The 71,167-nt window shown below is 41.1% G+C and overlaps 6 protein-coding genes across 12 annotated transcripts in view; 4 read left to right on the top strand and 2 right to left on the bottom strand.

Annotated features, from left to right (window-relative positions):
• Nucleotides 1–6,457: 6,457 nt before the first annotated feature.
• Nucleotides 6,458–17,407, top strand: LOC105009267 (interferon-induced GTP-binding protein Mx2-like). Its single transcript, XM_029124810.2, has 13 exons — nt 6,458–6,496; nt 7,924–8,112; nt 9,239–9,373; nt 9,678–9,832; nt 10,403–10,541; nt 10,664–10,862; nt 11,249–11,321; nt 11,420–11,542; nt 12,787–12,919; nt 13,137–13,295; nt 13,745–13,821; nt 14,975–15,172; nt 15,687–17,407. The coding sequence occupies exons 2-13, from the start codon at nt 7,932–7,934 to the stop codon at nt 15,906–15,908; spliced, it is 1,794 nt and encodes a 597-aa protein (XP_028980643.1). The 5' UTR covers nt 6,458–6,496; nt 7,924–7,931; the 3' UTR covers nt 15,909–17,407.
• Nucleotides 17,408–21,993: 4,586 nt separating this feature from the next.
• Nucleotides 21,994–23,749, top strand: LOC105008252 (granzyme A). Its single transcript, XM_010867520.3, has 5 exons — nt 21,994–22,079; nt 22,167–22,314; nt 22,612–22,750; nt 22,868–23,143; nt 23,287–23,749. The coding sequence occupies exons 1-5, from the start codon at nt 22,016–22,018 to the stop codon at nt 23,431–23,433; spliced, it is 774 nt and encodes a 257-aa protein (XP_010865822.2). The 5' UTR covers nt 21,994–22,015; the 3' UTR covers nt 23,434–23,749.
• Nucleotides 23,750–31,130: 7,381 nt separating this feature from the next.
• LOC105008253 (granzyme A-like) lies at nt 31,131–33,548 on the top strand. The gene is given in 5 exon segments (NM_001303938.1): nt 31,131–31,247; nt 31,351–31,504; nt 31,728–31,866; nt 31,984–32,259; nt 33,270–33,548. Coding segments are annotated over 5 exon segments (792 nt in total). The 5' UTR covers nt 31,131–31,177; the 3' UTR covers nt 33,423–33,548.
• A 9,506-nt stretch (nt 33,549–43,054) lies between these two features.
• Nucleotides 43,055–49,387, top strand: LOC105008251 (granzyme K). Of its 5 annotated transcripts, none has more exons than XM_020052437.2 (6): nt 43,055–43,249; nt 43,469–43,651; nt 47,937–48,084; nt 48,272–48,407; nt 48,518–48,793; nt 49,159–49,387. In XM_020052437.2, exons 2-6 carry the CDS (start codon nt 43,564–43,566, stop codon nt 49,318–49,320), a joined length of 810 nt encoding a protein of 269 aa, XP_019907996.2. In that variant the 5' UTR covers nt 43,055–43,249; nt 43,469–43,563; the 3' UTR covers nt 49,321–49,387. The 5 variants fall into 5 exon arrangements, with proteins under 5 accessions (XP_019907996.2, XP_019907995.2, XP_019907997.2 ...); XM_020052436.2 differs by having other exon boundaries at nt 43,396–43,651; XM_020052438.2 differs by lacking the exon at nt 43,055–43,249 and adding an exon at nt 47,806–47,846 and having other exon boundaries at nt 43,588–43,651.
• A 4,226-nt stretch (nt 49,388–53,613) lies between these two features.
• areg (amphiregulin) lies at nt 53,614–59,450 on the bottom strand. The gene is made up of 8 exons (XM_010867518.3): nt 59,326–59,450; nt 59,134–59,252; nt 57,913–58,038; nt 56,904–57,083; nt 56,070–56,352; nt 55,652–55,819; nt 54,759–54,865; nt 53,614–54,006 (listed from the first exon to the last, which is right to left on the bottom strand). Exons 3-7 carry the CDS (start codon nt 57,947–57,949, stop codon nt 54,769–54,771), a joined length of 765 nt encoding a protein of 254 aa, XP_010865820.1. The 5' UTR covers nt 57,950–58,038; nt 59,134–59,252; nt 59,326–59,450; the 3' UTR covers nt 53,614–54,006; nt 54,759–54,768.
• Nucleotides 59,451–69,264: 9,814 nt separating this feature from the next.
• The window catches only part of LOC105008249 (proepiregulin), a 13,298-nt gene continuing 11,395 nt past the window's right edge, over nt 69,265–71,167 (bottom strand). For all 3 annotated transcript variants that reach the window (XM_010867515.5, XM_010867514.3, XM_020052449.3), the window contains 3 exons: nt 71,145–71,167; nt 70,600–70,746; nt 69,265–70,393 (listed from right to left, as the gene is read on the bottom strand). The exon at nt 71,145–71,167 is cut by the window's right edge and continues 107 nt beyond it. In XM_010867515.5, coding sequence (XP_010865817.1) covers nt 70,330–70,393; nt 70,600–70,746; nt 71,145–71,167 — 234 coding nt within the window. In that variant the 3' untranslated portion in view covers nt 69,265–70,329. The remainder of the gene's footprint in view (nt 70,394–70,599; nt 70,747–71,144) is intronic.

Genomic DNA, 71,167 nt, shown 5'->3' with positions numbered 1-71,167 from the left:
ACCTAGTGCTTGACTACACCCACACAGGTACACCATTGTAAACATACCTCACATAGAGTCATGTCCAGAGAGCAAATATAATGAATCGGTTACAAGTTGCTTATCAATGCCTGTGGTTTCTGTCTGAGGTTTGCTTTGATAAGAAAATGCTGTCGTACACTGGGGCTTATCAATTTGGGAGCGAAAAATATGAGATATATGTACTCACTAATGTGAGTCCTTCTTTATAAGATTGTCTGCTAAATTACTTAAATGTAAATGCTAAATGTAAAATGCATGGCGTTAACTAACATTGTTGCCTGCCTATGGTCATGAGCTTTGGGTCATGACCGAAAGGACAAGATCCCGGATACAGGCGGCCGAAATGAGCTTTCTCCGCAGGGTGGCTGGGCGATCCCTTAGAGATAGGGTGAGAAGCTCGGTCACCCGGGAGGAGCTCGGAATAGATCTGCTGCTCCTCCACATCGAGAGGGGTCAGCTGAGGTGGCTTGGGCATCTGTTTCGGATGCCTCCGGAACGCCTTCCTGGGAAGGTGTTCCGGTCCCGTCCCACTGGGAGGAGACCCCGGGGAAGACCTAGGACACGCTGGAGGGACTATGTCTCCTGGCTGGCCTGGGAACGCCTCGGTGTCCCTCCAGAAGAGCTGGAGGAAGTGTCTGGGGAGAGGGAAGTCTGGGCATCTCTGCTTAGACTGCTGCCCCCGCGACCCGGCCCCGGATAAGCGGAAGAAGATGAATGAATGATGAATGAATGAATGCACATTTTATGTTCTTAACCTCACAAGATGAATCTTCAACCTGCATGGGAAAACCATATTGCAAAGCTTCACTGTATCCGAAGTTCTTTATGTTGCCATGACACATTCCTCTCTGTTTGACCTCTTAGAGAAACAGTGGTTGTAGATGGGGGGTAGGGTGGGTGCAGGGGTACAGATGGGGGTAGGGTGGGGGCAGGGGTGTAGATGTGGGTAGGGTGGGTGCAGGGGTACAGATGGGGGTAGGGTGGGGGCAGTGGTGTAGATGTGGGTAGGGTGGGTGCAGGGGTACAGATGGGGGTAGGGTGGGGGCAGTGGTGTAGATGTGGGTAGGGTGGGGGCAGTGTTGTAGATGTGGGCAGGGTGGGTGCAGGGGTACAGATGGGGGTAGGGTGGGGGCAGGGGTGTAGATGTGGGTAGGGTGGGTGCAGGGGTACAGATGGGGGTAGGGTGGGGGCAGTGGTGTAGATGTGGGTAGGGTGGGTGCAGGGGTACAGATGGGGGTAGGGTGTGGGCAGGTGTGTAAATGTGGTTTGGGTGGGGAAGGGTTTCATGTCCCTGAGTTCCCAGTGAGTTTATGTCATAGAGTGAATGATCATGTGACGGTATATACAGCAGAGATGGTGGGAGATGTTGGGAGATGTTGGCTGTAATACTTGGACAGAGGTGGGTAGAGGATGTGAAACCAGGCCGGGTGGTAATTTGTTCTGACTCAGCGGTGGTGTGTGAAACATGATGGGTCAGACAGGGAGGATTTGTTAGGTGAGATGATGGGGATATTGCTGGGATTGTAGAGAATGGGGGGTGGTAGTGAGGTTTGGTTGGGTTCCATCATGTTGAATTGGAGGGAAATTAAGAGGCTGATTTGGTGATGAGAAGTGCTGTGTGGAGGAAGGAGGTAGTTTTCCAGATCCCGTTTGGTCACAGGGAGGTCAAGTCCTTGATGCAGGCAGCAGGAGTTGAGTTAGTAGAGACAGTAGGGTGAAGGTTGTAAAACATTTGTATAGGATACATAGGTCTGTGAGGGCAGAGATGGGAATAGTGGGATGTAGGAGAGAGGAAGTGGTTTGGAGCAGGTTCCGGTATGGGCACACAGGTTTCAATGCCACATTGGGAGTAGTGGCAAAACAAGATACGGGATTGTGTGACGAGTGTTTGGTGTTGGATACGGTGGAGCTTGTATTGTTTTTCTGTGAAAGGTATGATGTATATAGTGAGAGATTGTATGACAAGGTTATGGAGGGGTGGTAGGACCTGGGCGGTGTTCTCAGGGGTGGGAAAGGGAGGGAGGTAGTTATAAAGGAGCTGTTTTATTTTTTAGGAATACAGGCCTTATTATGAGGTAAAAAAATAGGGAGGACATACCCGGCCTCACACTACAGTGCTGTAGGTAGCGGCATAAGCACCTTCAGTTGAATGAGATCTACCCACCAAAACCGAAATAAGTTACCTTTGCTGAGCCTTGGTTGTGATGTAGCACTGTTCATGTTGCCCTGTCTCATCATTTCAACACCTCATCCATTTTCCCAGATCGTGGTGCAGAGAATGGGGGACCATGTGCCAATGTTGATCTATTATTTCATCCTGAAGGAGGGAGCCAAGCAACTGTGCAGCGAGATGCTGTCTCTGCTCTACGAAGATGACATTGATAAAATCCTACAGGAGGACTCATACATTGAAATGAATCGTGCAAAGTTGAAGGCCCAACTCGAATGCCTCTTACATGCCAATGAAAAGCTCAACAACCTTAGAAAGGTACTCCACATTGCCATCTACAGGACAGGCTGTTTTACTACATCTGCAATGTCACGGGGAAACAGAAATCAACAAAGGGGAGTTGATTTAAAAATATTAGAGCCTGCATTTCACTTATTCTTAATAATAAGCATGTCTTGGAATCTTCTCAATACTCCTCACATTCCTACAGTCTGCAGTATACACTGTCATGGGGAAGCAGAAATCACTGCAGGCTCTAAAAATAGTACTGAAGAATAATTGCACACGTCACAAATTGTCAAACCTTTGCAAAAATAACAGAAAGTCATCATCATGGCGTTTGCATCACTAACTAGCGTATCAATAGCCCGCGCTAGTTGACAAATAACAATGGGAGTGCAATTTGGGTAAACATTTCACTCTATTCCATCTCGAATACCGACAAGTTGTCTCCCATAAATTGTATTGTTTACTCCATTAACATAGCATGCCATGCTCACGGCTAACATGCGAGCATATGATTTGAAGTAAACTGTTTGTTTTAGCGACAAGGACTTTAATACTGTGTTTCATTTAGCTAACCACAATTAATTATTTTCCTTCCCTCCAACTCTGCTTTTGTTCTGTTAACATAATCAGGTGAACCTCAGAGCAGTAGAGCATTTATGTTTAACTACATGAACTCAATTGTGTAATTTCTCTGGTATAATATCAAAGTTCAAAATTCTGGTTTGGTGACATCCCAAATTCCTAATGTATATGGCTGCTTGTTTAACAGCCAATAGTTTTTTTATGTGAAATATTTTAACTATTTAATTGAATGTACCTTTCTAGTTTGTCGTGACCTCTCTTAAATCCACCGTTCCAGTGGTGTCTAGATTATCCAGATTTTGGGATCAAAAGGATCTTATTCAACATGTTTGTTTTCGAAGCATGTAAAATGACCTAGGATTCTGATTAAAGGATCAGAAAGGATTACAAATCAGAATCAGGGTTGGACAATGGACCTTTTCCCCCAGGATAGAAATACAGCTGAGCAAGTCCATACCCCTTTCTGGAGGATCAGAATAACATTCTTCAACTAGTAAAATGACCCATTGGTGTGTTTATGCAGGTCAGTGCTGCAACCAAACCCATGCTGTAACTGAAGTAGGCCTTTTGCAAAAATAACTACTAATTAGATGTGTACTTAAACAGTGGTCAAGACAAAATAATAAGCATATAGGAACCAGAAAGGCTATGTTAAATTGATGGGATGGACAGTCTTTCTCCCTCCATCATAGGGTGTTATCAGTATGTAACATGTACAGTATGTCAAGTGTTGTGTACTGAAAGACAGACACATTGAACAGAATGTTGTGCTTGCTGTGATAAAGTGGAAGTTTACTCAGGGGATCAAGACCAAGTGTCTCAATTCCTGGCTGTCCCAAAAAAGAGTGCATGTGACACAAAGTTTAAATGTTAGAATGTGAATTGCTGCAGAACCAAGTACTACAATAATTACATCGATACAGTAATAACATTGTTGTGTAAAATTATTTATTCAATTGTGAAATATCATTGATTAGTTTAATCACTTGGTACCTGTATCTGTCAATAAACATCTTACCCTGAAAATGAAGGCTGTGTGAATATACACTCACCTAAAGGCTTATTAGGAACACCTGTTCATTTTCTCATTAATGCAATTATCTAATCAACCAATCACATGGCAGTTGCTTCAATGCATTTAGGGGTGTGGTCCTGGTCAAGACAATCTCCTGAACTCCAAACTGAATGTCAGAATGGGAAAGAAAGGTGATTTAAGCAATTTTAAGCGTGGCACGGTTGTTGGTGCCAGACGGGCCGGTCTGAGTATTTCATAATCTGCTCAGTTACTGGGATTTTCACACACAACCATTTCTAGGGTTTATGTGGAGTGTGAAAAGGGAAAAACATCCAGAATGCGGCAGTTCTGTGGGTGAAAATGCCTTGTTGATGCTAGAAGTCAGAGGAGAATGGGCTGACTGATTCAAGCTGATAGAAGAGCAACTTTGACTGAAATAACCACTCGTTACAACCGAGGTATGCAGCAAAGCATTTGTGAAGCCACAACACGCACAACCTTGAGGCGGATGGGCTACAACAGCAGAAGACCCCACCGGGTACCACTCATCTCCACTACAAATATGAAAAAGAGGCTACAATTTGCACAAGCTCACCAAAATTGGACAGTTAAAGACTGGAAGAATGTTGCCTGGTCTGATGAGTCTCGATTTCTGTTGAGACATTCAGATGGTAGAGTCAGAATTTGGCGTAAACAGAATGAGAACATGGATCCTGTCACGTCCTGGCTATGCCCCTAGCCATCTCTGTGATGGGCTCGGGGCATAGCCAGGACAGGACTGGAGGTGGCTCATCTAGCCACCTCCAATCCTTTTGGTCTCCCCAATTGGAGGCAGGTATTGGTCATTGCCTCCAATTGGGGACCCTATTTAAGTCCTTTGATTTTGCCATGCTGGCATGGTTCATTTTGGTTTTCCTGTGTATCAGTTAGCCCACGTCACTGGTTGCTGCTTCTTTTGTTTTGTTTCAGTCTTTCTTTTATTAAACATGGATTACCCCTGTTATTTCGACTCTGCTCCTGTGTCCTTCCACACTCCAGCACGTGACAGATCCATCATGCCTTGTTACCACTGTGCAGGCTGGTGGTGGTGGTGTAATGGTGTGGGGGATGTTTTCTTGGCACACTTTAGGCCCCTTAGTGCCAATTGGGCATCGTTTAAATGCCATGGCCTACCTGAGCATTGTTTCTGACCACAACACGCACAACCTTGAGGCGGATGGGCTACAACAGCAGAGGACCCTGCTGTTACAAATAGGAAAAAAGAGGCTACAATTTGCACAAGCTCACCAAAATTGGACAGTTGAAGACTGGAAGAATGTTGCCTGGTCTGATGAGTCTTGATTTCTGTTGAGACATTCAGATGGTAGAGTCAGAATTTGGCATAAACAGAATGAGAACATGGATCCATCATGCCTTGTTACCACTGTGCAGGCACCACCATGGTGGTGGTGGTGTAATGGTGTGGGGGATGTTTTCTTGGCACACTTTAGGCCCCTTAGTGCCAATTGGGCATCGTTTAAATGCCACAGCCTACCTGAGCATTGTTTTTGACCATGTCCATCCCTTTATGGCCACCATGTACCCATCCTCTGATGGCTACTTCCACCAGGATAATGCACCATGTCACAAAGCTCGAATCATTTCAAATTGGTTTCTTGAACATGACAATGAGTTCACTGTACTGAAATGCCCCCCACAGTCACCAGATCTCAACCCAATAGAGCATCTTTGGGATGTGGTGGAACGGGAGTTTCATGCCCTGGATGTGCATTCCACAAATCTCCATCAACTGCAAGATTCTATCCTATCAATATGGGCCAATATTTCTAAAGAATGGTTTCAGCACCTTGTTGAATCAATGCCACGTAGAATTAAGGCAGTTCTGAAGGCGAAAGGAGGTCAAACACAGTATTAGTATGGTTTTCCTAACAATCCTTTAGGTAAGTGTATATTGCGTATTGTAATGGGGGAGACACAAGAACAGACACCCGACAGGTGTTTAGGGCCCTCCATTTTATTAAAGAAATGAGAGGTGGAGGAGAATAATCAACACCAAACCCACCTCTGTGGGCTATTGGTGGATTCCCACTGGCCGTTTGGGAGGAATGGCCATTAGACATGGCCAAAGACATTAGTCTTGCTAAGGCCCATTTCTATGAAATGCATTTCTGGGAAAACGAAACTCGGCCCTATACTTACAAGGTTCTAAGATCCGTCCATTCTGCTGATCTTTATCTTTTATACTAATGGCATCTTATTAAAATTAATGCACAAGTAAGTAAATAAGTAGGGCTTCAGTTGCCATGATACAGTTTCACTTTCACCGGCTATAAATGCAAGCATCTTCAAGAGAAACTTGGAGCTCCATCTTGACTGTGAAAAGGACCGGTTCTGTTTTTGGGCAAAGAAATCCAAACAAGGTATGTTTTTTTATTGCATTTTTTTATCAACTCAGATTTATGCAATTCTTGTTTATTTTGCATTCAATTTTACAATGAAATTGGCAAACTGTAAGAACTATGCACATGCCACTGTCTTCTCTTGAAGCACATTTGCTATCTTGACATTTGTGCTTGTTATTGAAAGTGAATCATGCTGTAGTATGGTAGGCTGGTAGCTACCTAACTAGCTCCATCTGAGTGGAATACAAGTTTGAATTGCCAATCAGTTGCAGAGATGAAAAAGAATTATGTCTTGAAGACTAATCCATTGGATTCTACAAATGCCATCCCACTTTCTTTCAATGCTTAGCCCATGTTCCACAATATCACAGTGAGTGCACGCTAGCTAGACCTGTGTAGTGGTTTTTAAACTGTGTGACTTCGAAACAATGGTGTGCCTTGGGAGCTGGCCAGTGCCTTTGAAATAGTTTTATTTATGATTTACATAGCTATAATCATATGTAAAGGGGTGCCTTGCAAATATTTCATTTCAGAAATGGTGTGCCTTGTGACAAAACCGTTTCAGAACCACTGAGCTAGACTAGCTAGTTGTAAAAAGCCCTCTTCACCAATCAGAGCTTGTAACTTAGATGAGGCAGTGGCACTCTCATGCCCTGACTCATTTGCTACATCTATGGGTGAACTCGTCCTCCATCTCCTCTAGCCTCGCCTGCTCCTTGCCCTCATGATCCCTTTTCTTTTTGAAAGCCACCCTTCAATTAAAGTCTTGCCTCAGTGAATTTGCTACTACCAAATGCCAACATTGACTCCCTGTAACCGGTGCGCTCTCTCTAGCCCCTCACACAAAATTTGGCACTATTTAATAGTGTGAAGTAGATCCGCGGCTTGAATGACACAGAGGATCCAAAAGATACTTGCGTTTTTGATAAGCGATATCATATTATTTTCGAGGACTTTAATGCACGACCGTAATGACGTGATGTGTAGCTTACAACCACGTATTTATGGAATAGTCAAACAAGCACACTTTGACAGCCCAATACATTTAATCGAAAAGTACAGCGTAATTATCCCCAAGAAACCACAAGGTAATATTTAGATATATATATATTTTTTTTTACCATTAATCAAATTCCATAATCTAGCTAACTGTAACCTTTAGAAGAACTAGTGCTGCTGGACGGTATGCAATAATATATATATATATATATATATATATATATATAATCCATTCAATAGCATGTGATATCTCCATTAACAGTGATAACTTGGAGTAAACGTCTCCTATAGCCATAAATCAGCCTTTGGCATATTTTTTGAGGATGTTTTGCCCACTCCACCAAACAGAACTCTGCCATTTGGGTGAGGTGTGAGGGGTGTCTGGCATGTCGTGCCACAGCAGCAGTCTGTCAACAAACTAACAATTTATTTTGTACATCTGACAGCCACCAGGATGTTCCAAGACCAACTCAAGGAGAAGGTCCGTCCCTTAATTGACTTAATAGATGAAATGAGATACCTTGGGATAGAGAAGCAGCTGAACCTGCCAGCCATTGTAGTGGTGGGAGACCAGAGTTCAGGGAAGAGCTCTGTGCTTGAGGCACTTTCAGGAGTGGCACTGCCCAGAGGAACTGGTGAGATTTTGAATTCATCCTTACAAATAAACTACTGAAGTCAATATTAGAGTTTTACAGACACCCACCAAATCCGTCCATTTTGAGATAATTCCTTTAATAAACAGATTCCACCTTCAGTTACTTAAATTTATGAATTTGGGGGTGGGGGGAACTGAAATACACTGACTGACCAATTTCAGTAAAGACAATTCTACTTTACTGATTCACCCCATTTCTGTTATGTCAACAACCTAGCTGGCTATTAATGGATAATCATGATTCTGTCATATAATCCTTCCCTTTTCTACATCCTCCCCATTTACAATTGTGCTATGTCCCTAGCAGAGTTGTCATATCACACAAAATCTGAATATTTTTTTTGTATGGAGACTAGTTAAAAAAGTTCAATTTGACAAATGATCCAGTGTTTATGACAATTTACTGTTAAAAACGGGAGTTGCAAAAAATGTGTGCACTTCAATTCTGTACAGTTTTGAAAATGTGTGCACATGGACAGAAAATAATTACCATCAGATAAGCAGAACACAACCAGCATCAACCTGCAGCTAGTTTCAGATACAATTTTATTCTGCTGATGGAAATGTTTTATAATGCTACTGTAGACAGCGACCTTGTTAAAATAAATAGGTCCTTTGTGTTCAATATTGAGCTTTGACTTTCACTACCCAACAGAGGGAACTTATAGAAAATGCAGAATCCATCCTGAAATCATGTAAATCATGACAATTTTTACAGAAAAATATAAATTCACTTGGTGTGAGTTTAAGAATGTGAATGTGAACTAGTTCAGAGAATTAACAAGGGGATTTCCAAATTATAATTTTAAGTTCTGTATTTCAGTCGACAAGCGGGAAAATGACATTTTAGTGCATGAAACAATGACACAACAAAATGTGAAAATGAACTCAATGTGGTGTACACTTTCTACAGGAGCTGTATCTGGGAATACTTTAGCCTCAACATCATTTAGAAAATTGTGTCTGTCTGTTATGGAGAACTGTTGAGACAGAGCAGACCACAGATTTGTGGTAGAATGGACATTGTCATTATTGACTGTACTGTCATAATGTATTGATTGTTTTACCATATCATGATCTGTTCATAGTAGTTTTCTTGTTTCCAGGTATTGTCACTAGATGCCCACTGTTACTCCAGCTTTGTTATGAGAAACACAATGTTTGGAAGGCGGAGATCTCATATTGTGAACAAATGCATGAATTTACTGAACCCTCAAAGGTCGTGAACTATGTTGAAGAAGGTTGGACATTTTCTGTAACACCTATTTCATACCAACTATATATTTAAACAATAAGGCATGTTTGCATGTGTTAAATAGCTAATATGCACCCCAATATGTATTATTGCTAATATAAACCGGTTACCAATGCAATTGGAACATTAACATGTTATGTGATGCCTCTGGTATATACTCTCATAAACCAGATGGTGAGTGTATACCACAGCTTTTAACAATCAGCATTAGGATTGAAAATATTTTTATATGAATACAGACAAACACACACAACTTAATTGTAATAAATATTTTCACTTTGGACTGACAGCCCAGAATGACTTGGCTGGAGAAGGAGATGGGATATGCGAAGAACTGATCACTCTGAAGATAAAATCCAATACAGTATGTGACCTCACTCTGATTGACTTACCTGGGATTGCCAGAGTAGCTGTGAAAGGACAACCGGAGGACATTGGAGAAAAAGTAAGTATAATGTACAGATGACAAATGTTGGCTTGGTCTAGTAGATTGCTTGATTATCTCATCACTGCAAATTGGTCAATTGTTTTAGCCAGAAGTACAAAATGTATTGATAGGAAGGTAATTAAGACAATCATGGTTTGTGAAAGGTTCTTTGAATGATTTGCTTTAGAACACCTTGCAGGTTGCTGCATCACTGCGAGACTTGGTTTCAAACCCAGCTCATCTATTAGCTCAGAGGATCTAATGAGGGGGGAAGCCTTTGCCAGTTAAGATAGAAGACTAGTGATTGCGATCTCTCTGGTGCATAATGATTACGGTGTCTTCCTGGTTGAGCGAGCAGTGTGAACCAGAATCCAGTCGGGTTTGCTTTGCTTGTCCCAACTCTGCTGGGCGTTGCAGCGATATTGGGGGTAAAAAATAATCACAATATTGGGGATTAAAATAATAAAATACTGAATGCACCACACAGATCTGTAACATGGTGACGAGCACTCAGCCACCCTCCCAATATAAAACTGCCATCTAGAAAAAACAAAGTAGCTAAAATAATGTTTCTTTCCTTTTTTATAGATCAAAGGTCTTATTCTTAACTACATAAAGAGAAAGGAAACCATCATTTTGGTGGTGGTACCATGTAATGTTGACATAGCAACAACAGAGGCCCTGCAAATGGCACAACAAGTGGATGTTGAAGGCACAAGAACTTTGGGTAAAGAAATGACATACAGTACATTAACTTATTTGATAGAGCTTTCTTTTATTTGCACAATAGCTTTAATTAGATGTGTGGTTTGTCTGCTCCTGTCATAATTCTTTTTATTTGTCTCCTAGCCATTCTAACAAAGCCAGACCTGATAGACCCTGGAGCCGAGAATACCATTTTGGACATCGTCCACAATAGAACGATTCCTCTGAATTTGGGCTATGTCATTGTGAAGTGTCGTGGTCAGAAGCAAATTGATGAAAATATGTCCATAATTGATGCAATTGAAGATGAGAAGGAATTCTTCAAAAGACATTTGCACTTCAGGTAGAATTTGTTCTGGGCATTGTGTTAATGTTTTTTTCTCTACATGCGATTGGTTTAGGCTTTTATGAAAAGTGAATAGATTTTCCACATTACGCGTTTGGGACCCTTGTTTCATATACTGTTCGGTGAGGCTATAATACCCTGACAGTTTGCACATTAACCCAAATAAACGTTGTTCACAATAAATAGCTACCTAGGCTTGTTGAATGCCTTTCAAAAAGGAAGAAAAACAATTACAGACATTGGTAAATCGATTAAGTCATTGTTGGACGGTCTCTCTATGCACACAACTCTCTAACTCAGGGAGAGCAGGGGCAAGTGCAGCATTTTTTTTTTCTAATATGCTTGGAAGACTTGATCTTATTTCTCTCCTTTATAATGTACAGCTCTCTTGAGGAAAAGACAACCATCATTAACCTATCCAGGAAGCTCACCGTCACCCTTGTTGAACACATTAAGGTTAGCAGTGTCATATGAGTCTGATGTCACTTTTGGATGTGCAGTACGCTGTACCATATGAGGTCTGTTAACTTGCTGTGTTTTTATCTCTTTTTCAGATATCTCTCCCTGAGATGTCAGAGAAGATAAAAAAATTGCTTGGGGATGTGAGGGATAAATTGAATAAATTAAAGCATGAACCTCCCCAGGACCTTTCAGAGAAGAGGAAGCACCTCATTAAGGTATCTGGATCTTCACTTTATATTTATTATCCTAATTTGACACATTAGTCATTTAGCAGATGCAAAAGTTGTCAATATATAAACATTTGACTTGATGTGAGGATTGGTCTAATCCCAGCAAATTGTAACAATGTAACAATGGCCAAATGGACTGAGATGCTAGGTTCTTGTGATGTAAAAGAATAAGACAAAGATAAATCATGCCAGAACTTTTTCCAATGTGACCTATAACGGGAACAATTAAATTGAAAAAGAAATTGAAATCTTTGAGAAGAATTAAAAATTAAAAACTCACAATAACCTGGTTGCATAAGTGTGCACACCCTTAAACTAATACTTTGTTGAAGCACCTTTTGATTTTATTACAGCACTCAGTCTTTTTGGGTAGGAGTCTGTATGGCACATCTTGACGTGGCAATATTTGCCCACTCTTCTTTGCAAAAGTGCTCTAAATCTGTCAGATTGCGAGGACATCTCCTGTGCACAGCCCTCTTCAAGATCACCCCACAGATGTTCAATTGGATTCAAGTCTTGGATCTGGCTGGGCCATTCCAAAACGTTAATCTTCCTCATGGATGCGCCAAGGTTCTACTGTAAAACAGCACTCACCGTCAGATTTCTGCGCTTGATTGCTACATCTGACTGTTAGTCCCGCCCCCTCATTAGCTGAAGGACAAAGAAAAGCAGAAATAAATACACGCAGAAATAAAAGAACATAAGTAAATAATAAGTAAACACAAAATAAAAGAATATGGAAATGAATAAATACAGAACTAAAATAATATTTAAATAAATAAATATAGAAATATATATATACAGAAATATATGATAATGGAAATGAATGAAAACAGAAATGAATGATCAAGGAATTAAATAAATCAGAAAATAATATTTGATTAATACATTTATTATAATATTTTTTTGCAGAAATATATTTACTGATACATTTATTTATTTATTAATTTATTTCTAATTTTGGCAGGTTTGGTCCTCCATAGTTTCCAATGGGTATTGAGAAAAGTTAAACTGGAATGTGATTGGATTAAACTTCAACTCAACTAATCAATCCAACAAGGCACATGACGTATTACCAATGCGCCAAAATTCACAACAACAAACCACAGGTTTTCTGGCAAAGTGATGCAGAATGTGGGGTTGCAATTAACCCTCGACTCCATAAGAAGGTAAAGTTAAATCGATAAGCTTTAGTTTGTTGTGTTTTATTATATTATTTCCATTTTCAGGTCATGACAGTGTTCATTGAAAAGATCACCCAGCTGTCCAAAGGGGATATTATTACAGAGGGAAACCTGTTTGTCCTCATGCGAAAGGATTATAAACAGTGGATGGGAATTCTGACGAACTCTATAGAAAATTGTAAGTACAATTCTGATTCAATACGTTTTTAAAATCTTAATGTGAACTGATTCAACATTTGAAGTATAGAATACTTAATGATAAGAATCATTTGAAATAACAGTTGATACAATGATATATAATATTCTAACGGTAATATCACTAACATTATAATTACAAAAAATATTAACATTTATCCAAATCTCTCCTGTAATGTTTGTTATTTTATTTTATTTAGACCAAAAGCATGTGCAAGAAGTGGCAGCTGAATATGATAAGACACATAGGGGAAGTGAGCTGCCAGGTTTCAGTAACTACAATGTTTTTCGACAAGTTGCTCAGACACTACTGGGTGAACTTGTGAATCCTGCAATGATGACAGTACACTCAGTCAGAGGTAACTGAATGCACGGGGCTCTATGGTATTTAAAAAGAAAAAAAAAAAAACTACCAATTGTATTATTAAGCAGCCATTAAAGCAACAACTGACACAATGCAACAATGTTAAAGGCATATGTAACTGTAACAATAAAATAACACATTGATTTCCTTACCCGGTAAACTGTCTATGTACAATCTATGACAGAAGTCCATGGTTATCTTAAATAAACCTTGCCACTGCCTTCAAAAGGTAACACCTTCACAATTAAGTGCACATTCATGCAAGTCAATAGTTCTAATATTAGCATTTTTCAGGTCCAATGCATCTTCATGCACCTGTACCTAAATTAAGCAGCTTAATTAAGTTACTTATAGGTTATTTCAACATGAAGTGCAAGAAAAGTCATCTTTTTATATTGAGTTTGGACTATATGTTAAAAATGTGCTTTTTGTTTGTTTTTTCAGAAATGGTGCAGAAACAATTTGATATATTATCTAAAGATTGCTTTGAGGGTTATTCTTTTCTTCAGGAGTTCTCAAAGGTAAGAAAAAGGGCAGCTGAACTTTCTGATATATTTTTTCTTGAAAAAAATTAAGATATGCTTGCAGCCATAAATTAATTACACTGAGTACAATGTAACACACAGGTAGGTTTGGCAGAGTAGCCTAGTGGTTTAAACATCTGACCAGTAACCTAATGTTTTATAGGGTTAATCGTTAAGCCAGCAAGCTGAAAAATCTGTAGTTCTGTCTCAGGGCAAAGTGATCAACCCTAACTGCTCCAAGGTTGTTGCTGATAATGGTACTTCTGGGTATCAAGGTTTATTTGTCAAATGCACCGAACAACACAGCGTCATCCTGCACAGTAAAATTCTTGTGACATTTATATATGGCAAGTATGGCAGTAATATACATAAGTGTGACCTAGCAGCAATTGGTAGAGTTATTGAATATTATAGATACATATGAGTGCAATAAGCTTGTGAATGGTGGCATGGCACACTACAACTACGTAGTGGGAATTAAGAAGAAAAATTTACACACAGCAAAAAATATATATCAAGAAGATAAAGCGATAATATACCTATCACTGTACATAGCAGCAGTTTACAAAGAGTACTGTAAATTAGCAGCAGTATTGGTAGTAGTACTGAATATTGTACAAATGGCAAGTATGTCAGTAAAATACATGTATTTGAAATATTCAAATGCCCATTAAAGTACCTGAAAGGACCTGGAATCTGGAATGTTCGTGTGTGATCAGTATGATCATGGATCAGTGTTGCTGGTTGAGGAACCATATGGCCTGAGGGGAAAAAACTGTTTTTGAGTCTGGAAGTGCATGCTCCGATGCTCCAGTAGCATCTACCAGACGGAAGCAGTATGAACAGGCCATAACCTGGATGGCTGTGAACTTTGATGTTCCATGCTTTCCTCAGGCATCGTCACCTACACTGTCAAAGGGAAACAAATGTGTAGCTAGCTGTGGCAAACATCCACATTTAAATGCCTGAGACTGCGGCATTGACATTAATGTGAAAAGGGGGATGTAGACTTTTTACATATTATGCACATTTCTTGAGCTTAACCTAACAAAATTCAGCTTCAACCAGTATGGGAAAACATTGCAATGCGTCACTGTATCCAAGGTTCCTTACGTCACCATGATGACTTCCTCTCTATTTGAACTCTTAGAGAAACATTGAAAGCATCCAGGATCAGCAGTCACAAATGGCCATGGGAAGGATCAAGGAGCAGTTTGAGATGGAGATGTTAGTGTACACACAGGATGAAATCTTCAACATACAGAATAAATTGGATAGCGAAACCACAGACTACACGGAACAAGACAAAAGGACCAATTACCCTGAACTGCTCAAAGCTTACTATGAGGTATTATCAGTTTCACAATATTTTGTGATGTTTTTTTTCCAACATTTTGCAGTCACACTTCCTTCCACAAATACTGGATTTATATTAGATTTATTCACTCTCTAGTTAAACAGTCAACCAGTTCAATAAACATGCCACTTTACAAAAAAGAAGTTCATACATTCTAATCAGAAATATATACTGTTAATGTCACATCAATGACCAGGAACTGGAATATCGATAACAATGAGGAAGTGCTGTGAGTTAGGGTTGTTAATAGTACCTCATCGTTCAGACGGTAAAAATGCAAAGCAGGGTAACAATACAGAATGTGTTGTAATTCAATATAATAATTCAAAATTCCCTAATTATGTTATTTGGGATTTATTTATTTTGGGTTATTTGGTAATTATATTGTATAATTGTAAATAATGAGGTCTGCCCATCTCTAAAGTAAGCTTTGCTAAACCTTGATTGTAATCTAGCAGTCTTCATGTTGCGCTGTCTCATTTCAACACCTCATCCTCTTTCCCAGATCGTGGTGCAGAGAATGGGGGACCAGGTGCCAATGTTGATCTATTATTTCATCCTGAAGGAGGGAGCCAAAAACGTGTGTAGCGAGATGCTGTCTCTGCTCTACGAAGATGACATTGATAAAATCCTACAGGAGGACTCATGCATTGAAATGAATCGTGCAAAGTTGAAGGCCCAACTCAAATGCCTCTTACATGCCAATGAAAAGCTCAACAACCTTTGAAAGGTACTCCACATTGCCATCTACAGGACAGGCTGTTTTACTACATCTGCAATGTCACGGGAAACAGAAATCAATAAAGGGGAGTTGATTAAAAAATATTAGAGCCTGCATTTCACTTATACTTAATAATAAGCATGTCTTAGAATCTTCTCAATACTCCTCACATTCCTACAGTCTGCAGTATACACTGTCATGGGGAAGCTGAAATCACTGCAGGCTCTAAAAATAGTACTGAAGAATAATTGCACACGTCACAAATTGTCAAACCTTTGCAAAAATAACAGAAAGTCATCATCATGGCGTTTGCATCACTAACTAGCGTATCAATAGCCCGCGCTAGTTGACAAATAACAATGGGAGTGCAATGTGGGTAAACATTTCACTCTATTCCGTCTTGAATACCGACAAGTTGTCTCCCATAAATTGTATTGTTTACTCCATTAACATAGCATGCCATGCTCACGGCTAACATGCGAGCATATGATTTGAAGTAAACTGTTTGTTTTAGCGACAAGGACTTTAATACTGTGTTTCATTTAGCTAACCACAATTAATTATTTTCCTTCCCTCCAACTCTGCTTTTGTTCTGTTAACATAATCAGGTGAACCTCAGAGCAGTAGAGCATTTATGTTTGACTACATGAACTCAGTTGTGTAATTTCTCTGGTATAATATCAAAGTTCAAAATTCTGGTTTGGTGACATCCCAAATTCCTAATGTAAATGGCAGCTTGTTTAACAGCCAATGGTTTTTTATGTGAAATATTTTAACTATTTAATTGAATGTACCTTTCTAGTTTGTCGTGACCTCTCTTACATCCACCCATCCAGTGGTGTCTAGATTATCCAGATTTTGTTTTCGAAGCATGTAAAATGACCTAGGATTCTGATTAAAGGATCAGAAAGGATTACAAATCAGAATCAGGGTTGGACAATGGACCTTTTCCCCCAGGATAGAAATACAGCTGAGCAAGTCCATACCCCTTTCTGGAGGATCAGAATAACATTCTGAAGTTAAGATTTTTATTTTTTTGAGGTTATGCTTAAAAGCTAAGAAACTTCAACTAGTAAAATGACCCATTGGTGTGTTTATGCAGGTCAGTGCTGCAACCAAACCATTGCTGTAACTGAAGTAGGCCTTTTGCAAAAATAACAACTAATTAGATGTGTACTTAAACAGTGGTCAAGACAAAATAATAAGCATATAGGAACCAGAAAGGCTATGTTAAATTGATGGGATGGACAGTCTTTCTCCCTCCATCATAGGGTGTTATCAGTATGTAACGTGTGCAGTATGTCAAGTGTTGTGTACTGAAAGACAGACACATTGTTGTTGTGCTTGCTATGATAAAGGGGAAGATTACACGGGGGATCAAGACCAAGTGTCTCAATTCCTGGCTGTCCCAAAAAAGAGTGCATGTGACACAAAGTTTAAATGTTAGAATGTGAATTGCTGCAGAACCAAGTACTACAATAATTACATCGATACAGTAATAACATTGTTGTGTAAAATTATTTATTCAATTGTGAAATATCATTGATTAGTTTAATCACTTGGTACCTGTATCTGTCAATAAACATCTTACCCTGAAAATGAAGGCTGTGTGAATATACACTCACCTAAAGGCTTATTAGGAACACCTGTTCATTTTCTCATTAATGCAATTATCTAATCAACCAATCACATGGCAGTTGCTTCAATGCATTTAGGGGTGTGGTCCTGGTCAAGACAATCTCCTGAACTCCAAACTGAATGTCAGAATGGGAAAGAAAGGTGATTTAAGCAATTTTAAGCGTGGCACGGTTGTTGGTGCCAGACGGGCCGGTCTGAGTATTTCATAATCTGCTCAGTTACTGGGATTTTCACACACAACCATTTCTAGGGTTTATGTGGAGTGTGAAAAGGGAAAAACATCCAGAATGCGGCAGTTCTGTGGGTGAAAATGCCTTGTTGATGCTAGAAGTCAGAGGAGAATGGGCTGACTGATTCAAGCTGATAGAAGAGCAACTTTGACTGAAATAACCACTCGTTACAACCGAGGTATGCAGCAAAGCATTTGTGAAGCCACAACACGCACAACCTTGAGGCGGATGGGCTACAACAGCAGAAGACCCCACCGGGTACCACTCATCTCCACTACAAATAGGAAAAAGAGGCTACAATTTGCATGAGCTCACCTAAATTGGACAGTTGAAGACTGGAAGAATGTTGCCTGGTCTGATGAGTCTCGATTTCTGTTGAGACATTCAGATGGTAGAGTCAGAATTTGGCGTAAACAGAATGAGAACATGGATCCTGTCACGTCCTGGCTATGCCCCTAGCCATCTCTGCGCTGGGCTCGGGGCATAGCCAGGACAGGACTGGAGGTGGCTCATCTAGCCACCTCCAATCCTTTTGGTCTCCCCAATTGGAGGCAGGTGTTGGTCATTGCCTCCAGTTGGGGACCCTATTTAAGTCCTTTTATTTTGCCATGCTGGCGTGGTTTATTTTGGTTTTCCTGTGTATCAGTTAGCCCACGTCACTGGTTGCTGCTTCTTTTGTTTTGTTTTAGTCTTTCTTTTATTAAACATGGATTACCCCTGTTATTTCGACTCTGCGCCTGTGTCCTTCCACACTCCAGCAGGTGACAGATCCATCATGCCTTGTTACCACTGTGCAGGCTGGTGGTGGTAGTGTAATGGTGTGGGGGATGTTTTCTTGGCACACTTTAGGCCCCTTAGTGCCAAATGGGCATCGTTTAAATGCCACGGCCTACCTGAGAATCTCAGATAATGAATTTGAAAAAATCATTGTTTTGACACTGTGTATGCCCAACTGTAGGAAAAACAGGGTCATTTATTTTAGATTTCCGCCATTTTCAGAGTTCCGTACTGCTCCAGGAATCTGTTCTCTCCCGAATTCCGTTTTGAATTTTTTTAAAGCTAACATATAGTATCAATCAATCAATCAAATGTATTTATAAAGCCCTTTTTACAACAGCAGTTGTCACAAAGTGCTTTACAGAGACACCCGGCCTTAAACCCCAAGGAGCAAACAACAGTAGTGTTGAATTTCAGTGGCTAGGAAAAACTCCCTAAGAAGGTCGAATTTTAGGAAGAAACCTAGAGAGGACCCAGGCTCAGAGGGGTGACCAGTCCTCTTCTGGCTGTGCCGGGTGAGATATTAAGAGTCCAATTGGAATAATAAATACATTTCTCTGGGCTAAATCCAGAGTCTATTTGATTTTAGACTAGGTCAGAAGTATGACCAGGTGGACAAGGACAGGGACAGCAACGGGCCCCCCAAACCAGGTAATCCGCAGGTGTGGACCAGGACCTCATCTCCTTCTAAAATTTAAAACTAGTATGCAGTTGATTTAGAATTATCATAAGATGGATAAATTATCAATTTGATTTTGAGATTTAGTTTATCTGTAGGTATTCTTTTTACTGAACTGATGTATTAATGAATTCTACAAAATGTATAGGGGAATAACGAATTACTGGTTAAAGTATTGAGTTTAATGGAAAAGTACTGAGTCATTGTCAGTACTTTTGTCAGAGTGGAGGGATAGATCAATGTATTTTATGATAGGATAGAGGAAGACACACAACAGAGGGTTGGAAGGCATTCACAGGAAGACTTTGCAAACTTACCCTGACTCATTCTTGTGTAAATATTGAGTGCATCTCCAACAACCTCAGATATGTCTCACGGTTTACCTTGTAACTATGATTCCTCTCTCCTTGCAAGTTTATTACAGCTGTTATTGTGCAGTAGAGTTTCCTTCTGTCTTACCTGCCATATTCAAAACTGTATGGACTTCGGAACTGCCATCATAGTATAAAACCAAAAACATTGTGCAGAAACTTCACATGACTACTGAGATGCACCATCAGCATTATATGGCATCTCACCATAGTACAACTACTCAATGCACAAATCACTCATGTTTTCAATGATACTCATAAAAACATAAGATCTCTTCAACTCAATCTTTCAGGATAATCTACTCCCTCTGTTTTTTTCTGTTACTCAGCAAAAACGCGAACATTACATTTCAATTTTTTTAAACAGAAGGAATTGTACAGTAGTCACCGACTGATTTCAATAATTCATTTCCAAAACCACAGTTTTCATTAAACGAAACTCATCAATTTGTATTTTAAGTTGCCATATCTAAATAGACTAAGCAATACTTTTACACAATTTACAGTAGATTACGAGCTAAATATTTAAACAGATGGCATCTTCACCTAATCAAAATATGCAGTAAATTCCCATTGTTTGGTTAGCAATATGTGCACAAATCCAAATAATTAACTTACCAAGCTATAGACTGAAATAGTATGAGTCCTAATTGTTATAATACCAATAAAACCTTGCAGGACATCTGGAAAAGTGGCTCCTTCGCTCCACTACTCCATACATTTTTTCAATAGGGAATTTTTAGAACCACTTCTAATAAGGTCTGTTGCCCTGGCTGCTTTTACTCCATCTCTGCTAAAGAGTGTTCTTGGCTCACAGCCACCAAGTGGGATGTAAGTCTGTGAATTGGGGCACAGACAAATGGCTTCTAGAAAGGATGTGCAATGTGGACTGAAAGATGAAGTAAAAATAATTACTTACTAGCATACAAACATTTTAATAATGGTCTGTAATAATGGTAAAATACAATCAACAAAATAATATTAGTTTTGCAAGGATCTGTAATCTGATTTCTCGATGCAGTAAGTTAACTAGCACACCAGATAAATGATGCAAACCTATGGATATATATTTGTGTCTTATTGTTGAGATAAAAACTTTTTTTTTCAATCAAATATTTGTTCTGAAAGCAAAAACAAGGCATCAAAGTAAAAATTTTTTTTGAAATGAAATATTTTGTTGTAGAGCGCAAAGCTTTATGAATATTATTCTTGAAAAAGCCATTTTTGTCATGTATCTTCCCTATATAAACTGTAACATTTTTGCTTAATATTTATTTTAGTTTAATCTGCAAAATCAGAACAAATTTAAATGCTGTAAAAACAACAGAGAACATTCATTAATACTAACAAGAAATTTAAACTGCAACCAAAAGCAACCCAGTTGATGCAGTGTATTTTTCCACATTTTGATTAATCACAAATGAATAAAACAAATCATGACAATGTGCAATTCTCACCATTTTACTTGGCAAGACAGTACTCTTTTTTTATTTAATTTGAACTATTCACAGCTTTTAGTTTGAAAGCAGGCCGCTGTATTTTTCAAAATATGCTCCCGCTAATGCAATGCAAGATCTCGTGTGATTGGTGATATCCTGTCAATACCTGTGTTTTCTGAATGTGTCCAGAAGTGGGAGCTAGAGTCCTGTAAACCAGTGGTTCACAACTCCAAGCCTTGGGACTGTGACACTATAAAACCCACCAATTTAATACAAATTAAAACCTAACCTAAGTTATGGTAGCCATGTTATTCCTCAACGTGCAAATTGCAAACAATCAGTTTTTCATCAAAACACAGTGAGCAAAGTGATTTGAAAGACCCCTGATTCAAAACAAATTTACCAGAAAGACCTCTTTTCTACATCCATTGGTCTGTGGGAACTACCCATAGATCTCAGATATGGCCCAATATGGTCCAAATGCAACTGTAATTAACTGTAATACATTGTTATCACCCTGATACCGGATAAGCAGATGAAGATGAGAGATGAGAAATTGTTATCATCAGTAGACCCATGCATTTATTATTTATATATTTGTAGTGGTAGCACAAGCTACCAATTCTTTTTGTCAATATATTATTACTGTGACTTTACTTATTATATCATAGATCCTAGTTGATCAGAGGGCCTCTTAAGATCATGGGAAATCCCTGTAGGATATTCTCATGTGTGAGCTTAAGATCTGGACTGGAAGGTGAAAAGTGTCCCTGAGTCGACGGAAACAGAGACAGAGATGCAGCATATGACTTTGTCTGAGTCAGATGCCCTGGGTGCTGGGTTATGTGTGTATTTGGAACACACTGTTCATAGACCACATCCTCCTTGTCAAGCATAAATAGAGAACCATCAGAACATCACAACTTATCTGACTCTGAGGTACTCAGGTAAAAATAAATTGCATCTGAGATAAATTACCATGATTCTCTCCACGGCGGCCAGTTTCTGGACAGCTGCTGTTCTACTTTTGTATCTGCACTCAGGTAGGGGTGTTTGTGTGTGTGTGTCGTTGACATAGATTCATTATTTCTGATTGGTTAAGGTTGGTGTAATTTTTCTCCTGCTCCTAGGTGACTGTACAGAGGTAATTGGTGGAAAGGAGGTGACACCTCACTCCCTCCCCTACATGGCTCTGCTGGAGGACAACAAAGGACAAAGAGTTTGTGGAGGAATCCTCATCCATCAGCAATGGGTCCTGACTGCTGCTCACTGTCCTCAGTAGGTCCAATATCACTGTCCTCAGTAGATCCAATATTACTGTCCTCAGTAGGTCCAATATCACTGTCCTCAGTAGATACAATATCACTGCTGCTGTTTTTTAGAAGCTGTCACTAATAGTGTAGCGATTCAATTCAAAATGCTGTATTGTTGCATTGTGCTTCTGAGGCTGTGTCATTACTGGTCTAAGAGGAGGTGTTTCTATCTGAAGAATGTGTCATTACTGGTCTAAGAGGAGGTGTTTCTGTCTGAAGAATGTGTCATTACTGGTCTAAGAGGAGGTGTTTCTGTATGAAGCATGAAGAAGGTGTTGCTGGGTGTCCACGCCATCGACAAGGAGGAGAAGGAAACAAGGCAGGTCCGAAAGGTCAAAAGTCAAGTGCCTCATCTCTGTTTTGATGACAAATCTGCTGTTAATGACATCATGCTGCTGAAGGTTAGTTACTAAGGGAATCAGAGGGACAGTTGACAGAGAATTGATTAGAAAACTGACGAGAAAATAAAACATTAAAGCCGGTTCCTTTAGTCTTCTCTTCTGCTCTTCATCCTCCAGCTCGATAAGAAAGTGAAACTTAGTAAGGCGGTGAACGTCCTGCCTTTACCCGACTCAGTGGACGACGTCCCAGCAGGAACCGTCTGTTCAGTGTCAGGATGGGGCTCCATCAAGAACAACCCCAAAGCCATGTCCAACGTCCTAAAATCAGCCAATGTCACAGTGATCGACAGACGGAAGTGTAACTCTCCAGAGTACTACAACATGAACCCCATCATCACCTATAAGATGCTGTGTGCCGGCTCTGTAGGCAAGACCAGGGAAGACTCATGCCAAGTATGTGTGTTCATGTGGGCGTTTATATATGTGTGTGTGCATGTGCATTACCAGTATCTATCACACTGCTGGCATTGATGTCTATGTGTTGTTTGTCAATGATTAATATCCTGTTATGACTGTGGTTCCTGGGTGTGTTCCAGGGAGACTCTGGGGGTCCGTTGGTGTGCGGCGGTAAGCTACAAGGAGTCGTGTCTTATGGTAAAGAATGTGGCATCAAGACCAAGCCTGGAGTTTATACAATGGTGTCTAAATACCTTGACTGGATCAAGAAAACAATACGGAAATAACTATTACACTGCCTGACAGGCATTCAATCATGAATCGTCAGCATTTTCTCTGTAAAATAATTGTATACTTTTTATTTAAGTTGTGACTTTGATAGACAGTGGTTATTCAACTCCTGTCCTACAGTGGCGAAACCCTTCTGGTTTTCATCCTGTCCTAATCTGGGTTTAATTAGGCCCGGTGTTGATTATGTGTTGAAAAAGTATGTTTCATCTACCTGTAGCAAAGTGTGAAACTGCTGGTTACCTGAAAATGAAAAAATATCAGAAAATATGAAATGTCTTGCAATCTCTTAAATAAAAAAACTCACAAACATTGAGAAGCCCACACACTTTCTTTTTTCCCCTCCCAGTTGCCAACTGCCATTTGGGTGGTGGTCAAATGTTATTGCCGCACCGCGTAAGTGAAGCCAGCCTAGAAGAGTGAATTTCTGTTAGTTAGTTAGTTAGTTAGTTAGTTAGTTAGTTAGTTAGTTAGTTAGTGACTGACTGACTGGACTGACTGACTGGACTGACTACCCCTTGTTAAATAGCGTAGTTGTTAGAGACACAGCCTCTGGAACAACAGGTCCCGCGTTCGCTTACTGTATCGTTCTAAACGCATTAGGTTCAGGACAGAAAAAACTTCGCTGGCTGCAACTTTACATAGCTACGTAATACTTCGCAGGCTTCACGATTCTCATCTTTTCACTTGACAAAAAAGTCAGTTATAGATAATGATGGCTATTCGAGGCTTCATTACCGTTCTTCTAGCAGCAGGATGTTATGCTAGCAGTGCTAACTCAGATTTTCTTTTTCAAAATAAAAGCCATCATTGAACTATATAAGTTAATATAGTTAACAATCTTGTCTGTACATATTATGTTTAATGTCCGTTCCAATGTTATTCTTGTCTGTTCTTTTTCACAGACTAGATTGTTAACTATATTGCCTTATACATTATACATTGCCTTTCACCTAGATGACCTGGGTTCAATTCTTGAGAGGGCAGCCCCGATTAACACATTTTATTGCGGGCCGGCTGAACTAGACTTGCCTGGTTTCTTGTTTTTATAAACAACAGTTTTTGTTGTTGTTGTTCTGAACCCAACTTGTCTGTAAATGTCTGTGAAGTCATCCAGTTTGCCACTCACCATTGGCACTTGTTGGGTGTCTTGCCAAAATGAGCCCAATGTATTTGTATGCTTTTTATCTTGAGACTCTACCCACTGTTCCCACCCAGTCATGACATTCATCTGTGTGTCACTACTTAGTATAAGTAGTTTTGTGTTGAACGTTGTAGTTAGTTGTGCTATTTAAACACAAACAAGGAATATACAGTGAAATCGGAAAGTATTCAGATCCATTAACATGTTCCATTTTGTTATGTTGCAGCCTTATCATGAAATGTACTCCCGGGGTCATACCCATAATGACAAAGCAAGAACTGTTTTTTAGAAATGCTTCCATATGTAAAATCTCATTTACATAAGTAATCAGACCTTTTCCTGTGAAACCCGACATTGAGCTGAAGTTCATTCTGTTTCCATTGATCATCATTGAGATACTTTAGATGGTTCTTGGTAAGGCACACCTGTCTATTGAAGGTCCCACAGTTCATGTCAGAGCAAAATCCAAGCCATGATGTCAAAGACATGATTGTGTTGAGGAGCATGGTATCAAGAAGTATCTGTAGCATCGAAGGTCCCCAAGAACACAGTTGCCTCCATCATTCTGAAATGGAAGAAGTTTGGAATCGACAACATTTTACCAGAACAGGCAGAATGTAACCAGGAAAGACAACCAACATCTCATGGTGCCTAGATGATCAGAGTGAATACTTTTGTTACCTCTGTACCATTTAATATAACACCAAACAATGTTGCTTTTATTATTTTTAATTGTTTTTATATGATTTTACAAATACAGACCTATTGTGATATTTAAGGTGTTTTGGTTTTGTAGGCAACTTGCCTTAAATTTAGGGTGTTCACACATTAAAGTGTTTTCTTCAAACACATGAAAGTATCATCGTGAGAAATGACTTTTCATCTCAGAAGCCACACTCTTCCTGTTTAACCAAAGCAACTCAAGTTTACTGTGAGACAACGACATCAGAAACTCAAGGTGGGTGTTCAGTGGAAAAGCAAACGCTCTCAGTCATTGTGAAACTGAAGACCACCGCCCCCCATAAACCAGTGAATCAGCAATAACGACCCACCAGCCCCCATATTCCACCAGCTGACAGTAAGCTAACCCACAGACCAAGACTAATGCAATATCTCATCTCATCTTCATCCGCTTATCCGGTATCGGGTCATGGGGACAGCAGCTCCAGCAGGGGACCCCAAACGTCCCTTTCCTGAGCCACATTTGCCGGCTCTGACTGGGGGATCCCGAGGCGTTCCCAGGCCAGTGCCGAAATATAATCTCTCCACCTAGTCCTGGGCCTATCAATTATGTCATCAATAGTTTGGTTTATCACATGGTGATGTGATTAATCAAAGTGTCATAAACCAATTTGGTACCAAATAGTTTGTTTTGTAACACTGTTATAATTCATGTTCTATAGTTTGGTTTATAACACCACGCAGTATTGAATTTATGTTAGAATCTAGACACAGTACACATTTGTATGATTAAATTGTTTAGTAATAAGTAATTTCATTTAACTTATAACAAATTGGTGTATTTATCTGACTTGAAAGGTGCATGCTTTCTTCTAGCTAGCGTCTCTGACCGCAGTTTGCAGTGGTGTGTTCTTCAGGGTGGGGGGGGGGGTAGGTGTGGTGGGGTGTAAGGATAGCCAATTCTGAGAAATAACTCTCATGCCAGGAGGATTTGAGGATGTTCCAGAAACAAAACCTTTTTGTTTTGTTTCTGTCAATCAAAAAGACCACAGGGCTGATGATAACAAATCAGACTAAATCTGATGGCATATTCTATTCTAACTAGGGCTGTCACAATATCAGATTTTCACTACACGATTATATTGGCCAAAAAAAAAACGGTAATGATATTATCACGGTATCTATAGAAAATGGAAGAAAAACAATTCTATTAGTCAAATTCATCTTCAACTTTGTTTTATCGTTTTTTTCCCCCTCTTTTTTGGCAAATGAATTACACTCAAAACACGAGTGTATGGAGGTGGAGAATCTGTAACCATAACTGTAAAAAAAAAGAAGAAAGAAAGAAAGTGTACAAAAATAACAATTGGACTTCATGGATAATGAAAAGGCAACTAGATTAACTGATAAAAAAAAAAGATCCACAAGGCCTAACACTGAGGAAAGTTTTTGTAATAATAAAAAACATTTTTGCCTAGTGAAGAGGCTACGAGAAGGTGTTATTTCTAACGCTAGTTTATAGGTACAGACTCGTAGTTTAAGAACACGCAGCGCTTGTCCATGGATAAGCTATGGAAAAACAGAGGAGTTTTGGGAAAAATACAACATCCTTTTTTCTACGTGAATAGGCTACTTGAACGGCATGTCTTTGCAGAGCTCTCTCTGGGGTTCTAGTGGGGTAACAAGTTAATTTCAAGGCCAGTGCATAGATCCAGTCTCCTTGTTTAAGCACATACATCGTTTGTCTATAGCTGACATGAATAGGCTACAGAAAAACCAAGAGGGGGTTCTACGGGGCTAACGAGTTGATTTCAGCGCCAGTGCATAGGTTTCCTTGTTTAAGCACACGCATCATTTGTCTATAAATGACATGAACAAGGTATCGAAAGACCGAGAGTTATTTTTTGTTGAAAAATACAACTTCAGTTTCGCCTAGTGAATACAATATTATCATACAGTGGGGAGAACAAGTATTTGATACACTGCCGATTTTGCAGGTTTTCCTACTTACAAAGCATTTAGAGGTCACATTTTTTTATCATAGGCACACTTCAACTGTGAGAGACGGAATCTGAAACAAAAGTCCCGAAAATCACATGATTTTTAAATAATTAATTTCCATTGTATTGCATGACATAAATAAGCTCACGACCTTAATGGAGCTCATGTAGCTCATGACTTGAATGTAGCTCATGACCTGAATATAGTTTTAAACATATTTTTGGTACCATTTGAAAGGAGACAATCTGTAGTTTGTTGGAAAGTATAACACAATAGATTTGGCAGAAGATAAAACAAACCAAAAACATGCGTTTATGGTAAAAAAAAAAAATAATCTTCACCATGTTTGAGTTGCAGTGGGGAAGGCCAAACATGGATTATGAACCTTGAGGAACTTTCCACTTGATCCACTAGATGTCAGCAGGATCTGAGTAAAGTTTTATGGCCATTTGATATAAAATTCAGTGATCTACTCATTTGTATAGCAAGGCCAAAGTGTCCTTTACAGATTGGACACTGTGCCGAATTGGACACTTTGGACACATTATGAATTTTCAAGTTCATACATACACAGAACAAACAACAGTGCAAAGGTGATTAAAATAAGGGTTACACACTCCCAGGAATGTTATACATGATGGAAAATTTGCTTCCCTTCATAAAGGTACTAACAGGAGGCACAACAAGGAGACGGATCCAATGATCTAACATGTGTTTGCATCATATGTGGTGATCTAACATCATATGTGGTGTTTGCATCATATGTAGTGATATAACATCATATGTGGTGTTTGCATCATATGTAGTGATATAACATCATATGTGGTGTTTGCATCATATGTAGTGATATAACATCATATGTGGTGTTTGCATCATATGTAGTGATATAACATCATATGTGGTGTTTGCATCATATGTAGTGATATAACATCATATGTGGTGTTTGCATCATATGTGGTGATATAACATATGTGGTTATTGCATCATATGTGATCTAAAATCATATGTGGTGTTTGCATATTATGTGGAGATCTAACATCATATGTGGTGATTGCATCACATGTTAGATCACCACATATGATGTTAGATCATATGTGCCATCTATGCCTCCTTACACACATAGATAGTAAGCAAACAGTTGGCAGGAGTAGAAAGGAAAAGAGTAGAAGGGAATAGGAGAAAGAAGGGGGAGACTTATCGACTTCTGGGACATCTCTGAAATGGCCAGCCAGATGATGGTGTCACAGTGGGTTGGGGGTAAAGAGCCAGAAGGACCTCCTGAATCACTGTTGGGTATTCAGGGAGAAATATGGGGATGAATAGGCCATCAGAAACAGCCACAAAATGGTATAGCCAAATCACAGACAATTGGTTACATATAAGGACATTATGAACTGAAATCTACTATAATAACGTGACCCATTTGGAACTAAATGCTCCGAAACTATATGACCTAGCCTAACATAGCATAACATAGCCTAACATAGCTTAATATGCTAATGCTAATATATTAAATGTCTTGGGTAATCTATCTTATTGTACTCACCAAGTTGCTTGACTCACAGTCCATGATTTCGTCAAAAAATCTAGTCCAAATTGGTCTCCTATGTGGAGTAGCCATTTAAACTTTAAATGCTGAGTATGGTTACGTGAGCAGCGACAGCTATGCGTCCTGTGTGTGTGTCTGAAGGTGATCGTTCAAGAATTGCTGTAAAGTGTGGCTCGTGTGCTCTCCACCTAGCAAGTTTCAAATCCATTAGTCGTCGTTTGAGGAAGATACATGCTACCAAACACAAAAGTTAGTGCGTAATCGGTGCCAGACGCAAGTCTTTGTTGACGTTGTGCGAAGCAGAGGCCACGAAGAAGGATAAACTATACCTGGTTACATGCTAGAGACTCTCTTCATTTCAGAAATACCAATTATGCTGTGTTAAAACCTAGTAAGGGTTTTGAAGTTTTGCGCCGAGTTGATCGAGTTTGATTTCGCTGTGAAAGAACATGAATCATTGTCAATTTAAAAACAGATTTTATCAAACAAAACGATGCTTGGCTATATCTCTGGGACCATCAAGATAAGAAATCAGAAGAAGACGGCTCTTTGTAAGAATACAATATACCATCAGACACCAAACTAGTGACCCTGGTGCCATTTTTGTGAATGTTGACTATACTCAAACACTTGCATAGGAGTTAGTCACCGTAATAGCTACGTTAAATTGTATGCTGCAGTTAGATTAACGAGATTCTAAGCTTTCTGTACATATATAATATGCCTATAACAAAACTAAACAAATTTCTGCACTTCGCAGACTTTGTGGCATACAGGTTTTGGTGTCCCGGCGGCGGTACTCCCTGTGAGAACAGGTTTTAATGTCTGTTCCAATGTTATTCTTTTCTGTTCTTTTTCACAGACTAGATTGTTAACTATATTGCCTGGGGGCCACAGCACGCCTGGGTTCCACATTCAGGACTTGACTGCTGAAGTGCCTCGAGCTGGCCATCCAAGAAAAAACACCACAATTGTGGGAGAAGGAAGATGTAAAAAACAAAAGTATACACTGACAGAGCTAAAGAGCTCCTGTCTGCAACTGGAGACTCCACCATCAGGCCTTCATGAGTGGTGCCTGGCTCGACTCACCTTGATTCTACCTGGGGAGCTTTTCCACCGCTATGCTCTGGCTCGACTCGGCTCTACAGTCCTCGCCTCAGGTCGTTCCCCTGCAGAATAGTACCCTGTACCCGCCAATAGTGACATCACAGGAAAACTGCCGTGACGCCACCTTCAACGCAATGAGAGGAAATGGGCATGAAAAACTTAACACTACACATATGTGCTGACTAATGCTGAACAACGGACAATGGATAAGATGTGGTGGCCATTACTGACAGGCCCCACACACCCTAACATATAGGTCGAAATATTGCGATGCTGGTCAGTGCTTGCCAATATCTAATTCCAGTTATTAGTCATTTATAAATATACTTACAAATGCTTATTTGATGATCACTTACAGCATGTATTCCTATTTTCAACAGTTGAATAATCCAGTCATATTCCCACTTCTGGTTCTGTTGCAGAAACACAAGGGATTATTTTTCAGAGCGACGGTCAACTCTCATGATGTATCTTGCCAAATATACTACAAAGACAATATTCAATCAAAATAATTTAGCATTTTAGTCTTTACCAGATTATTCACATCTCCACACACTTTGAGGTAATACAGGAGTCCATGTTTAATGAACGTTCAAATGTGAAACTATATGTAGGTCAACTCATTTGGTGGTCAATTTCCCCATTTACATGCAGTGATGAATTCCAAACTACTCTGGTTTGTCTGAGCGCATTCCAAAATCTGAATTTGTTTTTATTTATTGTAACCTCTGTAACCATTTATATATCAGTTACAAGGATCTATACTTTCTGAAAGGATACCATTTCTTGAAGTGACACACCAAAAACAACTTGTGAATGAATAGTAAACATGTATAGCTGCTGACAGGACACCTATTTTCAAATAATGCACAAATAACAATTTATAAACCTGGACATTTCTTATCAAGTTATCAACATCAACAATTGCTTTATTTGCAATTAAACAACTTCGTCATAAAAGATATGAGCTTAAGAGTCTATTATTTTTACTATGATTGTTATACTATATTATTACCTATTATCTGTAATCCTGGACTGGGAGGTAGAATGGGTCCTTTGAAGGAAATGGGAAGATGATAGTTGTTTCTGACTCAAATACCTGCATGCCCAGTAGCTTGTCAGTCTGCATGTGTTGCCGGAATACATTGTTCACAGATACAGACCACATCCTCCATGTCAAGCATAAATAGAGAACCATCAGAGCATCTCAGCTTATCTGACTCTGAGGTACTCAGGTCAAAATAAATTACATTTGAGATAAATGACCATGATTCTCTCCATGGCGGCCAGTTTCTGGACATCTGCTGTTCTACTTCTGTGTCTGCACTCAGGTAGGTGTGTGTGTGTGCGTGTGTGTGTGTTGTTGACATAGACATAGTCATTGTTTATTATTTCTGAATGTTTAAGGTTGGTGTAATTTTTGTCCTGCTTTAGGTGACTGTACAGAGATAATTGGTGGAAAGGAGGTGACACCTCACTCCCTCCCCTACATGGCTCTGCTGGAGAACAATGACGGACGAAGTAGAAGTAATTGTGGAGGAATCCTCATCCATCAGCAATGGGTCCTGACTGCTGCTCACTGTCCTCAGTAGGTCCAATATCACTGTCCTCAGTAGGTCCACTATCACTGTCCTCAGTTGGTCCTTTATCACTTTCCTCAGTTTGTCCAATATCACTGTTCTCAGTAGGTCCAATATCACTGTCTTCAGTAGGTCCACTATCACTGTCCTCAGTTTGTCAAAATGCTGTATTGTTGCATTGTGCTTCTGTGCCTGTGTCATTACTGATCTAAGAGGTGTTTCTGTATGAAGCATGAAAAAGGTGTTGCTGGGTGTCCATGCCATCAACAAGGAGGAGAAGGAAACCAGGCAGGTCCGGAAGGTCAAAAGTGAAGTGCCTCATCCCTGTTTTGACCACAATTCCACTGTTAATGACATCATGCTGCTGAAGGTTAGTTACTACGGGAATCAGAGGGACAGTTGACAGAGAATTGATTAGAAAACCGAGAGGGAAATTAAACACAGAAGCCAGTTCCTTTAGTCTTCTCTTCTGCTCTTCATCTTTCAGCTCGATAAGAAAGTGAAACTTAGTAAGGCGGTGAACGTCCTGCCTTTACCCGACTCAGTGGACGACGTCCCAGCAGGAACCGTCTGTTCAGTGTCAGGATGGGGGCTCACAAAGGACAGCACCAAAGCCATGTCCAACGTCCTAAAATCAGCCAATCTCACAGTGATCGACAGACGGAAGTGTAACTCTCCAGAGTACTACAACATGAAACCCATCATCACCTATAAGATGCTGTGTGCCGGCTTCCTGGATGATATCAAAGTGGACGCATGTAAGGTATGTGTGTTCATGATTACGTTAAAATGACCCTGTACTGTCTTTCACACTGCTGCCATTTTTGTCTTCATAGTTTATGAATAACTGGTATCATTTCAGTCAGTTATGTGTGTTCATGATTGTGTTTAAATGACTACCATTATTTATCACACTGCTGGCATTTTTGTCTGTGTTGTTTGTGAATGACTGATATCCTGTTACTGCTGGTAGAGACACCACTGGGTGTTGAAGGATTTGGATTTTGACCCATTTTAGATCAATTCCAAATAGTTAACAAATTAATGTAAAACATTTATTTAATATGTAAAGAGAGTATTACAATTACAGTACAAGTACCAAAGATTTGAGATGTTGGAAGAACAAAGATGCATGTAGAGGCGAGGAAAATGCGAGAGAGAGAATTCCGAAACCTAACTCTGGTTTCTATCAAAACTAAAGGGGGTTGGGGTGAGAGTTATCAATAAGGGACAATCCTTCTGTTTCTGGGGCATCTCATATGACAGAGTGTTATCTTCAGGGTCAAACTAGGCAATTAAAAGCAAACCATAAGGTCCTGCCTTCATACCTTACAGAAACATCTGTTAACCACTAACATTCCAATTATAGCCTCCTAGGACAAGAAATGAAGTACATAGGCATAATTGTCTGTACTAAATAATTAAGAATATTTTAATATATAAATAAACATAGAATTTTCATTTTTCGGTTCCCTCAGTGTTCTAGGTCTTGAGGGCTGTACTATTAACCTAATAGTGGAAGGAAAGGTAAAACAAAGCCAAAAGCAAATTGCTGTGCAGGGTCTATGTCCTGTTCTGCTCTTCTGGAGCCCTTTTATCCTACACCTGATGAGGCCTGCTTGATGGCAGGTGTGCCTCATCATGGGGTGGAAGCTGCTCTGTGTTCCTGGGTAGACCCTGGGTCAGGTGGTCCTCACTAGGACATTGCCCTGACACAGGTGCACATCTGCATAACATTATTAACTGATTAATCCTGAACTGTCTCTGTTCCAGGGAGACTCTGGGGGTCCGTTGATGTGTGGCGGTAAACTACGGGGAGTCGTATCTTTTGGTGAAGGATGTGGTGTCAAGACCAAGCCTGGGGTTTACACACTAGTAACTAAATACCTTGACTGGATCAAGAAAACAATGGGGAAAAAACACTGACAGAGTGACACTGTGTTATTAATGTTTTATCTTCACCAATTAGTGTGAAACATGAAAATGTACTCAGAAAACGTACTCTACTATAATTGAAAAACAATAAATACCTGACAATCTTTTCCGACCATGACATCAGTGTGAACTGCAATAAGCTCATTTTTAAAACTTTTTATTCCAGTCTCTGAAAATCATTCTAAATTAAACAATGTTGAGATTCTATTGGATTCAGGACGTCCCCATTTTGTTCTGTGAAAAAGGTCTGAAAGAACCTATCTGACTTGGGGTTGTTTTATCTCTATTTGAAATGATTAACAACAAACATCTTTAGTTCGGCAGAATAAAAATGCAATGTCCTGGTGAAACCTCTTGTGTTAAGAAGTGGCATGTGATTTAGTAGGCTTTGGTGAGGAGATTAGTAGGCTTTGATGCAGTGCTTTAGTACGCTTTGGTGACTTGATTTGTAGGCTTTGGTGAGGTGATTAAGTAGGCTTTGGTGAGGTGATTAGGAGGTTTTGGTGATGCCGTAAAGGATGTTCAGTTTTGGGAGCTGTGACCTCTCCTCAGGCTCCCCTGGACGTTTAACATGTTTGACTCAACCCAACAGATATGTAAAAGTGCAGCGTTAGAATGTCCCCTTAAAGATATTTTAGTGGACATTCACCAGCTGACAGTAAGCTAACCCACAGACCATCTGCAAAGATGAGAGGTATGCAATATGGTCTACAAAATCATACAATGCTAAACAGTCCTGTTTCCTTCGGGGGTCAAACCTGTATGTAGGCTCCTGTTGTGTTTCGCATGTTAGTATGCACACATGCTGCAGTCAGTCATGTCTATGCTAGTTTGGTTCATAGCATTGTGCAGTGGGGAATTCATGTTCAATAGTTTGGTTTATAACAGTGGTGGGTTTATGTTAGAAAATTCACTCTATCAAGAGACACCACACATTTACATAATTAAGTAATTATGTAATTATAATGTATAATTACTATCATTTTACTAGCTCCAAATAGGTACATTTATCTGACTTCAAAGCTCATACTTTCTACTAGCTGGCATCTGTGACTGCAGTTTGCGGTGTATTCTTCAGGGTTGGGGGTGTAGGTTGGGCAGGGGGTGAGGACAACCATTTCTGAGAAATCACTCATGTGCCGGGAGGTTTTGAACCTCCTGACAGTCAGAAAGACCACTGAGCTGATCGTGACAAATCACACTTGTGAATTTTTTTTATCATTGCAGATCTCAGGTGTGATGTTGTAATTATATGGAATTCCACTAGGTGGTGGCACTACACTTTCCTGAAATGATGCAGTACATTGTTATTCTATTGTATTCCACTAAGTGGTGTCACTACACATTCATGACATGATGCAGTAAGTTGTTATTCTACTGTTTTCCACTGCAGTAAGTCCTCCGACAAGAAACAGTGTGACTGTTGCCAATAAAATATAATCTGGCTGTTTATCTGAACATAACCCAAAATCAAAGGATGTCTTAGCCATTTGTGTTTTATTCATGTTTTTAATTGCATCAAAAATTAACAGGCAATTTCTCAAACAGGGTCAACCAAGCTCAGAACCAATGTGCCTACAGAGCCATACGCGAACAGCGATGAGCTCAACACCACTGAAGGCCACAACGAAGCGGAAAGACAACTTTTTAGAGATACAGATCCATTCTATGACAACAACCTTAATAGATAAGCATGGACACACTGACACTCGTCACCATCTATATCAATCGACACAGCACACAAATATGACCAATGCACGGATCAGCACCACAAAGGCAGGATGATAAAATATGCTTTCACTCACCAAGGCTGAGGGCTCACTTGAAGAGAACGGTGGCACGGCGGTTCTTCCTCAGTTATAATTTTAAAGTTCCATCGTACAGCGGGAGGCCTTGGAATGCATCTCTGTGTCACCTCCAGGATGCTCGTCCTTGCTGAACAAAGTTGCTGCAAGGTCAGGTTCAGCTGGTGAGCATAGCGGTGAACAAACTGGGCATGTGGGTATGTCTCTTTCATTAGAGTCTGTACCCCTCGGACGTTTCCACTCATTACAGCCGCACCATCATAAGTCTGAGAGATCAGCTTTTCTCCCAGCTTCAGTGGTTCTAGCACACCCTTGATGGTATTAAACAGGCCGAGTCCAGTTTTATCTTTGACTTCCACAAACTCGAAAAACCTCTCTGTCACTGTATTGTCAGGCAACATGTATCACAACACAACCACCATTTGGGATTTACAGGAGACATCAGTTGTCTTATCTGCTTGTATGGCAACAAATGATGTCTTGTCCACTTGCAAATTAATTATTTAAAAATCATCTCTCCGTCTCTCACAGTTGAAGTGTACCTATGATAAAAATGACAGACCTCTACATGCTTTGTAAGTAAGAAAACCTGCAAAATCGGCAGTGTATCAAATACTTGTTCTCCCCACTGTAGCACAATTCAGACATCGAAGCAATTCAATGTGCTTTACAAAGACAAATATATGAAAATACAATAACATAGAAACAAATACTCAAATGAAAACATCAAAACAAAAGAATACATCATAATAATAAAAAATACAATAAGAAAACATATAAAGATTAAAAATGGGATAAAAACAGGCTGTGTTTTTAACCTGTATTTAAAAATGTATATGTTTGGGGCACGTCTAAGATCTTCTGGTAGTTTATTCCAGTTGTGTACAGCATAAGTGCTAAACGCAGCTGCTCCATGTTTAGTTTGGACTCTGGGCTCTACTAGCTGACCTGTGTTCATGGATCTAAGAACCCTGCTTGGTTTATATTTTTCAAAAATATCAGAAATGTATTGGGGTCCTAAACCATTTATTAACTAAAAGCACCACTTTGAAATGTATTCTGTAACTGACTGGAAGCCAATGCAAAGATTTAAGAACCCAGAGTTATGTGCTCTGTTCTGTTGTCCAGTTAAGTCCAGTTAAGAGGCCATTACAGTTGTCAACCCTACTAGAGATAAAATAATGGATGAGCTTCTCTTGGTCTTTTTGGGACACCAAGCCTTTGATTCTGGCTATATTTGTTAGATGATAAAATGCTGATTTAGTGACCGCTTTGATATGAATGTTAAATGTGAGGTCTATCAGAACACCAAGATTACGCACTTGGTCCCTGGTTTTAAGGGCCTGAGAATACTAATACTTGCCAAACACAATAATCTCAGTTTTATCTTGGTTTAATTGTAGACAATTTTGGTTCATCCAGGTATGTATGTGCTCTATACAGTGCAGTCTCTCAGCTTTAATTTGAGGGTATTCACATCCAAATTGGAGGAAGGGTTTAGGAATTACAGCTCTTTGATATGTAGCACTTTCTTTGTCAAGGGACCGAAGGTAATTGGACAATTGACTCAAAAGCTGTTTCATGGAAAGGTGTGGGCTATTCTTTTGGTATTTCTTTATCAGGTAATCAGGTAAAGGGTCTGGAGGTGATTCCAGGTGTGGCATTTGCTTTTGGAAGCTTTTGCTGTGAATCCCTAACAGGAGCTCTCAAGGCAAGTGAAACAGGCCATCCTTAGGCTGCAATAAATAAAACATCCATCAGAGCGATAGCAGCAACTTTCGGAGTGGCCAAATCAGCAGTTTGGTACACTTTGAGGAAAAGAAGGACACACTGATGAGCTCTGCAACACAAAAAGGCCTGGACGTCCACAAAAGACAACAGTGGTGGATGATCGTAGGAAACTTTCCATGGTAAAAATAAAACCTGTGGAGAACACTCTCCAGGAGGTTGGTATATCATTATTCAAGTCTACTATAAAGAGAAGACTTCACGAGAGCAAATACAGAGGGTTCACCACAGAGTGCAAAACATTCATAAGCCTCATGAATAGAAAGGCCAGATTTTGCCAAAAAAACATTTAAGAAAATCCAGCCACGTTCTGGAACAGGATTCTTTGGACAGATAAAACTAAGATCAACCTGTACCAAAATGATGGGAAGAAACATTTATGGAGAAGGCTTGGAATGGCTCATGGAGTAACCGTGGTTTAGCAATAGTGGTTGTGCAGCTGCTCCATACCCGACCGGAAGGCCCTGCAACGGGTGGTGAAAACCGCCCAGCACATCATTAGTGCCCAGATTCCTGCCATCACAGACCTCCAGTGGAAGTGGTGTCTACACAGGGCATGTGGGATCATCAGGGACCCTTCACACCCATGACACAAACTGTTTGTCCTCCTAAACTCAGGCCGCCTGCCTGTACAGGTCTCTTCGGTCCCAGACCAGCAGGCTCAGGAACCGTTTCTTCCCATCTACTGTAACCCTGCTGAACTCTGTGACCTATCAATTACCCTACCCCCCCCACCTCTCTGGGACCTTGTTGCACTACTCCCTTGTACTACTCTGTAACTGTCTTGCTATGCCTGATAATGGAAGTTGTCAGTTGTTAAAGGTACGTGTCTACATCAGGAACCTCACTGCTGCTATCCGTTTGTATTTAGTGTAAAAAGGTACAACATAAGCGGTTCCAAAGTAATACACCTTAAGTATACTCTTTTTTGGTCTTGGGAAGGTACAATGTTTGATCAAATAAAACCTATAGTGACATAACTGTTTAGTGTACCAAGGTACAACATAAGTGGTTCCAAAATAATACACTTCATGTATAGGCCGCCTGGTTTTTGGTCTTGGGAAGGTACAGTCCATTATCAAATAAAACCAACAGTGACAATCTAATTTTATTATAGCATTCAATTAACTAAACATCGTCAGGATAAACGATTAGTAATATCAGAATACTGTTTCCTTCGTTGGATTCGAACCCCCACTATAAGCGTGTCAAGAAAATGGCAGCCTGGAAAAAAGAAAAAGAGCCCTTAAGCATTTCCCATTCATTCTTCATGGTAGTCCTAAACCACTACGGGTGTAATATATTTTTGGCCTCACTGATTCAGTGGCGCTGTTCCGACAACGACTGTTACATCTATATGTGACTGGCCCCGCGACATCACAGGTTCGAGACACAGCCTAGCAAATGTTACTAAAAATGTATTCCAAAATATATTTCCCAAATGAAATGTAAAACATATTTAGTATGGATTTTGCAATACATTTTCAAATGTATCTCCAACATTTTTGATACATTGTATATGCATTTGGTAATATATTTCTAAATGTATTCTAAATGTATTAATTACATTTCCTTAAATACATTAATTGGCCTTTTTTTTTTTTTTTTTTTTTTAGCCAGATGCCTGTGTGTTAGGTTGTGTGTATTTTTGGAACCCACTGTTCACAGACCACATCCTCCTTGTCAAGCATCAATATAGAACCATCACAAAATCATAACTTATCTGACTCTAAGGTTCTCAGTTATAAAGAAATTGCATCTGAGATAAATGACCATGATTCTCTCCACGCCGGTCAGTCTCTGGAAATTTGCTGTGCTACCTCTGTGACTGTACAGAGATCATTGGTGGAGGGGAGGTGACACCTCACTCCCTCCCCTACATGGCTCTGCTGGAGGACAACAAAGGACAAAGAGTTTGTGGAGGAATCCTCATTCATCAGCAATGGGTCCTGACTGCTGCTCACTTTCCTCAGTAGGTCCAATTTCACTGTTCTCAGTAGGTCCAATGTCACTGACCTCAGAAGGTCCAATATCACTGTCCTCAGTAGGTCCAATATCACTGTCCTCAGTAGGTCCAGTATCACTGTTCTCAGTAGGTCTAATATCACTGACCTCAGAAGGTCCAATATCACTGTCCTCAGTAGGTCCAATATCACTGTCCTCAGTAGGTCCAATATCACTGCTGTTGTTTTTTAGATGCTGTCACTAACAGTGTAGCAATTCAATTCAAAATGCTGTATTGTTGCATTGTGCTTCTGAGACTGTGTCATTACTGGTCTAAGAGGAGGTGTTTCTGTCTAAAGAATGTGTCATTACTGGTCTAAGAGGAGGTGTTTCTGTATGAAGCATCAAGAAGGAGTTGCTGGGTGTCCACGCCATTGACAAGGAGGAGAAGGAAACAAGGCAGGTCCGAAAGGTCAAAAGTCAAGTGCCTCATCTCTGTTTTGATGACAAATCTGCTGTTAATGACATCATGCTGCTGAAGGTTAGTTACTACGGGAATCAGAGGGACAGTTGACGGAGAACTGATTAGAAAACTGAGGGGAAAATAAAACACTAAAGCCGGTTCATTGAGTCTTCTCTTCTACTCTTCATCTTCCAGCTCGATAAGAAAGTGAAACTTAGTAAGGCGGTGAACGTCCTGCCTTTACCCGACTCAGTGGACGACGTCCCAGCAGGAACCGTCTGTTCAGTGTCAGGATGGGGGCTCACCAAGGACAGCACCAAAGCCATGTCCAACGTTCTAAAATCAGCCAATCTCACAGTGATCGACAGACGGAAGTGTAACTCTCCAGAGTACTACAACATGAAACCCATCATCACCTATAAGATGCTGTGCGCCGGCTCTGTGGGAAAGTGTGTGTTCATATTTGGGTGTGTGTGTGTGTACTACCAGTATCAATCACACTGCTGGCATTGATGTCTATGTGTTTGTCAATGATTAATATCCTGTTATGACTGTGGTTCCCGGGTGTGTTCCAGGGAGACTCAGGGGGTCCGTTGGTGTGTTTCCTGGGAGACTCTGGGGGTCCTTTGGTGTGCGGCGGTAAGCTACGGGGAGTCGTACCCAATGGTTCAAAATGTGGCATCAAGAACAAGCCTGGAGTTTATACAATGGTGTATAAATACCTTGACTGGATCAAGAAAACAATACGGAAATAACTATTACACTGCCTGACAGGGATTCAATCATCAATTCTCTGCATTTTCTCAGTAAAACAGCTGTATATTTTTTATTTAAGTTGTGACTTTGATAGACAGTGGTTATTCAACTCCTGTCCTACAGTGGCGAAACCCTTCTGGTTTTCATCCTGTCCTAATCTGGGTTTAATTAGGCCCCGTGTTGATTATGTGTTGAAAAAGTATGTTTCATCTACCTGTAGCAAAGTGTGAAACTGCTGGTTACCTGAAAATGAAAAGCTATCAGAAAATATGAAATTCCTTTTAATCTCTCAAATAAAATGCTCATCACCAATGAGCCCACACACTTTCTTTTTTGCCATCCCAGTTTCCAACTGCCATCTGGGTGGTGGTCAAATGTTATTTTTATAAACAACAGTTTTTGTTGTTGTTCTGAACCCAGGTTGTCTGTAAATGTCTGTGAAGTCATCCAGTTTGCCACTCATCCGTTGGCACTTGTTGGGTGTCTTGCCAAAATGAGCCCAATGTGTTTTTGCGTGCTTTTTATTTTGAGACACTACCCACTGTTCCCACCCAGTCATGACATGAATCTGTGTGTCACTACTTAGTATAAGTTGAACGTTGTAGTTAGTTGTGCTATATGAACGCAAACAAGGAAAATACAGTGAAATCGGAAAAGTATTCAGACCCATTTTGTTACGCTATAGACTTATCATAAAATTTACTCCCGGTGTCATACTCATAATGACAAAGCAAGAACTATTTTTTTTAGAAATGCTTTCATATGTAAAAACAAATTTACAAACACTTTGAAACCTTTACATATGAAACTCGAAATTGACCTGTGGTGCATTCTGTTTCCTTTAAATCATCATTGAGATACTTTAGATGTTTCTTGGTAAGACACAACGGTATATTTAAGGTCCCACAGTTGGCAGTTCATGTCAGAGCAAAATCCAAGCCATGATGTCAAAGGAGCTCAAGACCTGATTATGTTGATGTGCAGGGTATCGAGTTGTATCTGTAGCATTGAAGGTCCCCAAGAACACATTTGCCTCCATCATTCTCAAATGGAAGAAGTTTGCAATTAACAGCATTTTACCAGAACAGGCAGAATGTAACCAGGAAAGGCAACCAACATCTCATGGTGCCTAGATGATCAGAGTGAATACTTTTGTTACCTCTGTAGCATTTAATATAACACCAAACGATGTTGCTTTTATTATTTTAAATAGTTTTTACATGATTTTACAAATACAGACCTATTGTGATATTTAAGGTGTTTTGGTTTTGTAGGCAACTTGCCTTTGTAGATTTAAGTTCAGTTAAAAAGAAAACCCTGACATTTGTGTTCACACATTAAAGTGTTTTCTTTAAACACATGAAAGTATCATCGTGAGAACGGCCTTTTCATTTCAGAAGCCACACTCTTCCTGTTTAACCAAAGCAACTAAATTTTGCTGTGAAACAACGACATCAGAAACTCAAAATGAGGGGGGTGTTGAGTGGAAAAGCAAACGCTCTCAGTCATTGTGAAACTGAAGACCACCACTCCCCGCCACAATAAACCAATGAATCAGCAATAACGACCCAGCAGCCCCCCCCCCCCCCCCCCGTCCACCAGCTGACAGTAACCTAACCCACAGACCAAGACTTATGCAATATGGTTAATGAAATGATGAAAACAGTCCTGTTTCCTTTGGGAGTCAAACCTGTATGTAGGCTCATGTTGTGTTTCTAAAGTTAGTATGCACACATGCTGCAATCAATCATGTCAACAATAGTTTAGTTTATAACATGGTGATGTGGTGAATAAAAGTGTTATAAAAATGGGGTGGGGTGTAAGGATAGTCAATTCTGAGAAATAACTCTCATGCCAGAAGGCTTTGAGGATGTCCCACAAACAAAACCTTCTGACAGTCAGAAAGACCACAGGGCTGATGTTGATAAATCAACATACATTTTATGGCAAATTCTATTCTAACTGCACTGCATAATTTTAATTCTGTTGTTATACTGTTATAGTCCACTGTAGTATGTTGTGATGGCCATACAAGGCTTCATTACCGTTCTTCCAGCAGCAGAATGTTATCTTAGCTGGGCTAACTGAGAATTTCTTATTCAAATAAAAAGCCATCATTGAAATATATGGCAAGGCTCAGTAATGAATGACGGTGTGACAAACAATACCTCACAAAAGGTAGGGAGAACTGAACCAAACTAAATAGGGGCATAAACCAGACACAGGTGGGGACACAGGTGCTCAGAATGAGGGAGATTGGGATCTGATGTCTGAGGTGCTTTCATGAGCCGTGGAGCGAGGGGTGCGTTCAGGAGTGGAGCGCGGAAGTGGGTCCACGCCGGCGGAGGACGTCACAATCATAACTAAACGCTGCCTCACCAACCTTTGTCCTTACTCTGGGAACGGTTCAGACCCTGATGACCTGAAGGGTCTAGAGGGTCCATACTGAGAGAAAAGGTCTGAGGTGTAACTTGGCCCTGAACCATTCAGTGATTGATAGACGAGTAGCAATATCTTAAAAGAGAGACAGATCTTACAGACAGAAACTTGATGAAAACCTGCTCCAGAGTGCTCAGGACCTCAGAATGGAGTTGAGATTCACTTTCCAACAGGACTACAACCCTAAGCACACACCCAAGACAATGTAGTGGCTCTTACCACTGCATGGTTCCGGCTCAACTGGCTCAACTCTACTCACCTCGTTTCTACCTGGGGAGCTTTTCCACCGCTATGCCCCGGCTCGACTCGGCTCCACAGGCCTCGCCTCGGGCCGCTTCCCCTTCACATAGTACCCTGTACCCGCCAATAGTGACATCACAGGAAAACCGCCGTGACGCCACTTTCAATGTGACACCCAACGGTAACAACAATGGAGGATATGGTACGGATGGCGTTCTTGATCCTGGTTATGTGGCTGTTTGTCACAGCAAGGAGACAAGCAATTTTTAAGAAGAAGCTAAAGGCAGCAAGACTAGATACTGCTGAAAAAAACAAGGAGAGTTTGGGAAGTAATTAATCAGAATGACGAGAGAACAATGGTTTCTCAAAGACGAAGCAAGAGGGTAAGCTAGCATGGTAGCTAATGTTAGCGTATGTGTTTACTGTCATGTCCAGTGTACACCTTATTTAATGAACTTTAGCTACTGCTACTTAAGTGTGTATTATGTGTATTTCGGTCCTTTTATCCCTTGCCTAATCCCTGCTGCAGACCGTTTGTTTGGGCGTTCAATCGATCAAATGAGTGGTGGGATGTGATTGTTCCTGGATTCACTAACACACAGTGGTTCCAGAACTTCAGAATGTCAGAAGAAACACTCACCTACAAGTGCAACAAACGTTGTCCTGTGATGGAAAGACACGACACAAACTTTCGCCGATGTGTACATCTGAAGAAGAGGGTGGCCATCACACTGTGGAAACATGTGACCGGCTCAGAGTACAGAAGTGTCGGCCATCTTTCTGGAGTAAGCATAACAACCGTGTGTCGGTGTGTGCAAGGGTTTTGTGCTGCAGCGGGGATGTTGTTGGTACCAGAAGAAATGCGTTTCCCAGACCCAGAGAAGTTGGAAGAAAATTATTTTTACTACAACCCTGTTTCCAAAAAGTTACACAGCGTACAATGCAAAGAAATGCAGAATGCAATGATATACAATCATTTAGGCCCTATATTTTATTGAAAATAGTACAGAGACATTATATCAAATGTTGAACCAGAGAAATGTTATTGTTTTTGGAAAAATATAGGCACATTTTCAATCTGATGCCAGCAACACTGATTGATTTTGTCAGTTTTTGATCCATGAAAAATTATGTAACCAGAAGTCAGGGGCGAGCTATCTTTATTCAGCATGAGGCAACGATGTTAACATTCCATAGTTCTTTCATTTTTCTCCAATAATTGCAAGTTAACACAGTCATTTATGCCAATACACATAGTATGTGGTCAGTGATTGTAGCCAACCATAACACAGTCTATTACCCTCCAATAAGAAAGCTTTATCCTACATGATACACTTGTATGGTATGTTCCAACCTCCCCTATGGTCCATGGGTCTATCCATAGAATCTATGACAGTCATATGGACAGTTCCTAGCAGGAGGTGTGGACAGGGTGTGTGGGGCCTGTCAGTAATGGCCACCACATCTTATCTATTGTCCGTTGTTCAGCGTTAGTCAGCACATATGTGTTGTGTTAAGTCCCTCTTGCCCATTTCCTCTCAACACGTTTCAGAAATGTTGGGATAGGGTCATGTTTATTACTGTGTTACATCTCCTCTTCTTTCAATGACTGAAAATATTTGGGAATTGAGAAGACCAATTGCTGAAGTTTTGAAAGTGAAATGTTTTCCCATTTTTGCTTGATATAGGATTTCAGCTGCTCAGTTCGGGGTCTCCTGTGTTGTATTTTTCGTTTCATAATGCACCAAATGTTTTCAATGGGTAACAGGTCTGGACTGCAGGCAGGCCAGTTTAGCCATGCTGTTGTATTATGTGCAGAATATGATTTGGCATTGTCTTGCAGAAATAAGAAAGGCCTTCCCTAAAAAAAAATTGTTTGGATGGCAGCACATGTTGCTCCCAAACCTGTATATATTGTTCAGCATTATTGATGCCTTCACAGATGTGCAAGTCACCCATTTCATGTAAACTACTGTACTCCTATACCATCATGGAACCTGGCTTTTGAACTGTGCGCTGATAACAAGACAGATTGTCATTTTTAGCTCGGAGGAAACGGCATCCATTTCCAAAAATAATTAAATATTTTGATTTGTCAGACCACAGGACAGTTTTTCACTTCGTCTTAGTCCATCTTAAATGAGGTTGGGCCCTGAGAAGTCGGCTGCGTTTATAGATCTTTTTTATATCTGTCTTCTTCTTTGCATGTTAGTGTTTTAACTGGCATCTGCATTTTTGGATGCAGGGGCATACTGTCTTCATAGAATTGTGTCTGGTCTTAACGCAGTGCTGCCTGAGGGCCCAAAGATCACAGCCATCCAATAATCCCCTGTCTGTTGACAATTAACCTAATTAGTTTTGAGATGTTTTTTTTGCATTACACAACTTTTCCAGTCAATCAATCAATCAATCAAATGTTTTTATAAAGCCCTTTTTACAACAGCAGTTGTCACAAAGTGCTTTACAGAGACACCCGGCCTTAAACCCCAAGGAGCAAACAACAGTAGTGTTGAATTTCAGTGGCTAGAAAAAACTCCCTAAGGTCGAATTTTAGGAAGAAACCTAGAGAGGACCCAGGCTCAGAGGGGTGACCAGTCCTCTTCTGGCTGTGCCGGGTGAGATATTAAGAGTCCAATTGGAATAATAAATACATTTCTCTGGGCTAAATCCAGAGTCTATTTGATTTTAGACTAGGTCAGAAGTATGACCAGGTGGACAAGGACAGGGACAGCAACGGGCCCCCCAAACCAGGTAATCCGCAGGTGTGGACCAGGACCTCATCTCCTTCTAAAATTTAAAACTAGTATGCAGTTGATTTAGAATTATCATAAGATGGATAAATTATCAATTTGATTTTGAGATTTAGTTTATCTGTAGGTATTCTTTTTACTGAACTGATGTATTAATGAATTCTACAAAATGTATAGGGGAATAACGAATTACTGGTTAAAGTATTGAGTTTAATGGAAAAGTACTGAGTCATTGTCTGTACTTTTGTCAGAGTGGAGGGATAGATCAATGTATTTTATGATAGGATAGAGGAAGACACACAACAGAGGGTTGGAAGGCATTCACAGGAAGACTTTGCAAACTTACCCTGACTCATTCTTGTGTAAATATTGAGTGCATCTCCAACAACCTCAGATATGTCTCACGGTTTACCTTGTAACTATGATTCCTCTCTCCTTGCAAGTTTATTAAAGCTGTTATTGTGCAGTAGAGTTTCCTTCTGTCTTACCTGCCATATTCAAAACTGTATGGACTTCGGAACTGCCATCATAGTATAAAACCAAAAAGATTGTGCAGAAACTTCACATGACTACTGAGATGCACCATCAGCATTATATGGCATCTCACCATAGTACAACTACTCAATGCACAAATCACTCAGTCCAATTGGAATAATAAATACATTTCTCTGGGCTAATTCTAGAGTCTATTTGAATTTAGACTAGGTCAGATGTATGACCAGGTGGACAAGGAGAGGGACAGCAACGGGCCCCCCAAACCAGGTAATCCGCAGGTGTGGACCAGGACCTCATCTCCTTCTAAAATTTAAAACTGGAGGAAACTGAGAAAAAGTTAGTAGTACATCCCTCATATCCCCCAGCACAATAATATAGCAGCGTAACACCTTGGAACTGAGACGGGGGGGTCCGGTGACACTGTGGCCCTACCCGGGGGAGGTCTTTTGTTGCCCCTGTCCCAGCTTTTTTGAAACTTGTTGCTGGAATCAAATTCAAAGTGGCCATATATCTTTAAAGGTACAATAACAGTTCTCAGTTTCAACATTTGATATATTGTCTTTGTACTATTTTCCATTGAATATAGGGTTTCAATGATTTGCACATCTTTGCATTCTGTTTTTATTTCCATTTTACATAGAGTCCCAACTTATTTGGAAACATCCATCCATCATCTTCCGCTTATCCGGGGCCGGGTCGCGGGGGCAGCAGTCTAAGCAGGGATGCCCAGACTTCCCTCTCCCCAGACACTTCCTCTAGCTCTTCCGGGGGGACACCGAGGTGTTCCCAGGCCAGCCGGGAGACATAGTCCCTCCAGCGTGTCCTAGGTCTTCCCCGGGGTCTCCTCCCGGTGGGACGGGACCGTAACACCTTCCCAGGAAGGCGTTCCGGAGGCATCCGAAACAGATGCCCAAGCCACCTCAGCTGACCCCTCTCGATGTGGAGGAGCAGCGGCTCAACTCTGAGCTCCTCCCGGGTGACCGAGCTTCTCACCCTATCTCTAAGGGATCGCCCGGACACCCTGCAGAGAAAGCTCATTTCGGCTGCCTGTATCCGGGATCTTGTCCTTTCGGTCATGACCCAAAGCTCATGACCATAGGTGAGAATAGGAACGTAGATTGACTGGTAAATCGAGAGCTTCGCCTTGTGGCTCAGCTCTTTCTTCACCACGACAGACCGATACATCGACTGCATTACTGCAGAAGCTGCACCGATCCGTCTGTCAATCTCCCGTTCCATCCTTCCCTCACTCGTGAACAAGACCCATAGATACTTAAACTCCTCCACTTGAGGCAGGCACTCTCCACCAACCTGAAGTGGGCAAGCCACCCTTTTCCAACTGAGGACCATGGCCTCGGATTTGGAGGTACTGATTTTTGGAAACAGGGTTGTATTATTGTTGAAATATTTTATTACCTATAATTTGTAAACCTGGGCTGAATGGTGAAAGGGGTCCTGGGTCAATTGAAGGAAATGGAGAGATGCAGTATGATAGTGTGACTCAGATACCTGCATACCTAGTAGCTTGTTAGTCTGTGTGTGTTTCTGGAACACACTGTTCACAGACACAGACCACATCCTCCATGTCAAGCATAAATAGAGAACCATCACAACATCACAGCTTATCTGACTCTAAGGTACTCTGAGAAATTGCATCTGAGATAAATGACCATGATTTTCTCCATGGCGGACAGTTTCCGGACAGCTGCTCTTTTACTTCTGTGTCTGCACTCAGGTAGGTGTTTGTGTGTGTGTGTGTTGTTGACATTGAAGTGATAATTTATTTTATTCATCAATGTTGGCATAATTTTTCTCCTGCTCCTAGGTGACTGTACAGAGATAATTGGTGGAAAGGAGGTGACACCTCACTCCCTCCCCTACATGGCTCTGCTGGAGGACAACAAAGGACAAAGAGTTTGTGGAGGAATCCTCATTCATCAGCAATGGGTCCTGACTGCTGCTCACTGTCCTCAGTAGGTCCAATATCACTGTCCTCATTAGGTCTAATATCACTGTCCTCAGTAAGTTAAATATCAATGCAGTTGTTTTTTAGATGCTGTAACTAACAGCTTAGCGATTCATTTCAAAATGCTTGATTGTTGCATTGTGCTTCTGAGGCTGTGTCATTACTGGTCTAAGAGGAGGTGTTTCTATCTGAAGAATCAAGAAGGTGTTGCTGGGTGTTCACGCCATCAACAAAAAGAAGAAGGAGAGGCAGGTCGGGATGGTCGAAAGTCAAGTGCCTCATCCACGTTTTAACAAAAAATCAATAGTCAATGACATTATGTTGCTGAAGGTTAGTTGCTACGGGACTCAGAGGGACTGTTGACAGAGAATTGATTAGCAAACTGAGGGGAAAATGAAACACTAAAGCGTTTGTCTTCTCTTCTGCTCTTCATCCTCCAGCTCGATAAGGAAATAGAAATTAGTAGGGCAGTGAATGTCCTGCCTTTACCTGACTCAGTGGACGACGTCCCAGCAGGAACCGTCTGTTCAGTGTCAGGATGGGGGGCCAACCGGGACAACACTAAAACTATGTCCAAAGTCCTGCAGTCAGCCAGTGTTACAGTGATCGACAGACTGAAGTGTAACTCTCCAGAGTACTACAATAAGGACCCAGTCATCACCAAAAAGATGCTATGCGCCGGCTTCCTGGATAATATCAAAGTGGACGCATGTAAGGTATGTGTGTTCATGATTACGTTAAAATGACCCTGTACTGTCTTTCACACTGCTGCCATTTTTGTTTTCATTGTTTATGAATAACTGATATCATTTTAGTACTGGTAGAGACACCACTGAGAGTTCTCGGTCCTGTTGGGTGTTTAATTAACAAAATAGTTGAAAGAAAAGTCAATCAAAACCGAAAGCAAATTGCTGTGCATGTCCTGCACGGTGGTAGGTGTGCCTCATCAGGGGGTGGAAGCTGTTCCATGTTCCTTGGGTACACTCTGGGTCAGGTGGTCCTCACTGAGACGTTGGCCTGAAGCGCCTGCACGTCTGCACAACATTACTAACTGATTGGTCCTTTATTGTCTCTGTTCCAGGGAGACTCTGGGGGTCCATTGGTGTGCGGCGGTAAGCTACAAGGAGTCGTGTCTTATGGTAAAGGATGTGGCATCAAGAACAAGCCTGGAGTTTATACAATGGTGTCTAAATACCTTGACTGGATCAATTCCATAATGCAGGAAAAACCGCTGACCGAGTGACACGGTTATTAATGTTTCATCTTCACCAAGTAAAGTGCGAAACATGAATATGTGAATAAAATGTGAAAGGACCAATCTGACTTGGGGTTATTTAGTCTCTGTTTGAAATGATTAGCAACTAAAATCTTTAGTTCGGCGGAATGAATACGTAAAGTGCTGGTGAAACTTTGTGCTAAGCAGTAGCATGTGATTTAGTAGACTTTGGTGAGGGGATTAGTAGGCTTTGGTGAGGTGATTTAGTAGACTTTGGTAAGGTGATTGAGTAGGCTTTGGTGGGGTGATTTAGTAGGCTTTGGTGTTGTTGTAAAGGATGTTTGCTTTTGGGAGCTGTGACTCTGGCTACTTGTACAGCAGGGTTTCCTGACCTCTCCTCAGGCTCCCCTCAACCCATCAGATAGTGAAAATGCAGTGATTGAACTCCCCCATAAAACAATTTAAGGTGTTTTTGTTTTTATGAGGTACACCAGCTGACAATAAGCTAACCCACAGACCAAGTCAGGGCCTTCATCTGCAAAGACGAGAGGTATACAATATGGTCTACAAAATCATACGATCCTAAACAGTCCTGTTTCCTTCGGGGGTCAAACCTGTATGTAGGCTCCTGTTGTGTTTCACATGTTAGTATGCACACATGCTGCAGTCAGTCATGTCTATGCTAGATTGGTTCATAGCATTGTGCAGTGGGGATTTCATGTTCAATAGTTTGGTTTATAACAGTGGTGGGTTTATGTTAGAAAATTCACTCTATCAAGAGACACCACACATTTACATAATTAAGTAATTACGTAATTATTAAGTATAATGTAAGTAATAATTACTATTATTTTACTAGCTCCAAATAGGTACATTTATCTGACTTCAAAGCTCATGCTTTCTACTAGCTGGCATCTGTGACTGCAGTTTGCGGTGTATTCTTCAGGGTTGGGGGTTAAGGTTGGGCAGGGGGTGAGGACAGCCATTTCTGAGAAATCACTCATGTGCCGGGAGGTTTTGAACCTCCTGACAGTCAGAAACACCACTGATCGTGACAAATCACACTTGTGAATTTTTTTATGATGTTGTAATTATATGGAATTCCACTAGGTGGTGTCACTACACTTTCCTGACATGATGCAGTACGTTGTTATTCTATTGTATTCCACTAGGTGGTGTCACTACACTTTTCTGACATAATTCTATTGCTTACCACAGCAGCAAGTCCTCCGACAAGAGATAGTGTGACTGTTGCCAATAAAAACACTCACGTTGGTCCCCCAACACTATCTCGTGCACATCAAACAACACATCCGGATAAATTGCTTTGGTGCTTGGTGTGGGTGTGTTTTCAGGACCAAAGTATATCAACATGTTCTGATATTACATGAAAACGGGAAGCATGGTGTGGACATGGTGTGTGTTTAAAAGTGTTTGAGTGGGTAAAGGTGGTGAGTTGTGATGAAATGCTGTGGTGACCATTACAGGCAAACACAGGATTTATCTGGTTGACTTACTGACTGATTGGCTCACTGGCTGACTGACTGACTGGCTGGCTGACTGACTCCCTTGTATAACTACTCCTTATAGCTGTACTCACCTTTACTCCATTTAAGACTGTCCACACACTGAAATATTGACGAATCACAAACACACACACATACAAACACACACACTGGACACAGTGACACCCAGTAATGTAACAAATAGCACACCACTAGGTTGCTGGTTCGAATCCCTAAGCTGACCACGTGAAACAGCTCTTGTTCTGCCTTCAGCAATGCAGGTAACTGCTTCTGGGTTGACCTAAAAAATTATTTCTCAGGAATTTCCCATTTCCACAAGTAATAGGAAACTACTATTAGCAGACACCAAATGACTATCACACGCACACAACTACACACATACTCTTATGCTTGTGACACATGTCAGTAAAAGGCAGCCCAATAAAATCACAGACCAGTTACAGCCAGCGATGACTATGACAAATCTGAAAACCCTTGTAGTGGATTCCTGACCACACAACATCTTCACATTTGACTGTGAAATGTAAACAAATACCTCTGTATTTCAACTTCAAACTCGACTAACTAGTCTTTCTTCTTGATAAATGGGCTGGGTTTGAAAAGTTCACATTATATTTCTAGGGTGTGTGATTCTTTTCTGCTGTCTTTGTCTTGGTCTATTTTAAGTGTGCTTTAGTATTAGCCTTGTAATTAGAGGTGCCACTCTGGTTACAGACTGTGTGTATGTGTTCTCAACTATATAACAGAAAAAAGTGTCCCCAAATTTCAGTTAAATCAGAAATATTTTACTCGTGTTAGGTTTAGGGCAAATGTTATAAGTGGGGTTTGGGTTGCAATTAAGGTTAGGCATTGCTGGTTAGTTTTAGGGTTGGCATTAGGGCTAGGTTAATTTAGGCATAAATGTTAGGTTATAAAGGTTAAAATTAGGGTTATAGTTAGCATTAGGGTAAAGTTTATGGTTAGAATTATTAAAAGAAAGGGCAAGATAACATATATGAATATGTGTGTGTGTGTGTGTGTGTGTGTGCGCACGCATGCATGCATGTTTGTGTGTTTTGTTGTAGCTCAGAATAGCCCAGCCACTCCACCTCTCATAGCCCAAACAAACCCACAGCTATTTATGTTCATTCATTCAATATTTTATGGACGTCATTCATCTATTCAAAACAACTTAGCACCATGGATACAAAAAGGTCTGTGTGAGATCTGGGATACAAAGAAAGAGAGAAATTCCTGAGAGAGAGGCTGATGGGAAAGAAAGTGTGACAGAGTCCCACCTTCATTGGCTGCGTAGATTTACACATACTCAGAATGTGACTTGGCACCAGTGCCAGATGTCGAATTTTAGGGGCCCCTACTGGTCGGGGGGCCCTAAGCGACCAATAATTATTATCTAGACTGGGTGGCCGGTGATGTTGCCGTTAGAACACCTCACCAGGAACCAATGATTTGCTGCATTATCTAGATGTTTTGCTGCATTATCTAGATATCTGTTGGATGATTCTAATAACACTTAGACACCCACAACTACTTACACTTACAACTACTTACTCTTGTCAGCCCTTCAATACACTTTCTGACATATTAGTGTGTGTCAATCAGTGAGCAAATCCAAATCCTGTGCTCCTTTTGGGCAATTATGTGTCAACCAAATCTCACTGACCTAGAAATCTTTCAAACACGATACAAACCACCAAAGTTTTCCCCAATGTCCCTTTAAAAGCCGACCGACAGCAGAGTGACAGCAGAGAAGATGAAGGCCGACAAAGCCGAATGGCCAGAGAAGATGCCCAGCAATGATGTGGGAGGTGTATGGAGTGTTTACACATTGGCCTTGGTCTTTCTAAACATGAGCTGGTACACCGATGGTGGCCAAATCCAGATAACCCAGCGGATGAATAAATCTGAAGCATCAGAGGAGCGTGAGTCCCCCCGTCGGCAGTGGAAACCCATGGACGGATCTGTGGCGCTGAGGTGGAACTGAAACGGAAGTGTTCTGACATTCTAATTCCCTAAAATATCAAATATCTCAGTACAGTTTTCAGTGCAGGATTAGGCAGAGATACGGACAGACAGGCAGTGTGACAGAGAAAGACAGTCCCCCAGAGAGTCAGAGAGAGCCAGAAGAATAGATAGACATACAGGTAAGAATAGACAGGGATAGTGGCAGAGATAGAGGCAGAGACAGACAGGGGTAGAGACAGAGATAGACAGGGATTGAGGCAGAGATACACAGGGATAGAGGCAGAGATAGAGGCAGAGACAGACAGGGGTAGAGACAGAGATAGACAATGATTGAGGCAGAGATGCACAGAGATAGAGGCAGAGACAGACAGGGACAGAATGTTGAGGACCTCAGTCTGAGTTATCCGTGTGGTTCTCTGTATGTCTGTGTTTGGGTAAAGTGCTCTGTGTTTCTGTGAGCGCACAGCAAGGGTATGTAGGGGTTTGGGACAATCAGCCTTGGGAATGTCAACATACTGTCAAGACGAAGAATATACACACAGACAGAAGCACACAGACAGAACCACAGACGGGGACACAGACAGAATCCCACAGAGCATATACACACAGACACAACCACACAGACACAACCACAGACAGACATACACAGAGACAAACACAGAGACCCAACCACACAGAGAAACACACACAGCAATACACAGACATTAACATAGACAGATATAAGAAGACACCGACACGGATAGATCTAGATACATACACAATCACTCACAGAGACACTCAGACAGACTCAATCACTGACAAACACACAGACACACTCACAGACAGGCGATATTCTTAACACTGATGGATTTTATTGGTGAACCGATTCCATCTTCAGAATATCCAGAATAGTATCTGACCTACAGGAACAGCATGGTAATAAATAAATAAATAACTTTACCCTGACGCTCAACATCACATTCACATCACAGAGAAAACAAAGCTTTGTCCACAATAAATAAGAATAGTCAAATAAATAAAATAATGACAATAAACACATTTCTATGCGGTTCTTCAAGGCGGTTCTACGCTGGTTCCTCTACAGTGCGTTCTACTGTCGGGCGTTACATAGTGTGTTCTACTGTCTGGTGTTGAATTCCGTAGATCACTCCGCTGGGCCAGAGACAGTTCTAGGTTTGCCAGGTTGTCCCGGTTTTCTTGGGTTCTAGAGTGTTTATAAGTTCTTCAGGGAAACAGAAGAGTGAGAATTGTCAGTATTGATGTTCCTTTGGAGTCAGGTAGAAGATCCTCATCCAAACTTCCTAACAATATGTGGACCGACAATGTGAACCCATAATGGGAACTCATAATGTGGGCCCATAATGTGTACCCATACACTATGAACTGAGCCCAGCTCGATCTGTCCTGTCCTGCCTTTGGATTGGTCAGTTGACAATACTAAAAGTATTGTCAACAATAAAAAGAAAGCGTTGTGAGACAACAATGTTAGTCAGGAGTTAAGAGAGGTTGGCCAGCAAAAAAATAAACATTTGACCAGATGCATTTTCCAGAAAAAAAGCATGTTAACCTTTAGTCAATCTGCAACTCTCTGGATCAAGAACATACGCAATACAACTGAGCGTCATTAACAACCAAAATAGATCAAACATTTTATTAAAAACAGTTTCTTGCCAAAGCTGCTACGAAGACACCACGGCAACGACAGAACAATTAGTCAGATATGTAAACGCTATGGGAGGAATGTTGCGTGGCCACATTGCTTAGCTGTAGGCTAGGATTTACGTTCTGTGTGTGACATTATGTGCATGCGCAACAGTGTGTCTGTACAGAAGTAAGTGTAAGGTGTGTGTGTTCAGAACAGGAGACACACACCTCTTCACATGAAGCAATCTCACACACAGACACACACACGTACGCATGTGCTGGTGTGTGTAGTGTGTTTGTGGCTTTGTGTAGGAGGCGAGCGTATCTCACCTGTTGATTCTCACACTGTGAGGTCACAGGGTGTTGTTTTCTGTAAGTGCTCCTTCTCACTGCCGGAGCCCAGGTACGCAGCCAGAAAGTTCTTATGAGTTCTGTAACTGACAGACAGACAGGCATCGGTGTTAGTTATCGCCTAGCATTTTACATTTAAAATGTCATTCAAGTAATTTAGCAGACACTCTTGTCAAGAGGGACTCACATATGTGAGTACATATATTTCATATTTATTTGCCCCCAAAATTGATATATATTCAGGCTCTGGTTTTGATGTGTACACTGCAACAAGTCCCAGGGTACAACTCCTTTCTCTTATCGAACCTAACCACAGACAGAAACCACAGGCACTGATAAGCAACTTCCGACCCAGTTATTAGTTTTGCCCTGTTGACTTTGTTCCTAATTAAGACATAACTAGGAAATGACAAGATCAGGTTACTAACTGATAACAAATGGCAATTCTTTGTTTCTCCCTCTGTGAGCCACCTTTACTTTGGAGCCAGATAGGATTTTCAAGTTGAATACACAAGTTCTTATAATGATTGCCTTGATATGATGCAATATAAAGGCATGTCAGGGTTAATAATGGTGTAATTGTGTGGGTGTAGTCAAGCACTAAGTTGTGTTAAGATGTGCTTTGGCGTGTTCATCGCCATTTCTAAAGTTGCACTATGGTTGCATTAGGGTTACATTAATGGTGTGGTGTGGTTGTATTATGGTTGTATTAATACTCACTGTGAGCAGGTCATGAGCAGTATGGTTTCATTGTGGTGTGGTTTTGTTATGGTTAATGTTGTGGTGTAGTTGTGTTTTGGCAAATGTTGTGGTGTGTCTGTGTTATAGCATATGTTGGGGTATGGTTGTGTTAAGGTTGTATTAATACTCACTGTGAGCAGGTCATGAGCAGTATGGCGAGGCAGCTGATGATGGAGAGCACCACAGCGATGACGACCAGAACAGTCTGACCCCTCTCAGCCCCGCTGCTGTTGTTGTTTTTTAACTTTGTCTGTAGAAGCAGGATGCCGCAGCGCTCGCCATCATAACCCTTGTTACATCTGCCGATCAATTGATCAATTAACCAATATCCCTTCTGACATCAGCAGATCAATCAATCAATCCATTAACCAATAACCCGACTTATCAAATGTTTCATCACTGAGTCAACCAAACTGCCAGTTAAACAGTCCATGATTAAATGAATCAACCAACAAACCAAGAAATCAGTTAATCAATCAGTGAATTAGAAATCCATACATCTATCCCAGCACACACACACACACACCGGTAGATTTAAGTGGTACTCACATACACACCGGCTCTCTCAGGTCTGCCATGTATTTGCAGTTTCCATGGATACAGTACCCCTGGTGGGAGGAGCTGCAGGGGTCCTCAGTGACAGGGTCTGACGTCTGGATGGCTTGCGTGCGTCCAGAAGTCGTCTCTGACAAGAGACCTGGTGAGGTGTATCCTGATGTGTACTCAGGGTTGAAGGCTGTGGTGCTTTTGGCCTTGGTCCTCCTCTTGTCTTTGCCGCCTTTCCCCTTCCGTCTTCTCCCCTTCTCTTTCTGGTCCTTAGGGGGAAGCTGAGCTGTGGAGGGAAACCACAGACCGTTTCAGACTGCTGGAGGGCGAGCCAGAGGGAAAGAGAGCGGAAGAGAGGGAGCGGGAGAGACAGACTTTGTGAGCGCGATGGTGACGGCAGGGGGGATGACGGCCAGGGGGTTGACGGCAGGGGGATGACGGCAGGGCTATGGGACACTATGAGGTGCAGTCCTATACCTCCAACCACCTAAAGAACGTAATGCACTTTTGACAAGATTGGATGTAAGGTAGGTGGTTGCAGAGTAAGGGAGACTCAGGAGTTTAGGGGTCGAAGATAGAGTCCAAGGATTTGGGGGTTTAGGGGTTTAGGGGTAAGGGGTAGTGATGGTATAGTCTAAGGGTTTAGGGGTTTAGGGGTCGTAGGAGGCATTGTCTGCTGGAAGGGGTTTCGGGGTTAAAGGCTAGAGTTTAGGGGTTAAAGGCTACAGTTTAGGGGTTAAGGGCTAGGGTTTAGGGGTTAAAGGCTAGAGTTTAGGGGTTAAAGGCTAGGGTTTAGGGGTTAAGGGCTAGGGTTTAGGGGTCGTGCAACTGTCTTACATTGGCTGTCTGTCGGTGATCCTCCTGACAGATCTTCATTCTGCCCCACGTCCTCCTCATCCTCATCACCAAATGTGCTTAGTGGCCCCTCCCTTTCCCCTGAGGCCGATGCCCCTGTCACATGACTCAGCTCTGCCGAGAGAGTTGCAACTGATCCCTGGACACCTGCAGCGCTGAAAACTACAGTCAGAACACACCAGTCAGAACACACCAGTCAGGCACTGAGCGACACAGAACAGAGTAATATAAACAACAAGCAGAAACTCCAGACACACCAAACCAACCTGACACAGAACAGAGTAATATAAACAACAAGCAGAAACTCCACACACACCAAACCAACCCGACACAGAACAGAGTAATATAAACTACAAGCAGAAACTCCACACACACCAAACCAACCCGACACAGAACAGAGTAATATAAACAACAAGCAGAAACTCCACACACACCAAACCAACCCGACACAGAACAGAGTAATATAAACAACAAGCAGAAACTCCACACACACCAAACCAACCCGACACAGAACAGAGTAATATAAACTACAAGCAGAAACTCCAGACACACCAAACCAACCTGACACAGAACAGAGTAATATAAACAACAAGCAGAAACTCCACACACATATGGATCAAGGGTACGAGCAGAACAGATCACTCCCCCATGGAGCAGAGCAGTCTTGAAACTAATGGCACAAACATTTGACAAGTGTGTAGACAAACAAAGCCAAAAAAAGAGGTAAATACTCTAATATTATGACCTGAATGGGACTTGGGAATGGTTTATCACGCCGCCGGCTTCTAACAGGTCTTAACATGTGGAACATTTCTATCTCTTCTCTGCACAATCTCTCTGTCTATCTGTTTCTGTCTCGCCACTCCATCTCTCTGATGTGTCCCCCTATGTCGTTCTTTAACCCAGGCTTTGTTCAGCCCTCTATTCGCCCCGCTCCAAACTGAACACAAAAGCAGACAACCACATCGATCGTAGAAACCAGGCTACTCACCCAGACAAAGCAGAGAGGAGAGGATGATGGCGTTCATGTCCTAGGAGTGGCTGTTGGTGTTCTGCTCTGTGAGGCTAGTCTTGAAGTGGATGTAGTTCTCTGCTGGGTAGTCCTACTGTTTGCTTCCTATAAGGGGGTGGGGCAGCAACTTTTATAGGTTACGCCTCAGTTCAGAATGATGTGCGTGTGTTGCAAATGATTTGCCTGTGTGTGTGTGTGTGTGTGCGTGCGTGCGTGTATGTGTGTGTTCTTGTAGGTAATTAATTATTAACTTTCTCACCCTTTGGGGATGCATTTCTTTGTGATGTTAGACCCTTGGCTTCTGTTGTGAATTTTATGCCTAAACTTAACCTAGCGCTAATGCCTAACCCTAACCGATAATGACTAAACCAAACCCTATTTAACTCAAACTCCAAATGTAATTTTGCCCTTAACCTAACACTTAAGCCAAAAAAAATTCTTTTTTCAAACTGGGGACAGGAAACCTCTCCCCATTAGTCAACAGTTTCTGATTTAACTACAGTTTTTTGACCCCCCCCCCCCCCCCATTATATAGTTAAGTCAGAAACACACACACACCTTGCTATACACATGGGGACATTAAACCTTAATATGAATGCAAAGTACTTTAACTCTAACACCTGAGTTATAAAGTAAATATAAATTGCCTGACAGGAAAAATTTTAGTTAAGGGACCCCTTCTTTGCCCAGTATCCCCTGCGGTAAATCAACGCAGACAGTATTGAATGTATCTTGGCTTCAGTGTCTTTCTGGGTTCGGTGTTAATTGAACACTGTATTTGGGCCTGATGGCAGTTGAGATTTAACACTGGTTATTAACTGGGACACAGGGCGGTCATGGTTTCACCACTGCTAATTTCAGAGCAAATTAAACTCCTGAATCCACACCAGAAATATAGCACTGTAAAATCACTACTAGGTAACCGTAGTCATTTTGCTGACACACACATGCCAATTGATGTATTCGGTCCAGCCACTACATGTCATTAACGTACATTAAAAAAAACTTTCCACTGACACTCTCATTACCACTTTTTTCACGTTTCTACCTCCGGAACTCATTCTTTCTCCTCTTATATTTGCGAAAGGTCAAGCCCGGTGAATAGAGCCGTGACTAAACAACAGCTGCACACACGACACACAAACGACACACACACACACACACAAACACACACTCCCTCCGGTGACACCAAATACACACCTGTAGAGTGGTTGCAAGTGTTGTGTTGAAGTGAAAGAAGAGTTACAGTGAGGTCCGGCCGATGTTGTCTGATGTCTCAGTGGGGACAGGTTCCATCCTAATGCTCCTATAATTTGGATCTGATATTCTCGATCAGTTTATTACCTGGGTCTCGTCTACCAAATAGGGTTACATGCGTAGAAATATACATACCTGAATGAAGTGTTCTATTTGTCTGTTCTTTAGGTTCTGTTTTTATGGCTCTATCCAATTGCCATAATCCAGGTAACAGGACTGGGTTGCAGTGGGCTGGACATAAAGTATTTTATTACGCGTTGTTTCATGTAATCTGCAGGATGGGTGTGGACACATTCTCCTGAGACTTCCTCCTCTGTTAATTACTCTGTTATCCATAAAAAAATAAAAATAAATCCTCAAAATATTATTGGAGCAATTATGAAACAGTATGACTGTTTCTGCCTCATGTTCCACTGCTTTGTGGCAGTAGGTGCAGCCTAAATTTTAGTTTTGTTGCCAGGATACAGATTTTGCCAGGAATTTGATCATTCTTTTAAGTATTAAACGTTTTCTGAATGTGACTTAAGTCCATTGATTACACTAAATAATAAGGCATTCCACTGATCTTTGTAAAGACAGAGAGGTAGACACAACAAGGAAATAAAGTTGTTCTTTTCAGGTTTAGAGGCCACTGACAAACCAATACATTATCTCAGATGTCTTCTGTGATACAGACACAAATTACGTATTTTCACGGTGCACAGGATATTATATTTTAAGTTCAGAGTTATTCATGTTGAGGACATGCTTTTTTCAGAGAAACCATAACAGAAGAAATATATAATAACTGTTGGAGAAGGGTTAAGGTTAGGGTTGGGTACGGGTTGAGGTTAGGGTTAAGTATGGGTTAAGGTCAGGGTTAGGTATGGGTTAAGGTTAGGGTTAGATATGGGTTGAGGTTAAGATTAGGTACAGGTTAAGGTTACGGTTAGGTTAGGGTTAGGTACGTGTTAAGGTTAGGGTTGGAATTCAAAGTAGGAACAGGGTCTAATGTTCTCCCTAGCATGTTCGCAATGCAAGCTCCACTGTCTTTCTAGTTGAAATACAAGTCGGGTTAACCAATCACAGGCCTTTCTTCCATCACCTGAAGAAGAAATCATGACTTGTACACAGAGCCTTTAGTCCCAGTACCAGAGTCTAAATAATGGAGAAGGAGAATTGAAAAGTAAGCTAAATAAACAGGTACTCAGGCTACCAAAACTCTTTGTCTCTGGATGGAATCCCAACCTAGAGACCATGGAAATGTTGGCCATTTGGATGGCGTTCCAGAACATTCCAAAATGACATGGCTACGTTCTTGTTTATAGGGGACACCTGAGAAAATATTCACCAACCTTCTACTGGGAATGTTAGGAATACCTGGCATGTGGTTGGAGGGAGGTCAGAGATGCCGCTAAATGGAAAGTTTGACAGGAGAGTCTGGAGGAAGAAGAATAACAGCATAATAGATGCCTGGAAATCCAAACATCTTACTAGTTGGTTACAGTAGCATCCTTTATCAGAGACTGGTATGAGACATTCAGGGATACTGATGGTTGCCACTGGCTACAGCAGAGATTTAAACATTATTCCTGTAGTCTTGACAGAAATACTGGCTACAGATTGGATCTGAACATTATTCTCATAGGCCTACTGAAGGCAGCTACTGGCTACTGTACAGCTCTAAACATTATTAACATAGGCCTACTGACAAAACTGGGACACAGGGCGGTTATTGTTTCACCACTGATAATTTCAGAGCAAATTTAACTCCTGAATCCACACCAGAAATAGAACACTGTAAAATCCCTACTAGGTAACCGTAGTTATTTTTCTGATACACACATGCCAATTGATGTATTCTGTTGCTACAGAACAAATTTAAACATTATTCCCATAGGCCTACTGACAGAACTACTAGCTACAGAACAGATCTAAACATTATTCCCAAAGGCCTACTGACAGAACTACTAGCTACAGAACAAATCTAAACATTATTCCCATAGGCCTACTGACAAAACTACTAGCTACAGAACGGGATCTAAACATTTTTCCCAAAGGCCTACTGACAGAACTACTAGCTACAGAACAAATCTAAACATTATTCCCATAGGCCTACTGACAAAACTACTAGCTACAGAACGGGATCTAAACATTTTTCCCATAGGCCTACTGACAGAACTACTAGCTACAGAACAGATCTAAACATTATTCCCAAAGGCCTACTGACAGAACAACTAGCTACAGAACAGATCTAAACATTATCCATTTATTGTTTTTCTTGGCCAAGTCTCTTTTTATTGGTGTCCTTCAGTAGTGATTTCTTTGCAACAGTTCAACCATAAAGGTCTGATTCCCACATATTTGTATGTGTTATTTCATAGTTTTGATGTCTTTAACATTATTCTGCAATGTGAAAAATAGTAAAACTGAAGAAATACCCTTGAATGAGTAGGTTTCCAAACTTTTCAATGGTGCTGTATTTGACTACTTTGCTACTTACGCTGCCTTCATATTTTTTCTACAATTTTACCATTTTCTATCCAGAGGTTTGGTTGTTTTTGCCAGTCGATATTAGATACAGTATATTCAAATGTTTTATTTTTATCATTTTAAACGATGTCCGAGTATACACCCATCAGCCATAACATTATGACCACCTGCCTAATATTGTAGGTCCCCTTTTGCCGCCAAAACAGCCCTGACCCGTCGAGGCATGGACTCCACTAGACCTCTGAAGTTGTGCTGTGGTATCTGATAAAACACGTTAGCAAAAGATCCTTTCAGTCCTGTAAGTTGCATGGATCTAACTTTTTAGTCCAGCACATCCCACAGATGCTCGATTGGATTGAGATCTGGGGAATTTGGAGGCCAAGTCAACACCTTGAACTTGTTGTGTTCCTCAAACCATTCCTGAATAACTTTTGCTTGTGTCATGGCGCATTATCCAGCTGAAGAAGGCCTAATGCCATCAGGGAATACCGTTGCCATGAAAGGGTGCACATGGTCTGCAACAATGCTCAGGTAGGTGGTATGTCATTACTCAAAGCATCACACTGCTTCAGCCGGCTTGCCTCCTTCCCATAGTGCATCCTGGTGCCATATGTTCTCCAGGTAAGCGACACACACGCACCCGGCCATCCATGTGATGTAAAAGAAAATGTGATTCTTCAGACCAGGCCACCTTCTTCAGTTGCTCCGTGGTCCAGTTCTGATGGTCACATGCCCATTGTAGGCACTTTCTGCAGTGAACAGGGGTCAGCATGGGCACCCTGACTGGTCTGTGGCTACGCAACCCTGTACTCAACAAACTGCGATGCACTGTGTGTTCTGACACCTTTCTATCAGTACCAGCATTAACCTTTTCAGCAATTTGAGCTACAGTAGCTCGTCTGTTTGATCGAACCACATGGGCCAGCCTTTGCTTCCCACATGCATCAATGAGCCTTGGCCACCCAAGACCCTGTCACCGGTTCACCGCTTTTCCTTCCTTGGACCACTTTTGATAGGTACTGATCACTGCAGAACAGGACCACCCCACAAGGCTGCAGTTTGGAGATGCTCTGACCCATATGATAATTTGGCCGTTATCAAAGTAGCTCAGATCCTTACACTTGCCCATTTTTCCTGCTTCTAACACATCAACTTTGAGGACAGAATGTTCACTTGCTGCCTAATATATCCCACCCACTGACAGGTGCCATGATAACGAGACTATCAATGTTATTCACTTCACCTGTCAGTGGTCATAATGTTATGGCTGGTGTATATTTCTAGCTTTGATTGATCGGATTAGTCCGGACATTTACAATATGCCCATTTCACTCTCGAGATACCCCTCTCTTTGAGTGGACAGTTTCATGGCTGAGGGAAACAGACACTGCTAACTTGCTTATACAACAACACTGTGACGGGCACTCGCATTTGGGAAATATGGTGATGTTTACTTCTGTGGGTGAGGGATATAAACATTGAACCATGTGAATGTCATATTGATTAACATTAATGCTGATCCTTAATAAGCTGGTACAAGGGACCAGCATGACCAGCTGATCCAACACCGGAGCTGAGCGACTGAATTACAGTGAGGTCTGGAAATAATTGGACACTGGCACAAGTTTTGTTATTTGGCTGTTAACCAAAGTATATTCAAGTTACAGGTAAATAATGAATATGGGCTTAAAGTGCAGTCTCTCAGCATTAGTTTGAGGGATTTAACATCCAAATTGGAGGAAGGTTTTTGGAATTCCTTTTCTTTAAATTGTAGGCACCTCTTTTGCAAGGGACCAATAGTAATTGGACATTTGACTCAAAAGCAGTTTCATGGACAGGTGTGGGCTATTCCTTTGTTAATTCTTCATCAATTAAGCAGGTGAAAGGTCTGGAGTTGATTCCAGGTGTGGCCTTCAGTGGAACCTTAGGCTGCAAAAAAAAAAATCATCCATTAGAGAGAAAGCAAGGAACATTTGGAGTGGACAAATCAAGAGTATGATACATTCTGAGAAAAAAAGAACACACTGGTGAGCTCTGCAACACAAAAAGGTCTGGACATCCACAGAAGACAACAGTGGTAGATGATTGTAGGATCCTTTCCATGGTAAAGAAAAACCCCTTCACAACAACCAGCCAAGTGAAGAACACTCTCCAGGAGGTAGGCATATCATTATCCAAGTCTACCATAAAGAGAAGACTTCTCCAGAGCAATTAGAATAGAATGAATAGAAAGAGCCAGAAGAATAGAAAGGCCAGAATAGACTTTGCCAAAAAACATATTTAAAAAAGCCAGCCCAGTTCTGGAACAGAATGATGGGAAGAAAAAAGTACGGAGAAGGCTTGGAACGGCTCATGATCCGAAGCATACCACATCATCTGTAAAACACAGTGGAGGCAGTGTGAAGTCATGGGAATGCATGGCTTTCAATGAAACTACGTCACTATTGATAATTGATGATGTGACAGAAGACAGAAGCAGCTGGATGAACTCTGAAGTGTATAGGGATATATTGTCTGCTCAGATCCAACCAAATTCAGCAAAGCTGATTGGACAGCGCTTCACTTTACAGATGGACAATGACCCAAAACATACTGCGAAAGCAACCCAGGAGTTTTTTAAGGAAAAGAGGTGGAATATTCTGCAATGGTCGAGTCAATCACCTGATCTCAACCTGATTGAGCATACATTTCACTTGCTCAAGACAAAACTTAAAGCAGAAAGACCCACAAACAAACAACAACTGAGGACACCTGCAGTAAAGGCCTAGCAACACAAAGGAGCAAACCCGTTTGGTGATGTCCATGCGTTCCAGACTTCAGGCAGTCATTCCCTGTAAAGGATTGTCTACAAAGTATTAAAAAAACATTTGATTTATGATTGTGCCCCTGAAATAAGGGAACTGTGTATGAAAATGTATGCAATTCCTAAACATTTCTTATGATATTTTTGTTCAACCCCTTAAATTAAAGCTGAAAGTCTGCACTTCAATTGCATCTCAGTTGTTTCATTTCTAATCCATTGTGGTAGCATACACAGCCACAATTATAAAAATTGTATCAGTGTCCAAATATTTCCAGACCTACTGTAACTGTTTGACAATAAACATTGGGGTTTCTTACTGTGACCAGCATTCATTTTCTTCCCCTAATACAAGTAGAAGGACAAAAGCCTGAATGAGAAACTTCTTGAAATGTTGGCACACTGGTTGTTTGGAAACGCAGCCTGCCATGTTACCCAATCGACAGAGTAGCATGCCCGAACCTCAATCCCCAGGGATGACAACATAACGTGTCATCCGTATCAGGTAATGATGACAGACTCTCATTTAGAGAAACAACCTGGGAGCAGTTATGGTGAACTGCCTTGCTCAAGGACAGACTAACAGATTTATTTCCCCTTGGCAAGTCAAGGATTCAATCTAGCACCACTTGGCGGAAATGACGAGTTGCTCTTTCATGAATAGAAATGTATTATAAAAATGGTAAAATATTAATCCCACTGTACATGGAGGTTAGCTTTCCAAACTGTAAGTCTAGATAGGCCGGTATTTATTAGAGACATCCTGAATATAACATTCTTATCAACCTTCTACGGCTGGGCTAAAATCAGGGCTGAAATAAAAAATAACTTTTAAATCTAAATTGCACAAAAGCAGTTTGAAAATACAATAACATAGCAGCAGAAGGTATATACATCAATCAGCCATAACATTATGACCACTGACAGGTGAAGTGAATAACAGTGATAATCTCATGGCACCTGTCAGTGGGTGGGATGTGTTAGGCAGCAAGGGAACATTCTGTCCTCATAGTTGATGTGTGAGAAGCAGGAGAAATGGGCGAGCGTAAGGATCTGAGTGACTTTGACTAGGGTGAAATTGTGATGGCTAGACGACTGGGTCAGAGCATCTACAAAACTGCAGCACTTGTGGGGTGTTCCCGTACCTATCAAAAGTTCTCCAAGGAAGGAAAACTGATGAACCGGCAACAGGGTCATGGGAGGCCAAGGCTCACTGAAGCATGTGGGGAGCGAAGGCTGGCCCGTATGGTCCGATTCAACAGGCGAGCTACTGTAGCTCAAATTGCTGAAAAAGTTAATGCTGGTACTGATAGAAAGTTGTCAGAACACACAGTGCATCGCAGTTTGTTGCGTATGGGGTTGGGTAGCCACAGACCAGTCAGACCCCTGTCCACTGCCGATAGTACCTACAAAGGGCACGTGAGCATCAGAACTGGACCACGGAGCAATGGAAGAAGGTGGCCTGGTCTGATGAATCACTTTTTCTTTTACATCACGTGGATGGCCGAGTGTGTGTGCGTCACTCACCTGGAGAACATGGCACCGGGGTGCACTATGGGAAGGAGGCAAGCCGGAGTTAATGTGATGCTTTGGGCAGTGTTCTGCTGGGAAACAGTGGGTCCTGCCATTCATGTGGATGTTACTTTGACACGTACCACCTACCTGAGCATTGTTGCAGACCATGTGCACTCTTTCATGGACACGGTATTCCCTGATGGCATTGGCCTCTTTCAGCAGTATAATGCGCCCTGCCATAAAGCAAAATTGGTTCAGGAATGGTTTGAGTAACACAACCAGTTCAAGGTGTTGACTTGGCCTCCAAATTCCCCAGATTTCAATCCAATCAAGCATCTGTGGGATGTGCTGGATAAACAAGTCAGATTCATGGAGGCCCCACCTCACAACTTACAGGACTTAAAGGATCTGCTGCTAACATCTTGGTGCCAGATACCACAGCACACCTTCAGAGGTCTAGTGGAGTCCATGCCTCGACGGGTCAAGGGTGTTTTGGTGGCAAAAGGGAGACCTACACAATAATAGGCAGGTTGTCATAATGTTATGGCTGATCGGTGTATTTAGTAGGAATCATCATTGAGAAGTTTCCTTTAGAAAAGGTGTGTCAAGGATAGCTAGCTACTGCATTGTATTTAGCGACAGAGGGAGGGAACAGAACTTTAAAAGGTGCGGTCAGCTGGTGTTTTTCTGTGAGAATCCGTGGCACAAAGGGACAAAGTCTGGTATGATGACGTCTTTTTAATACGGCTATCTATGCATTCCAATGATAGGTTGTTTCAATAGATGTGATGTAACCATTCCCATAAAATCGGATAGAGGGAGACCATGTAAGTTGACTTTGAAGAGTCTTTAGGTTTTCTCTTTTTTTGATTTTTGGTTTTTGATTTTCAACCTAATCCATCTTTTTAAATAGAGAATAAACAGAAATGACTTTGACAAAATGATTGGCAGCGTGGACTCTGTATTCGGTAGCACAGCCGTTGGCCTAAATAACTGCAGTCAGGTGCTTCCTACAGCCATGGATGAGCATTCCGGCGCCTTTGACAAGGCTATCCAAAATGCCTTGGTACTCCCCTGATTTCATGATGCCACAAACATGTTCGACACCCCCCAACCCCAATGCCCAAGGCAGCAACCCCAGAACATCACTGAACGTCCTACATGTTCCAGTGTGGGGTGTATGTGTTCATTATTGCCCCTGTAAACATAGAGATGGTGTGCTAAACCAAAAGCTCTTATTTGGTCTCATGTGTCCGCAGGAGATTTTTCCAGAAGTATTCTATTGTGGCTTCATTAAGGGAGGTTTGCTACAGTTACATTAAACTTCTTGATAACATTAATTACTTATGGACGAAACAGTATATCCAAGGTCCCTGGAGGTGAGATTGTCCTTGCTTAGCTACAATGGTGTTGACAGAATTACCTTTGGGGCACTCACTTCAAACCAAAACACGAAGATGTGCCCTTTTCTCTATACAAACTGAGTGAATGAGTGATTTGCATATTGCAGTTTTTCCAGAGTAATTCCAGAGTAAAAGGAGAATCACCTGCTTGAAACCTAATACCTGGGCGATGCCAAAAATGTCATTATTTGAATAAAGTGGGAGTGTGCTAATACTTTCATTTTATTTGTTGTTGTTTTGTTTGGAACTTTTCTCAAACCTAAAAAATGACATCTGAATTGTCAGGTTTTCACATAAACCTTGTTTCATGTTTGTACTGAGTTCTGGTCCCCACACACACATTATCAGATCAATTCAAATGTCATTTTACAGTGAAAACAATCTACATCTAACAGATGTGTCATGTACATCCATTCAGCAGCAACCCAGCATTGTCCCATTTAAAATGCCAGAAACCTGTTTCCTACTAAACAAAACCATGTTGTTGAAACCAATGATTTCCTGACTAGAATACAAGTATGTGCTTGACATTATGCAGATGTGCGTTTAAGTGTAGGTGTATGTGCAAATATTTCAAGTTTGGACAGGGGTGTGTGTGTGTGGCTTTGTGTGTGTGTTTTAGGTCTAACTATACTCATGGGGACCAAATGTCCACCTTTTGCCGGTCCCCATGAGGCAAAAGTAAATTTCCGGATCAGGGTTTAGGTTTAGGGTCAAACTTACAATTCCTTTTAGAGTTAGAATTGGGGTTTCTTTAAGGTCCAGGCGTTGTTGGTTAAGTTTAGGGTTAAGGTTAGGCATTACATCTAGGTAAAGTTTAGGCATAAACGTTACTTTATGGAGGTTAAAGTTAGGTTTAAGATTAGATTGGGGTTAGGTTAAGGTTAGGTTTAAGATTAAGGCAAGAGAGCATGCAATTTCTTTCTGCAATATTTTCTGGTCCCCATGAGGATAGCCATACAAACTTGTGTGTGTATGTGTGTGTGTGTGTGTGGGCATAATGTAATGGTCTTAGTAAAAGTGTCTCCCTAGCTGAACCAAAGCAGCACTAACAGCTTCACGGAATGTGGAAAGCTATTTACTTGCTCTACAATATGTCATGATATCATCACATCAGACCTTAAGGATTTCATAACGCCTGCTGTCTACCACAGCAGAACTGTTCAGCCTAGGAATGCATGTTGTCGTGGTGTCAGAGTTGTAGACGCTCATGTCTGATCGGAGGTTAGGGAGGAAGGAGATAACATCATAGCAGACCTGGGATGGCGTCTCTTAGGGAGCTGGCAGTGCCCTTGAACTGATATACACTCACCAGCCACTTTATTACGTACAGCCGCTCGTAACACAAATAGCCAAAACAGTGAATCGAGTGGCTGCAATATTTAAGGCTTGCAGATGTGGTCAAGGGTTTTGTTGTTGTTCAACTGAACATTAGAATGGAGAAGACGCAAGATAAAAGAGCCTTTGAACGCGGTGTGATTGTTGGTACCAGAAGATGTGATGGTTCTGGCATCTCAGAAACAACTTACCTCCTGGGATTTTCACAGAGCACAGTTTCAAAAATTTACCAAAAAAATATATAGTAAATGGTATTTCTGTGGGCGAAAACACCTTGTTAGAGAGGTCAGAGGAGTATGGCCAGACTCGATCAAGCTTAGAGAAACACTGCAAATACTCAAATGTCCAGGTGGTGTGCAGAATGGCATCTCTGAATGCACATCAAGTTGAACTTTGTATCAGATGGAGGCAAAAGGTAGATAAAGTGTACCTAATTATTAGTACCTAATAAAGTGGCCAGAGAGTGGTACATTTTCATCTTTACATTACTTATTTATTAGCTAATTGGTAATGATCAATCAATCAAACTTATTTTATAAAGGCCTTTTTACATCAGCAGTTGTCAGAAAGTGCTTTTACAAATACCCAGCATGAAAACCCACACAGCAAGCAACAAAAGTTTACGCACAGCGGCTAGGAAAAACTCCCTAGTAGGGTCTATAATTAGGTAGAAACCTAAAGAGGAACCAGACTCTGAGGGGTGGCCAGTAGAAGTCATGACATCAAGAGGGATCAGACGATTAAGAGGGTCTTCTCATCCAGTTGACTACATAAAATGACCGAAGCACTCAATAGACACGTTGGGTCCCAACAGTTAAGCTAAACATATAGTTTTTCTGCTTGAGCAAGTGTTGTGGAGCTCCAGCACCTGAATGTAAACAGATCCAAAAGTGAGTAACCGCGTCAATTTGAGTCCAAGTCAAGCACTGGTGTTATCCACCCTAAAAGTGGTTTTATGCAAGTTGAGTTCACTATCGGTCTTTACGCTTTAAGGCTTGGATTCAACCTAAACGTTGCCCTCTACTGGAGACACAGAATCATAACTAGAAATACACACATTTTATTCCCAACCAATAAATATAAAATGCAGGATACTGCAAATAAAATTAAGTTGAAAATATAAAAAACAAACAAAACAAACCATGGCCAACATGATGCCAAACTAAACAGAATACTAATGGATTTTATAACACTAGGAATTTTAAATCATCACATCCAAATGCAGGGTGTAAAAATCTAATGTCAGAGGCAAAGACAATAACACAAGGTGAGCCTGGAGCTACAATTCTTGAGATGACTGACAACAGAGTACCGTTAACAAAAACAATTTCCCCTAACTCTTAACTAACTCAGGTACTTAGACAGATAGACCACACGTACACACATTCCTGAACCGGTACAATGAAGAGCCTGTCTGTCTGTCTGGGCAGTGTGGATGCTTGAAGAGGGTGCCAGTAGCATCACGATTGCCACTGAAATGCTTATCAGTTGCTGTTAAGTGTGAGTTGTTTCAATTCTTATGTGTCACTGGTAAGACTGCACACATCACACTGTTGGCACCTCCTCGTCACACTGTTGGCACCTCCTCATCATGCTGTTGGCACCTCCTCATCATGCTGTTGGCACCTGGTACAGCTGCTTGGTCTGTTGAGTAGGACACCTACTCCTCCTGTACCTGGAATCATAGGAGAGACAGTTACACAGATACGAAACACACACTCTCTCTCCTTTCATTCCATCTCCTTCTCTCCCTTTCTGTCCTTTTTCTCTCCCCCTCTCCTCTCTCCACTTTCTATACTCTCCCCCTCTCCCCTCTCCACTTTCTATACTCTCCCTCTCTCTCCTCTCTCTCCCTCTCTCACGCTCCTCCCTCTCTCTTACCATTGGCAGAAGAAGTAAACAGCTCCAGTGATGCCCACAACCAATAGTCCAACAAACACCACCATTAAGATGACATGCTCTTCTCTCATTGGCTGAAAAACCATCTCCAGATGAGCACACCTGGGGCCATAGTATCCCTTGTCACACCTGCAGAGAACACACAGACACACACACACATTTACTTAACCATGTAAATGGAGACACCAAAGTTGACTGTCCCTAAAAGAAAATCCTACTTCTACCTATCCTAACCCTAAATTCTAACCAAATCCTATCTTTAACAGTAATCTTAATCTCAATAATCTCTCATTTAAGCCTAAACTTAACCTAGCCCAAATACCTCACCCTGAAAATAACCAGAAATGCCTAACCCAAATTCTAACCCTAAGACCAATTGTAATTTTTGAACGAAACCTTACACTAAAGCCAAAACAAATTGCATTTTGTTAGACATTGAAGGAGCATAGACTGTTCCAGTGTGGCCATCTGGATCTACAAAAATCCCAAAGGACCCCGACCAAAATCTATACAATCATGTATCTTACCTGCAGTGGTGTTCGTTGATGTC

This window comes from Esox lucius, chromosome 13 (assembly GCF_011004845.1).
Source record: "Esox lucius isolate fEsoLuc1 chromosome 13, fEsoLuc1.pri, whole genome shotgun sequence".
In the NCBI taxonomy this organism is placed as follows: domain Eukaryota; kingdom Metazoa; phylum Chordata; class Actinopteri; order Esociformes; family Esocidae; genus Esox; species Esox lucius.
This window is presented reverse-complemented; position numbering and strand designations above follow the sequence as displayed.

Excerpts from the sequence above, each read along its gene's own strand:
- LOC105009267 (XM_029124810.2), top strand. The coding sequence starts at position 7,932 with ATGTTCCAAGACCAACTCAAGGAGAAGGTCCGTCCCTTAATTGACTTA. Across the intron at positions 10,542-10,663 it reads TGAAGGCACAAGAACTTTGG|CCATTCTAACAAAGCCAGAC; the intron begins GTAAAGAAATGA and ends TTTGTCTCCTAG. Across the intron at positions 15,173-15,686 it reads TGCTCAAAGCTTACTATGAG|ATCGTGGTGCAGAGAATGGG; the intron begins GTATTATCAGTT and ends CCTCTTTCCCAG.
- LOC105008252 (XM_010867520.3), top strand. The coding sequence starts at position 22,016 with ATGATTCTCTCCACGGCGGCCAGTTTCTGGACAGCTGCTGTTCTACTT. Across the intron at positions 22,080-22,166 it reads ACTTTTGTATCTGCACTCAG|GTGACTGTACAGAGGTAATT; the intron begins GTAGGGGTGTTT and ends TCCTGCTCCTAG. Across the intron at positions 22,751-22,867 it reads ATGACATCATGCTGCTGAAG|CTCGATAAGAAAGTGAAACT; the intron begins GTTAGTTACTAA and ends TTCATCCTCCAG.
- LOC105008251 (XM_020052437.2), top strand. The coding sequence starts at position 43,564 with ATGTGTACATCTGAAGAAGAGGGTGGCCATCACACTGTGGAAACATGT. Across the intron at positions 48,408-48,517 it reads ATGACATTATGTTGCTGAAG|CTCGATAAGGAAATAGAAAT; the intron begins GTTAGTTGCTAC and ends TTCATCCTCCAG. Across the intron at positions 48,794-49,158 it reads TCAAAGTGGACGCATGTAAG|GGAGACTCTGGGGGTCCATT; the intron begins GTATGTGTGTTC and ends TCTCTGTTCCAG.
- areg (XM_010867518.3), bottom strand. The coding sequence starts at position 57,949 with ATGAACGCCATCATCCTCTCCTCTCTGCTTTGTCTGG. Across the intron at positions 55,820-56,069 it reads CTGAGAGAGCCGGTGTGTAT|ATGTAACAAGGGTTATGATG; the intron begins GTGAGTACCACT and ends ATTGATCGGCAG. Across the intron at positions 54,866-55,651 it reads CTGCTCATGACCTGCTCACA|TTACAGAACTCATAAGAACT; the intron begins GTGAGTATTAAT and ends TCTGTCTGTCAG.